Source organism: Mytilus edulis, chromosome 2, assembly GCF_963676685.1.
Source record: "Mytilus edulis chromosome 2, xbMytEdul2.2, whole genome shotgun sequence".
Classification (NCBI taxonomy): Eukaryota; Metazoa; Mollusca; class Bivalvia; order Mytilida; family Mytilidae; genus Mytilus; species Mytilus edulis.
Genome location: NC_092345.1, coordinates 36,882,069 through 36,954,157, shown reverse-complemented (window position 1 = coordinate 36,954,157; position 72,089 = coordinate 36,882,069). Strand labels below are relative to the sequence as shown.

The window sequence follows — 72,089 nt, the reverse complement described above, 5'->3', positions numbered from 1 at the left end:
AACAACGGCAAAATCAGAAGGTGCAAAACAGAAACCAAAACGTGCCGAACAGAAATGGTTGACCTTTCTGACAATCATTTTGGCGTTTTTTACAGGCAGTCATTGCTTTTGACGGTGACACGTTCATTGGTAAGGGGAAAACCAGGGTTTGAACATCGAAAATGACGTAATCAATTCAACTTTCGAACTGCATTTTTTTTCCAAACATTTAAGTAATGACAGAACTTTCTATTCATAAGTTTGTTTACAAAAAGAATGCATAATTAAAAATGAAAATTGAAAAAAATAATCTAGTGTTGCGTTTCTAAAGCCGGTCAGTATATAATAATTATTATTATAATTCACTATGATCATAATTTAACATTTGTAGTTGAACTATTTTTATAACTGCAGAGTTGGATTTAGAGGGGGTGGCAAGGGGTCCCAGGGCCGTAACTAGCCTCTTTTAATAGTGAGGCAAAATATATTCGCGAGGGGTCTAGCGCTAAAACTGGTACATACGCGCTAATAGGTATGTTTCACTTTTAAGAACCCATAGCTAACACCAGAGACAAGAAAACAATTGAAAAGATTTGTTTCGTAATAGGTGCAATGTATTTCAATGTATATATAAGCAATTTAGACGAATAAGTAACGGTAACAGTCGAGCGCTGAAACGGGTCCTGTCTCAACCCAGGAGTCTGTAATTAAGTGGTTGTTGTTTGTAAAACAGTTACATATTTGTTTTTCATTCTTTTTTTTTTTTATCATTTTCTAGTTTGAATTGTGTGATATTTGTTCTTTCGGGGCCTTTTATAGCTGTATATGCGGTATCGGATTTTCTCATTGTTGTAGACCGTACAGTGACCCATAGTTGATAATTTCTTGTGTCAATTGGTCATATGTGGAGAAATGTGTTATTTGCAATCATACCACATATTCTTTTTTATTAATATATTTTCAGAAGAATGACGCAAAATCGTCGAATATATTTATTTGGTTTTTATTATCTCCATGGCACGTTCTGTCAAATCATTTGAGAATAAACACTGAATTCAGTTTTTTTTAAGAATATTTTTATACTGACCATGCGTAGATTTATTTTCATATCTACATAAAACACTTGGAGTGTTATATCGATTGATTGATTGAAAAGTCGATCACGATGTATCTTAAGCGTTTTCACTTGAAGAAAAATCGGTCTTTTAAAACTACATCTGGAGACGGAATGTTTACGTCCGATTGAAGATCGATCTTTCTCATCATTCAATACTAAAGATCGGCGATCTCAGAAATGATCGATCTTTATTGTTAGTGAAACGGAGTAGTCTTAGATTTTTAATGATTTTAAGTACAATGTAATTATTATCAAAATAAAAAGGAACAACATTCTTAAACGAAATCAAAATTCATGATATCGGAAGCAAAATTCTGTTTTGTCTTTCAGTTATACTTTGATTGAACAATGATATTATATATAAATGTCTTCACTATTTTAAAAAGAATTTCTGTTCAACACATAAGCACTATGAATAACCGGAAATGAAATGTTCATAGAAGCATTGGTGTGTACATTTGTACAACGCATTGTTTTCCAACCACCGCATTTATATTGCGTGTCTGTGATACTGACTGAAAACTAAGTACTATCATGTGTAGATTAATGTAAATTTATCGTAGTTTAAAACAAACAAACAACAAAACAGCAAATAACGAGAACTGGGTTGTCCCTAATTTGTAAGAATATAGCCTAAACCGGCCGAACGTCTTTCGACGTTGTTTAGAATTGGCGCAATGTGTTCCCGCCAATTCAAATTTTTAACCCCTTTTTTAGAAATATCTCTTTTTCCATTACGGTGACCCCATCTTTTTATTTCCTTATTTTGTTTAGATATAAACAACGCATATTCTATTGAAGACTCAAGGAGAAATTATTGGTCAATTTTTTTTAAACTTAATTTTTTTTATAGGTATTTCACAATAAAAAAAGGCGGGAAAACTATTATTGCAACTTATTGTTATTATTTTTCACTCAGAAAATGGTGATATTATTAAAATAGTTTGTATTAACAACTAGGTTAACAAAACAGAAAAGTTTATATTGGATACGGACTTTAAAAAAAATATTACACTGCTATTGACTAGAAGTCCAAATTTCCAATTTCCGTGAAAAAGATGGCGTTTTAAATCGAAAACGAGGTCGGTGACCCCATTTTTTTATTTGCTTATTTTAAAGCTTTTACCTAGCCTAAAGTAAAAATAAAATATAAAGAAGATAATATTGGTAGATCTGAATAGAAGGATTTGTCTTTAAGGCCCCCAGAAGCTCTGAGAAAAATAACGCTAAATCGTGCATTCTGAGCGTTTCCCAGAGTCTTTCTTCCATTGAAACGGCTTAATTAATTTTTAGATATTTTTTTCGACAATCAAGTCCCAAAGCAAAAACAAAGATTCATTGTAATTTAAGACTTTTAGGTATTAGAGACAACATTAAAAAACCGATATGTAGGATAAAGCAAAAATCGTAATTCTCATAATTGTTAATACCGTATCTGTCTGTCTGTCTGTTCTTGTCTTGTATTGTGATTAGACATTGGTGTTTTTATGACTAGATTTAAATATAGTGACATTGCAGTATTATACTTTAAGTACTAGTACTGCTTAAGTCTACACTACAGGGACCATCTTCACCTTGTTTTACGATCTTTTACGGTATTAATGATTCTTTATAAGTATTGTTGAAGACCATCCGGCAACTATCAAGATGGAGAGTAGGAACACAAACTTTGACAATTGATCATTTGTATTTTTTCTATGCATTGACTCTGTGTGCGATTATGTCCCCATACTCCTTTATTATCTGTTAAAGGGTCTCAACACGACTTAATGCAAGTTTAACCTTTCAATGTAAAAGGTCATATATGGCAATACCTTGTTTTTTTTCTTCAAATTATTTGAAAACCGGGAAATATGTGACCTTACTTTAATTCAAACCATGTCAGCTATCTAGTTTTATTTACAAGAAAACAAACTGTTTTGTATTCTTTGATATCAATTTCAATTATCCTTGCAGAAAGGACATTTTTTTGTGTCCATTGAGTAGCATCGCATGTTCTTAGAATATACAAGTACACATCCGTGATTTCGCGTGTCCGTGACTGAATTAAAGTATATAACTATGCCTAAGCCTTATTTTAGTAATTGGTATTGTCATCTGATAAAGTCATGTCGATTATAAGATACAGTTTTCTCTGCTTTCAAATCTTTCTGTTTGACCCCGTCGACCTGGAACTTATCAATTATTGGAAATATTAATTATTTGGAAATCAAAAGGTCCAGGCTATCCAGGAATGGGGTATTTTTTAATCAACAGCATTGTCCTATATTAGTTATCTTAGAAAGTCTTGCTGTTTGCTGAATAAAGCTACAATAGGGAACAATTTGACAATGATTGAATTTAGTAGTGTCAGCCCTTTGATTATAACCCGTGAATATAGCAAAATCCTAAATACACCGTTTGGTGGTGCGCCTGTCAAATGCGGAACGTACAGATAAGGTAATAGCTAACAGGTGAATATACTATTGGTATCGGTATCGGATTAGACCCGGAACTTGTTAATTATTGGCAATATTAATTATGTGGAAAACAAAAGGGTTTGGAGTGGTGTAATTTTTAATCTACACCATTGTCCTATATTAGTTATATATAGAGTTGAATTTTTTGATTTGTCGTTTTTACCCGATGACGGCTGACAAATTGGACCTCGTAATTTTAGTATTATAGATTTCTCGCACAATTCTGGACATCGGTGGACATGCAACATTGCAAAACCACGTTTACAAATGAAAATCAACATTCAGACTATAGTCATAAAGTAGGACAATAAATGAACAAAAGACAAACCCGGAACACAGAAGTACAAACAATAGACCATCAACTCTGAAAACTAAAAGAAAGATAAAATTATGGATAACGAAAAACGCTACTTGCAAGACTATGGAACGCCGTAGCTGCCTTATGTGTACTTGTTTTTAGATACGCTTATACTTTTCAATATATGCACATAGTTTTTCTATATATGCACATACTTTTTCTCTATATGCACATAGTTTACTTTATATGCACATAGTTTACTTTTATGCACATAGTTTTTCTATATATGCACATAGTTTTTCTATATATGCACATAGTTTTACTATATATGCACATACTTTTTCTCTATACGCACATACTTGTTCTCTATATGCACATAGTTTACTTTATACGCACATAGTTTTTCTCTATATGCACATCTGTTACTTATTCGTTTTTAATGCGCGGAGTATACGGTTGCACTTTGAATTAAATCGTTTTTCAATTGTGTTCATGTCTCTGGTGGTAACAATGTGTTCTTACAGATGAAATGACCCTATAAGCGCGATTGCAACCGTTCCAGTGCTCGGTTAATACCCTGTTACTTATTCACTTATAATACGTTTGTTGTACGTTGCACCTTTTAGAAAAGGATTTTCAATTATGTCCATGTCTCAGGTGGTAACAATGTGTTCTTAGAGATGAAATAACCCTATTACTGCGTATGTACCCGTTCCAGCGCTCGGTTAATACCCTGTTACCTATTCGTTACTTTTTCGCTTATAATACGTTTGTAATACTTTTTATGTGTAGTGTAGTATGTTCAGACTTATTTTTGTTTGTACGTTTTGGATGATTTTGTTTAAATATTCCATGTGTAATGGCAGTGTAAACATTCAGAGTTTGAATTTATTAGAATAGTAAATTTAACATTTAAGAGAAAGCTGTACTTGTCACAAAGCTGCCACCAAAAAATAGGGACATTGCTTTAATCTACAATTTTCTATGACAATGATAAATGTTCATTAAGAAGAGCAAATTTTTATCTTTTATTCATCATATTTGATTTTCAACCATATTTGTCAGGGTTCTCCAAGGAAAATATGTGCAAAAGCAGAAACATGTAAATACTTTAATTTTATATAACAGGTAACAGGTTATTTACCGAGCGCTGGAACGGGTACTTGCGTGCTAATAGGGTAATTTCATCTCTTAGAAAACATTATTACCACCAGAGATATGAACTTAATTGAAAATCCTTTTCTAAAAGGTTCTACGTACGACAAACGTATTATAAGTGAATAGGTAACAGGGTATTAACCGAGCGCTGGAACGGGTACATGCGCGCTAATAGGGTAATTTCATTTTTTTTAAAACACATTGTTACCATCAAAGACACGGACACAATTGAAAATCCTTTTTTAAAAGGTGCAACGTACAACAAACGTATTATAAGTGAATAAGTAACAGGGTATTAACCGAGCACTGGAACGGTTGCAATCGCGCTTATAGGGTCATTTCATCTGTAAGAACACATTGTTACCACCAGAGACATGAACACAATTGAAAAACGATTTTATTCAAAGTGCAACCGTATACTCCGCGCATTAAAAACGAATAAGTAACAGATGTGCATATAGAGAAAAACTATGTGCATATAAAGTAAACTATGTGCATATAGAGAACAAGTATGTGCGTATAGAGAAAAAGTATGTGCATATATAGTAAAACTATGTGCATATATAGAAAAACTATGTGCATATATAGAAAAACTATGTGCATATAAAGTAAACTATGTGCATATAAAGTAAACTATGTGCATATAGAGAAAAAGTATGTGCATATATAGAAAAACTATGTGCATATATTGAAAAGTATAAGCGTATCTAAAAACAAGTACACATAAGGCAGCTACAGCGTTCCATACAAGACACTTTTCGTGAAAACAATTTGATATGAAAACAACCTTTTGTTTCATTTTTTTTTTTTTTTTTTTTGAAATTTTTTACATGAGGCATTTGCCTCATTTGCCTCAATGTAGTTACGGCCCTGGGTCCAGGCCCCCATGTTTTGGGGAATATTTGGTTGATAATATAGGGAATCACTGAAGCATGACTAGAGTGGGCCACCTATTTTTGGATCTGCAACTGAACTGTACAGATAGATTCCTACACCATACATATTTTTGTTGGTGTATACAATTGTTTTCTTAATCATTAAATAATACAAGTACACATCATTCTGTAAGTTGAATATCTGATTATAACATATCATACGTTGCATTGCCTGAATACAATTTAAAGAATTTTCAACACACTCCACTATGTATGGTATCAAAAGTAGTGATAAACCCAAGAACATATTGATATCTAACCAGTAGCATTAGAGTTTTGATTGGATTTAAAGCAATATACCCTACTAGAAATGTAGACTTGAGTCTCAGTGCTTTCAGAGCAATTTACAATATAATTTATATTTCAAAGGGACATAACTTCTTTAAAAAAAATGATTGATCAAAGTTGATTTTTAAGGTATTTAATAGAGTGCTTACAATGCAACTTACAATTGATTTATATTTCCAACTCCTTTCAAATTAATGATCAGCACTGATTTCTGAACTCATTAAGGACACTCCCTGCTGATATAATCCAAGGATAAAAATTATGTTCCCTATTGGAATTTTGAAAACAAGGATAACCAGATGCTTCGTAGGGCACAGCTTTATACGACTGCAGAGGTTGAACCCTGAACAGTTGGGGCCAGTATGGACACAACATTCAAGCTGGATTCAGCTCTAAATTTGGATTGTGATTAAATAGTTGACACAGCATAGGTTTCTGACACAGAACGAATGTGGTCTAATGAACTTAAAATATTTTTTTTGCCTTTGAGCAATTCACTATGCTGTTGAATATTAATCCTCTCAAAAAAATGTTTGAAGAAATTTTCTTTTTATTTATGAAATCTGAAATGAGAAAAATTTACCCCCCCCCCCCCCATTTATTTTCCACATCCCCCTTTCCCTTTTTCCAAAACTGATCTCAATTCAAATTTCTAATGGAGTTTGCAACAATAACTACTCATCTAAAAAAATCATAAAACATTAAAATTTAAAATAAAGTGCTTGTTATCACTGAATGGTAAAGATTGGTTTAATTTATCAGTTGGTAGTAAAAGTGAATATACATTGTATATTGTATAAAACAATGATTTAAGTTGATTCAACTACTATTCTGGACAAAGAATGATAACTCCAATTGAAAATTTCTTGCTATTGCACAATACTGTGCAATTGAAGATTTCTTGCTATTGCGCAATACTGTGCAATTGAAAATTTCTTGCTATTGCACAATACTGTGCATTTGAAGATTTCTTGCTATTGCTGAATACTGTGCAATTGAAAATTTCTTGCTATTGCACAATACTCAATATAATAATTTTGGATCCTGATTTGAACAAACTTGAAAACTGGGCCCATAATCAAAAATCTAAGTACATGTTTAGATTCAGCATATCAAAAAAGTCCAAGAATTCAATTTTTGTTAAAATCAAACTTAGTTTAATTTTGGACCCTTTGGACTTTAATGTAGACCAATTTGAAAACGGGACCAAAAATTAAGAATCTACATACACAGTTAGATTTGGCATATCAAAGAACCCCAATTATTCAATTTTTGATAAAATCAAACAAAGTTTAATTTTGGACCCGATTTGGACCACTTAAAAACTGGGTCAATAATAAAAAATATAAGTACATTTTTAGGTTCAGCATATCAAAGAACCCCAAGGATTAATTTTTTGTTAAAATCAAACTTAGTTTAATTTTGGACCCTTTGGACTTTAATGTAGACCAATTTGACACGGGACCAAAAATTAAGAATCTACATACACAGTTAGATTCAGCATATCAAAGAACCCCAATTATTTAATTTTTGATGAAATCAAACTAAGTTCAATTTTGGATCCTTTGGGCCCCTTATTCCTAAACTGTTGAGACCAAAACTCCCAAAATCAAACCTAACCTTCCTTTTATGGTCATAAACCTTGTGTTTAGTTTTCATAGATTTCTATTTACTTATACTAAAGTTATGGTGCGAAAACCAAGAATAATGCTTATTTTGGCCCCTTCTTTTGTGGTCATAAACCTTGTGTTAAAATTTCATTGATTTCTATTTACTTATACTAAAGTTATAGTGCGAAAACCAAGAAAATGCTTATTTGGGACCTTTTTGGCCCCTAATTCCTAAAATGTTGGGACCAAAACTCCCAAAATCAATCCCAACCTTCCTTTTGTGGTCATAAACCTTGTGTTAAAATGTCATAGATTTCTATTCACTTTTACTAAAGTTAGAGTGCGAAAACTAAAAGTATTCGGACGATGACGACGCCAACACCAATATAAAACCAAAATATTTTCAATTTTTGCGGTCGTATAAAAATTATGTAAAAATCTGACAGAATTGTATGCTTCCAAGACTTTCAGATAGATATCTGGTATTTCTATAGATCTAACACTGCTTGAAACCAAGGAAATAAGGAAATGTGGCATGAATGGCAATGCGGCAATTATCCACCAGAGACCATAAAATGTAAACAACTATATGACAGTGTGCAGTCTTCAACAGTGAATGAGAAAAGTGTTTACTAAATGTGATACAATTCAAAAGAGAAATCAATGGTCTAATTTATGCAAAAATAATATCAAACACATAAGAACAAAAAGGCAATGTTCAGTGGTTGTCGTCTGTTTATGTGCTTCATAAGTGTTTCTCATTTTTATATAGATTAGACTGTTAGTTTTCCTGTTTGAATGGTTTTACAATATAAATTTCTGGGGCCCTTTATAGCTTGCTGTTCCGTGTGAGCCAAGGCTCTGTGTTGAAGGCTGTACCTTGACCTATAATGGTTTACTATTATATAAATAACACATAGCTGAGAGGGTGATAGAGCAGATTGTTACCCCGAGAAAACATTGTCAACTGAGGCGAAGCCGAGGTTGACAATGTCTTTTCGAGGGGTAACAATCTGCTCTATCACCCTCTCAGATATGTGTTATTTAATTTATTATACTGAATGTTCTGTTATTACTGTCGATTAAATTTAAAATTCAAAGTAATAAACTATGACATCTTGTACATAACCATCCGTATTCAATAAAGCGCACACTTGATCAAACGTCTCCGTGAAGGGTAGCGCACACTTGATCAAGCGTCTCTGTGAAGGGTGATAGAGTATTTGTCATAGGAAAGAGTCGTGTTTAATAAAGCGCACACTTGATCAAGCGTCTCCATGAAGGTTAACACAGTAAATTGACACCCTCGTATTAGCCAATAAAAATCTGGCATTTTGACATGAAGTATAATAATATAAATTGTTACATGGATGGAGAATTGTCACATTGGCACTCATTCCACATCTTCCCATAATTAAGACCGCAACCATTGAAAACATTGAATAGATAAAGACAAGTTAATTGATTAAGATTATTCTTTATTCATAACAGATCATTACATTTGTGTAGATTATAGATTTCATAAGACCTTCAGTTCTTTAAGTTTTGCCATTCTTCAGTTACAGAAGTCCATCGAAAATTTTAATAAAATCTGACATCATATCTTCAACATATGTAGATTTTTCCAATATTTAAAATAAAAATATTATTCAATGTGAAAAGGGGTTGATCTTAGTTCATCCAATTATTAATTGAACCAAGGATTTGTATAGTTTTCTTATTAAAAACAATTGGCCAGAATAATATTATTAGCCCTCTCAAAAATGTGTTAAAAACAAACATCCTTTCTATTTAAAGAAACCACATTTGTTTTTTACTGAAACTAATAATCAAATATGTCAATTTTTTCCTTTTAAAGTATACTTCATATATTTTAACTTCATTATTTTAGTTAACAGTATATATCAAAATTATTTAAGAAAAAAATAAAAAACAATATCAATTTAAAAACTCAAATCATACACAATTCCTAAAATATCTAAAGGATAATTATTGTCATGACTACAAACAGAAAATAAAAAAAAACACATGAGATGAGACATTGTTAATTCAAAGACAGAAAAACCTGAGTATATTCTAAACATGACATTTTGAATAAATAATATAACAAAGAATAAACTATACAATGCAAGTTCTGCAACATATATTGTGTGGAGAACTTATATTCTAAAATAGTAATATGATGATAACCTACTAATCCATTTATCAGATTGTAATTAGGTATTTTTTTTGATACAGAAACATGTTTCTTCAATCTAACAGCAAACCAGAAGAGGATTTGATAAGTTTGGGTCAAACTTATCAATGTAAGGTCAAACATTGTGATGTCGTCAATAATTCAGGTCAAATTTGTTTAGATAAAAATAAAAAGGGTATGATTGCCAATGAGACTAAATAATCACAAAAGACCAAACATTTAAGCAACTTTTTTTTTAAACTTAGAAATATTCTCTATTTTTTTTTTAGAGCTGTGTGGACTGATAAATGACTTAGGAAAGAATGATGAGATTAAGCTATCTTGAATCAACCTGTTACCCCCCTTCCCCCACCCCCCCCTGCAATTTTTTATAATATCTTACACTATTTGTTTAATTATGTTATAGACAAAATTTAACTTAAATGACCACAAACAATAAATAAATAAATCATAACACATGTATGATTTTGGTTGTTATAGAAAAAATAAATACATGGATTCATATACATATTCTTGTAGCAGCCATCTGGGAGATATTTTCAAGTATTTCCTAATGCTGGACCCATTGCAGATTACCTACTATATATTAACCTAGGATTAATTTTAAATCTATTTCAAGAGAGGTCAAATAAGTTATCAAGAATTAAATTAAATATTAAAATAAATGGATTTCATTTACAAGAATAATCTCATCAAATTCATTTTGTAAAAAAACAAAAAAAAACATAATTAATTTTATGCAAACAATTCAATAATTATTTTTGATTATTTATTTTCAGGAAGCTCAATTTTTATTTGTGTTAAGAAAACATGTGTGCTTCTTGTTTCATTCCTCAAAAACTTTCAATATGCTGAATTGAAATGAGGTCCACAAGTCTTTTAACAACTAAAATTTTTGTTTTGCAATGAATAATTTGCCACACAAATGTCACAAGACCTAAACTTTGGGATGCATCTCTTTGTAACAAATTACAGTGAGTTGCTTATAGGTGTTACTGTAAAACTTTACCTATAGCTCAACCTGTTTTTAAAATTGACAATACAATAGGGACATTTAAATTGACCAGTTGGTATTGTTAGATTTAAATCTACCTTGATGCTACCTGTAAAAAATTTTATTCACCTAACCCAAAGTTTCAGCATGCTTTTTTCCTGAACTTTTTCTTACCTAGGATTATTCTATTGAGAGATTTTTATTTTACTGTCATTCAAAATATTAGGAGTTATCAAGCCAAACAAGAATGACTATATCATTTATGTTATTTTCTTGCAGTTTATTTAAAATTGCATGGCCTAAAATGCACTACATTTCATCTTAATGTTTACATAGCCACTACTAGCAGTGTTTAATACCCTAAATAATCCAGTCGTAATATTTCGCTCACTTTATGAAACATCAAAATCATATTTGAATAAACAATTTCATTTATTTTTTTACACTGATATTTGACATCTCATCCAGAATTCCAAAGTTTTTAAATAATTCCCAATTTTATTCATTTTTCACTACTTCACTAGATTTTTTTCTAAATCCATAGCATAAATTCTGATTAACTTCCCATGATATACATCCTAATTTAACAGGTGCAGAATCTATACATAATTCAGAATCTTGTAAAAAAAAATTATCATTTCCATTACTATATTCCAAATAGTTATCCTCACTTTACAAATATTTTGTAATATTTTATTTATGTTTTTACTATATATCACTTGATTTTTCTATATCCACAGTAAACATTTTATTTCATTTCCTATTATAAATTTCCAAATCAAACAATAATTGATCCAGAATTTTATAATGACTATTTCCAATTTCACATTCACTTAAAACATTTCTCCACGTTAGGAATATTTTAGAATATTTTACTTTCATTTTTCACTTTATCACTAGATTAGACTATATCCACTGCATTAATTCAACATTTTATTTCATTTCCAAGATCCCATTTAAATGGTAAATAATCTTAAGTTTGTAATAGATCCCAAATTAATAATGAATGTTTTTAAAATCACATTTAAAGCCACAGAAACATGTTGGATGAACTCACACTATATCTCCTACTTGAATTCCAGTTTTGAAATTTTTTAATCTTTAACATAACTAAATCCCATCGTATGAAAATTTGAATTTCCTTGAGCAAACACAGCATTTTATGCACAAAAGTCCCACTAATATTATAATAGATTTCAAAGAAAAAACACAACAAGGTATACTCCAAACTTATTTTCGAATTTTACATGTACAACACCATATGTAAGCCCCACAAAACAGTTTGAATGAATTATTTCCTCCTTGATGTCCTTCATGACAATAAAATCTTGAAAAAAACACATCACATTTTAAGAAGCAAAATTGCTATAAAAAATCTAAGAAGTGAATTCAAATAAAATAAATCCAATATTGTATGCACAATGACACCAAAAGATTTCAAACATTGCAAATAATAATCCAAAATGAGAATCTTGAAGGGACATGTGAAGAAATGAACACTGAAAATTTAAACTGTAAACACCTGAACAGCTATTTCTTGTTTCACTGGCAGCTGGATAATACTATATATAAGGGTTAGAATTTTAAAGAAGCATTTAGTGTGTAAAAACAGTTTAATTTTCAAACATAGTAATACATATTTAATTTAATCTTTAACTGATTTAGAATTTTAGGTAAAAAATAGATAAATTATATATATCAGGGATTTAAAACAATGAAAACCAAAACTATTTTCTTCCCTATCAACTTTTTAATAGAATAATCCTAGGTAAGAAAAAGTTCAGGAAAAAAGCATGCTGAAACTTTGGGTTAGGTGAATAAAAATCTTTACAGGTAGCATCAAGGTAGATTTAAATCTAACAATACCAACTGGTCAATTTAAATGTCCCTATTGTGTTGTCAATTTTAAAAACAGGTTGAGCTATAGGTAAAGTTTTACAGTAATACCTATAAGCAATTCACTGTAATTCAATATTGAAATTGAATTCTATCATCAAAGATAAAAAAAACTACAAAAAAACAAAGGAAACCACATAATGTTAAAACAAATATCGTTGTATCATTCACATTCATACATATATGGCCAGAAGACTTTATTCTTAGATTTTCATCTAATCCTCATAAAAACTGCCTTAAAATCACCAGCAGTATATTATTTTTTGTGTACATTAAATTTAGACTATTTATAAACTAAATACAAATACAAATCTCATTAAGTTATACATCTCTGCATCATCAGAATAAAAGATTTCAAAACTGTACAATATTCATTTTGTGTTTCTCATATCAAACAAAAAAATGCTTCATAAAGGTTTTGCATTGTTTCATTTGCGCAATTAAGCAGTTGCTGCAAAAAACGAAAAAATTAAACAATTACAAATATAAACTTATAATCAAGAATAAATATTTAAGAGTAGAACTCAATATTGATATGCAAAACTGCTACAAGTATTTGCCTCAATCTCAGATGGCTAAATATCAACAGTAAATTTAGAGTTTAAAATCTACCAATAAGGTATCATATAAAGAGTATGTTTACAAAGTACTATGCACATAATTGAATGTAAGAAAAATATAAATAAGTAGTATTCTATAAAAATTGAATATCAGAGTTTTAACTTTACATCATAATTAGCTTTATAATATTATAATACACACTTAGTTTTTTTCAGATCTAATATATAAAAATATAATGGTTCAATTCAAATGAAAGAAATTTCAAAGTTTTGCAAAAGTCTGTCTGCAAGCCTATAGAAAATTTTATTTGCTGAAAATATAAATTCTCTGGAAATCCACAAAAAATAGCACTCCACGATTAATAAAGAATGCATAAACAAAGATTAATTAAGAAAATATTAATTGTTATAAAAATTCACTACTGGTAAATGCTTGGAATTTCAATTAGATTCAATATACAATATAAGTGTAAATAAATGATACATAAAAAAAGGAAATAAAAAATCACCAGGATTTCTATCAGATCTTGGATTCTATTATATATATATAGAAGAACCTATCCATGTACCAACCATGTCCCTTGTAAGCAGTCAATTCCATTTTGGTTTTATCAACAGGTTTTTAAAATGTTTATGTTTTTTTTTAAAAACAAAATTCCTCAGGGAAACTCAGATAAATTTCTTAAGGTTAGATATTTGATACAGATGATACTGCATAAACATTAATAATTTCAACACCCATCAACAATTTTAAAAGCATAAACTATTAAAGTTTAATTAAAATTTGGTTACAAGAAAATTGGTTGACCCATGAATTAGATTAACTGTAATACCGGTATTAATAAAAAACAGAAATAAATCTCATATGTGTTGCTTTTTGTGCCCTTTATAGCTTACTGTTCGGTGTGAGCCAAGGCTCTGTTTTGAAGACCGCAGTTTTACCTATAATGGTTTACTTTTACAAGTTATGACATGGGTGGAGAGTTGACTCCTTGGAACTCATACCACATCTTCTTATATCTATTTACAAGTTTTTTTTGTGCTAAGGAGAAGATCTAGATTCAATGATGGCATTTTTGGAATAACTTGTTACTAAACGATTGTACTTTGAATGTGCATGTGCAGCGTTGTGAGAGGATTCTTATCGTCTTTAGATGGTAAGAATTTTCTTAATTATGATGAATGACTTTCATTAGAAGTATTGAAAATTTGAACACCTAAGAGTACAAAAAGGGGAGATAATATGTTCATAGCTACTTATACCAAAGCAACATAACACTTTTCAAGCAATGCATTTCTTGCATTTTTTGACCCATTTTCACATTATGATTTAGATATTTCACGGTCTATATAAAAATTATTATATAAATATCAAAGACATAACATATGCATAATTACTTTTCACAAATACAAGTATACATACAAAATATAAATAAGAAGACGTGGTACCAATTAGGAACAGTAAACAATATAGGAATAAATAATTGCCATATAAAAAAAGACGCTCAAACATCTTTTTGCCAAAAATAACTCTTGAAAAAAGGAAATATCAATATATCATATGGATTTCTTGAAATTGTGTTCACAACTAAAATAAGAAAATGAACTATTTCAAAAAGAGTTTAAAGTACAAATTTTCAATATTGCTTGTTCATTTCAACTTTAAAATATCATAATTAAAATATAACATTTACAATTAAGACAAGTAGTCAAGGCACATACATATGTATATATATAGTAACATCACAAATTGCTATAATATATGTTAACAAATCACAAACATTGAGCAAGGAATGTACATGAAGTTTATATTTATTAAATTATTAATGAGATAATACGGAACATGCTAGGTACAGCACCATGATACAATTGTTAATTAAGAGGGTCTTCCATTTTTATTACCATTTATCTCTTCTCGTTATTTATTTTGACCATTGTTTTCTTTTTATTTCGGTAATTTCTGCCATTTTTTGTTTGTTTTTATGCCCATTATTTTGCACTATAAGTCCATCATTCTCTACTCTGTAAACCCCATCCAGCCTAAGTGAAAGAGTACAAAGTATGGTTAACCATATCCAACATATTTTATGGCAACTAGGGAAAGTAAGTCCTTATTGTACACAACAGGAACCTTATTCTTTTGTAAGAACCATGTCTCAGGGGTATAAATAAAGGCAATTCAGTATGAAATGGGGGACTAGATATCATAAATCTAATGCCCTGGGGCTGTTATATTGCAATAAAATATACAAAATATTCTGGTATTGTGAAAACAGATCTAATAGATTGCATAAAAATATCTTTATGGCATCCATGTCTTGTAGTTTATTACCAAAATAAATCTACAAAATTTGTTATCACTTTCTTATTTCAACAGTGAAAGTTAATAAAGATTCCACATAAAAAAATGTGATATTTAAAGTGGTCACTTTTGGTCCTCTGAAACCTTTTATCTTTTCTAACAAATTACAAAATACAAGAAGTTTAACAGTTAAATTTAGCTACAATTTTGATTAATGTTAACTAGTTGAATTATTATATAAAATTACAACAAATAAATTGAATATATATGTACATTTTGTTCTATTTTTTTTTATATATGTAAAGTTAGTTCTAACAGATCTATATGTACAAATAATACATTCTCAAACTATATATGTACTTGTCAAGCATAGAATTAGAAACATTTGCATTGATTATTTTATTAGCACTAACATTTAAAATGTACCTGAATATATATAACCATGAGTCAAACACTACAGTTACTACAACATATTACATATAGAATGCATTTTATTATGTAATAAATTTCTGACTGGAATGTATGGGTCATTTTCAAAAAATGTCGAATTTTGAAATTGAAAAAATTATTAAAAGTTACTTATTCAAACAACCCTCTACATAAGCAAATCATAACAAACAGTACTTTAAGAACAACATATTAAAAGATGCAATCTTAATGATGTCATACAAGAATATGTTGAAACATTTTTTGATCGGTGGTACATTATTTTGTCTATCCTGTTACCATTTTCAAAAGAAATTTTGGGTTATTAAGAAAAGGTTTAGATAAAATGTTAAGCTTGTTTTACGTAGACAATTAGATGGTTTTCAAGAGAATAAACTTCTATATATATTCATTCTATAATATAATAGATTATTTGCCAATTTTCCAGGTTGTACTGAAAAATGCCTCTAAAAATTGGTTTTCAAAGGTTGTAAAAATTACCACCAGTAATGCAAGTCTAAGATAGCAATTTATATTGTTTGGCATTTTTTCACCCTTTCAAATAAACCCAACATCAAGTAAATCCCTCATAAGTTAGTTTACTTTTCTCTATATTTCATTGGTAACAGGAACGTACGTTTCTGATATATTACTATATAAAAGTCTATCCTGTTACCTTTTTGTCTATCCTGTTACCGATATCAGTATTGCACCTGCGAATGCTTGAATTGGGAAGATTAAGACGTTATAACCTTAAGATGACTTCAAACAACGAAATATTTCATTCGTTTTGCACCTATATGTTAAGATAAAAAAATTAACGACGTTTTTGTCTACAATTGTCTATGCTGTTACTGTAACCATAGCAACCATAGTAACAGGATAGACATAACAGGATAGACAAATTTCTTCGTTTTTGATTGCTGTTGTAAAATAACTACTCCCTTTGATGAAGTGATTATGTTTTTCTATTGTGAATTTGGTTTCCAACACGTTATTGCACTTTTTACAAATATACTGTTGGTGTATTTAATCAAAATTGATGGTAACAGCATAGACATAAAAAAAAGTACGCTCTATTTTTTTCACTAAATGTCTTGAAATTTCTTTTCTCTACACTGTCGCTCAAGAAACGAGGCGTTTTAAATGTAAAGATTACTTTGCACTTTTGAAATCAACACTGACTGATTCAATATTCATAGGGAGAATAATTTCACGGCTGTTTTAAGTAGCGGTAACAGGAAAGACATGAACCTCCTGTACGCAGATTCAATTTAGTTTGTAGATAATATGTTACATACAATGATATAGAAGCTACGAATTTTCGTTAGAGTAATATTTAACGTTCTTAAAAAGTCCCTTTTGTAGATATCAAGGCGATCAGAAAATCGCAAAAAAATCATTTGAAATGTGTTTTTCTGACACTGTACGCAGACAAATACCCCCAAAATGGGTCTTAAATGCAGTTTAATCTTATCAAAATAGGTGCAAGGTGTGTTTATTATTAATGTTCTGAATCACAAATCCGACAAGCTTTCATTTAAACCATTACAACTGAAATTTCCATTAGAAATAAAAAAGTTAGCATGGGTGTACTGAAAATTCGACATTTTTTGAAAACGACCCGTATATTGACTAACACAAATATTATGATATATTTTTTATATTAAAGAATCTCATTTTGTATTTTGATTTATAGAAATGCTATTTGTAAACATTTTCTTTTGTGTTGTTGACTGAAAAATCAAGGATTTCACTAATGATGTAAATATCTAGAAATATGTTTGATTGTCATAGTATGACTAAGTAGGTTTGACAGCAACAACTGATTCTTAAAAGTAAAATATATAAATGGATTCACCATTTTAGAACTAAATGGATGAGGGGGAATAGGACCTTTATCGGGTCTCCAGGATCGGGTGTTTTTAAGCTCGGGATTTCAGGATTGACCATTTCTGGATCTGGGAATTCTTGTTTCAATTTTGGGATGTCAGGATTTAAATTCATTTAAATTTGGAACTTCAGGATTTCATGTTTTTAATAAGTTGAAAATTGCTTTAACTAGACAACTATAGTCAATTTAGAAAAAATAATGTTTTAAAAACAGACCTATATTTAGGAAGGAAAAACTATAGCGTTTTCTTGGAAAGTGAAATTCAATTCAAGGGATATGTAATTTTGGCCACTGAAAAAGGTCCAGTATTCATAACGCCCTTTACAAAATTATTTGCTCGCTTTATCCTCTATCACTATAATTAAATTAGAATCAGTTGTACTGGCAGGCCCGTAGCCAGGAATTTCTAAAGGGGGGTGCCTTGGCCTCAAAAACTAGACTTTAACAGTCACAATTCGAACAGAACGTTGACTTTAACAGTCATTATTTGTTTTCAAGGGGGGGTTTGTCCGAACCCTCCGAACCCCCCTGGCTATGGGTATGGTACTGGTACAGTATTCACAAACCTTTTATATATAATTAACAAAAAAGTCATGTAAACAAAACAGTTCATTTCACCAATTCAGATTTTGCAATTTAAGCTCTGTTTTCTTCATCTGTTTCTTCATATTTCTTATTCTTTTTTGACAATAATTTCTGCAATCCTTTGCCCATACGATATGGCTTATCTTTTCCATTGTTCACTTCCAAATCTTCCACTATAGGATAAAAGATTGCATGTTATTTATAGCAGTGTATAATATTTTGTAAAAAATCAGAAATTTCGATAAAGTAAAACAAGCACTGCATAAAACGTTTGACTATTCCAGCAGTGTTTTTCCTTTTGGATATTGTGTTTATTACATAAGACATTGGTATAATTTAAGACAGCCTTCTTTGATAAGTTCTTGACTAATATACATCTATCATTCCAGAACCTCTTTATTTAAACTAGATTGTTCAATGTGTAGAAAGTTTAAGAAGACCTACTGGTGCCCTTGACTGTTTTCTGCTCTTTTGTTGGGTTATTCAAAAGACACATTCACCGTTTTTATTCTAAATTCAATGAAACAAATTTGATCAACTTGAACAATGAAGTTATTGAAGATGAGTTTCAATATATACTTCAACATCCAAAAAATATTCAATTATCTAAACAAATCATTAAGTAATATAACTGCTTTCAAATCATTTAAACCTTTGAAAGTCCAGGAAATCTTTGATCAGATATTTAGATTTTGTAAATATCCAAAACAAAGCTCTTTTTATATTCATAGTCTACTGTTGTGGTCTCCCCTGATGTAAATCTATGTTCATTTATAATTTGAACAATCATGAATCTCAATTATTCACGTATATAGTACTGCTGATGGTCATACTGTTGAAAGCTCATAAAGAATCTGAAATCATTGTGGAACTAACAATTTCATTCTGAAAGGGAGGAGTGTGATAATTTCGATTGTTTTTTTCAGAGTAATTTCCCCTCTAAGAAAAGACACTAAAAAAAGGAAAATGGTAAAAAAATAAGATTATAAAAATTGTTGTAAAAGGGAAACCAAACAATAATATCAAAAACAATTCCAACACCCTCTACCACATCGCAATAACATAAAATACTTACAGAAACATAGAAAAAGGGTATCAACTGCCATGGTATAAACATTAAAGAATGTGGCTGCTATCACATATGTTCCCATTATTACAACCTGAAAAAATATAGTGAAATTAAACATCAAAAGACAATATGAAACATTCATCTCAAATTTGATATAAGAATTTGGCACATTAAAACTGGAGGCAAGTTTAGGGAAAATCAGACTGCTTACACTCATGTATAATAAGACATGAAAATCCGGCCCTTTTCATGCTTACATTCAAATTTTAATGATCTCATACTATTCCAGAAGATTTTTTTCTAAATTGAAAATTTCACAAGAATAAGATAAAAATCTCAAGGATGACTTATACTGTTTTACTGTACCTAATCAATCTAATCATGAGTACTTTGATACTTTAAATGCATATTATTATTAAATTTTGAATAGTGTTTTGAAGAGAGAGAGTAGTATATTTTGGTTATCATTACCATCACCCCCACCATTAGATTTATGGGCCTTTTTAATCAATTTTTAGATCTTTGGTGAACTATACTTAACGCAGTCTAACAACCTGCATTTACTACCTAAAACCTGACTGGCAGTAAGTTCAAATATTATTATTTAGTTAGACATTTGTTTATAGTTGAAAACCATGGTATATTTAATTCTAGATACATGTCTGTAAACTTGTGTAAACAATTGTGTAGCTGGTTTCCTGTTCCTGTTCCATAGCTATTTTCCCCATATCGACTTTCTTTCATATTCAAAATTTTATGCAGCTTTATTTTCAATTATCTTTGGAGTAATACACAATAACAAAGCATAATCACTTTCAACTTTACTCTGTGGATTCATTTATTTTCGTTGGACCAGGTATCAATTTTTCGTGGACTGGAGGAAAACTTACATGTTTGTGGTTATTTGATTTCATGGTTTTGCCGAAGCCTGCATACAAAATAGAAAATAATTTCCTGGTTCACCTGAATTCACAGTATTAGTCTACTTACTATGACTGGTACCAGATAATAGTTGAGCTTAGGTAGATAATCCGTAAAGAAATCAACTTTGCCCTGGAACCAGAAGTATGCACCAACACCTGAAAAGAAATAAAACAATTCTAAATGCTTATCAATTCAGAAACCACATTGTTACTTTTAGATGAATATGGAATTTGATTTACCTCTTGGTTTCTAGCAAAGTTTATATATGTGTGGGGAAAAAACAAGGCATGCCTATTTATATATGTCATGTGGAAAAATAGAAAAAATGTCTTGTTATCCATCTGGGAAAAGTATATCCATATATATGTTCACGAATCCATGCATTAACCTCAGTTTAATTCAAATTTCTACCTCAACTTTTCTCCCTATTTTACCCAGAATTTGGTGGGTCTTGTTTGTTTGAAGAATTGCTGTATCGACATATTACAATTTGAAATAAATTAAATCCTTTCAAAAGTTGTCATTTAAAAAAAAAAAATGCATATTAAGGTGGTACCCAACACCTTCACATAAATTAATTTGGCTTGTTTAATTTTCATAAAATTTTGAAAAAGTATTTTCTTTGACTCTTTGACAAAAATAAAAAAAATTCAAAAAATTTGAACCAACTATTTTATCAGAAAAAATACACTGGTTATATAGCAGCTTTACAAACACTACTTTTGATCATTGAGAAGCTTAATATTCCCTTAACAATAAACATGATTAAAACACTAAGCTGATTTTACAGAGTTATCTCCCTGCAGTGTTAGGTACCACTTAAGTATGTGCTAGGTTTAATGGTGCATACTATGGGGTGTTAATTTTATGTATATTTTTTTTCTTTTACTGTGGATTCATTTATTTTCATGGGTACCAATTTTCGTGGATTGATGTAATGTACCATTTTCTTGGTTATCTAATTTTGATGTTTTGGTAAAGTATACATATATCCCCTTAAAAAACTTGTAAGTTGTTGAACAATTAAATTTTTGGTTCCACTGTACCAACAAAATCCACTTAAATTGGTATCCATAGATTATTCATAAATCCACAGTATCTTTTTTCACTTTTACTACATGACTTACCCACACCAGCTGTGACCACCAGTTTGCTAATAAACAGTACATAATCTGTGACTTTGTCAAGAACCATGGCCCTGTATAAAGTAAAATTATCTCAATTATAAAGCTAAAAATTTTCAAAAAATGCATCTAAACTCCTAGTAACAATTGTTTGTAGATCAAAGAAAGATATCTAGAAGTAAAATATTAAGGGTATTGAGTAACAATTTATACAAAGTATCAAAACATTTTTTTGTTTCAAACATTTATAAAACCAGAATTATGAAATGATATTTTTGCCATTAGCAGTCAAATTTGGTTTAATTTTGTCACATTTTAGAGAAAATATTCTGATTTTATTGGAAACCATAATGCATAAACTTTCCAAATAAAAGTTATTTAGTGTGTAAAACGATGAAGAAAGTTAGATTTGCTTGTTTGCCAGCAGACCATGAAATAACAAATTCTTTGTAGCAAGAGTTACAAATTCAAAAAATCCCTTTACAGGTAACAAAAGAATGACTTGAAACCTGTTTGGACCATTTAGTTGCAATCTACAATAAATTATAAAGATTTCAAGGTTCACCTAACAAACAATCAATTTAAACTGTTATGCACCAAAGACCCACTCAAATCGATCAGCCTACCTTACAACGTTTCTAAATATTAAAAAGAATGCATCTTTTGCTGCAGGACAGAAACTTCTACCATATACAGCTATCTGTAAAAATACAAAATATAGAGTTAAAAGTAGTAGGTTTGATAAGGCCCTAAAATGGCCCGTCTTTTAGGTTAAATTTCAAATTAGAATTTATTGACTAATATCACAATGAATTATATCTAATACAGTGACTAGATAGGAAATAAGCATTTTGAAAAAAAAAAATTGTGTACCTGTATGACGTCACACTAGTAGTACTTATTTTGAATTTCCTTGAAAACAGTCAATGAAAATTGGTAAATTTCTATTGATTATTGGACAGGAAACATAGAGCGCATACTTCAACAAAAAAGATCTTTTGAAATAATGTTTGTAAAGACATTTTACATGTATAACTTGAATATTTAGTTTATCAATGCCTGCACTCTATGTTTCCTGTTCCTAAAGATGGGTGAAAGCTGGCAGATTTTCCAAATTTTGCCAAAATCTTATATATTGATTGACCTATTTGGGATGAAAAAAAAAATGCTTTAGAATAAAAAATTTACATAACAAGTTCTATTTAACTTTTTCACATGTCTTTAAGTCAACTTAAAACTTTTTTATATCTTGCAAAATTGAACTTTATAATTGCGGTGCCAAATATGGCCCTTACCAAACTTACTCCTTAACAGTGTGATAAGGGTTAATCATAAAGAAAAGGGTCTTCTTTCAAAGGAAACACCTAAATTGTAGGCAATGTCTGTATTTGTGTTCACACCTTCATATACATTTTCATATCTATCACATATTTTCAAGGGAAAAAAAGGCTGAATTTCATTTGAAAAAATGGCATTGATATTTTGTGTCACCTCCAAACTAAAAAAATATTTATTAATTGCTATAACTACACTTGCCCACACCTTTATATATTTGACAATCATAAGGTACAGGTTTTGCTCATTGTTTAAGAATGTATGGGGATCTTTAGTAGTTAACATTCTTGTCTTTTGGTCAATGGTGGCCTCTATTACAGCACCAACCCATTGTATTTATTGTAACTTTGTTCTCATCCTGAACTTTGTTTTCCTCTTCTACAAATTTCAGATAAATTAATTTGCTGTAAAATTTTCGTGCTAAACATCCAGTAAAGATGTTCTCTAATAAAATTTTACCATTCATGGGCAAATTCAAAATAGTCTTCTTTTTGGTGGCAACAGCAATAAAAAAAAAACCTCTTAGTAAGTAAATAGTTACCATAATGTAAGCATTCCTGTTGAGAAATTTTATAAATTTCTCCAAGCACCAAAAACAGCACTTCATACACCTGTAAAAAAATAATCATTCAATTAAATTTATCAACATGGAAAATTTCCCTCAAGAGTTTTTTTTCAAGAGAAAGGATTTACAGTAAAGATAAAACCTAAATATCTGCAAGTTACATAATAAAAACACCTGAGTAAAATTTTGAAGAACTGAAAACCAACTGGATAACCCAATGATGATTGTGGCCAAATTTAACAAGAGAAGATAATAATTGTAATAATTAACAGACGACCACTACAGACGATGATGTTTGATACAAAGTTCACATTAACAGACGACCACTACAGACGATGATGTTTGATACAAAGTTCGCTTGACCCTTTTCGCCAATTGAGCTACAAATATAATTTAAAACACACATCCACCATATAATAATTAATTGCAAAATCTACTATACATGTACAGTTATGATACTGTTGTAAGGTTATTGAAATGGCATTTTTTGGAATTGATTTTGACTGATTCACTGATAGGGTCTTTGAATCAGAAATAATCATATTCTAAAACCAGTTGTTGGCATGATACGGGTTTATGTTGTTTTGGTTTATTTTATGATGGTATGATACTAAACCTTAACAGGAAGAATTGTGGTTCATTTTCATATGATGAAGACACAATCTTTAATCAATTTAATTGAGGTCTGGAGCTGACATGTCAGTAACTGCTAGTAGTATTTTGTTAATTAATGTAGATCATTGTCATTTTGCTTAGTAAATTGTCATCTAATTTAACTTTTGACTCAGACTTTTAAACTGAGTTTTACTGTGTGTTTGTTTATTCTACATAGGCTAGAGGTATAGGATAGGGTTGAGATCTCACACTACATGTTAATCCTCACCACATTTTTGCTCCTATCCCAAGTCAGGAATCTCTGGCCTTTGTGAGTCTTGTATGATTTTTAAACCTTGGTTCATTTATATGTTTTGGAATAAGTGTGACATCTATTTTCTCTGAACAAGTATGTATTTTTGTAGATGGGCCAGCTAAAGCCCATCGCATTGTACTGGATTTTCGTGCTGTGTTGAATCGAAGACCCATAATGATAGGTGGCCTTACAGTGATGAAGAACCATTGGTAGCCTTTTTACGATTTCAATTTTATATAATAGGTGAAATATAAGTGTCTATTGCAAGACTACAGGAGTTTACAATTACAAATTACAAGACTACAGGAGTTTACAATTACAAATTACAAGACTAATGGAGTTTACAATTACAAATTACAAGACTACAGGAGTTTACAATTACAAATTACAAGACTACAGGAGTTTACAATTACAAATTACAAGACTACAGGAGTTTACAATTACAAATTACTGATGCATTGATTTGTCATTTTTACAAACCAGGAAGAACTTTTACTTTACTAAACTTACTTTATGAGGAACTTTGAGACTGGATTTTCTGAATTCTTTAGCTTGGCATCAATATATTCTAATAACACACGAATCATTTTGATAATAGCAATGATTAAAGACCCAAATGCTAATGATCCTAAATGATACCTAAAAACACAGAAAAATATAAATCTATATAGTACATGTAATTACATATTTTAAAATGTCATGTGTTTAATGATAATATCTAGGAATAAATATCACTTCAGTTACTTATACAAAGGACATGGAAATGACATATTGCACTTTCTCAAATTTCCATAACTGTAGATTCATTTATAATTGTTGGATATCAATTTTGTGGGTTTCATGGGTATATGTGAACCACAAATTCAAATGTTCAATGAATTGCTACATTTTTATTTGGTTGTATGCAGACTTTGGCAAAACCATGAATTTAAACATGCATGAAAATGCAGGTGTATTGGACAGTATTTTTTTCATTGTCATGTAGCGTTTTAACATTTTTAAAAGATCATTCAAACTGGAAAATAACAAATTTCATGGAATTATCAATATTTAATTATGTTTTAAAGTAAAATAGAATCTAATTTTATCTAATATTTGTCATTATTAATCAGAGAAAAGTAATGTATCTTCTTTCAATATTTCAAAATGTAATATTTGGAAAACAGTTCATTTACAAAATGGAGTTTTCTAGAATTGTAATGTTTTTTCGTGAAAAGTATGAGACTTGAGTGAAATTTAAAAGTAATCTGAAATATCAGAATTCTGTCACAAATTGAATCTGGTAGTACAAATTCTTTAGCAGGAGTCATCAGGGTTAGGTAATAATGCTGAGATAAGAGAACAAACCACAGATCTAGCATGGTATTGATTGATTAATTGATTTAGTGGTGTTTAAAAACACATTCAGAACTGCTTCTTATTTTGTGGTGACCAGCTTTTATTGGTGGAGGAAACCAGTGTCTTAAGAGAACCATCTCCTTTGGAAGGAAAAACAGACAATCCTTGTCAACTAATATTTGAGTTGAATGCACCTGTTTTGTGAGGCTGAAACTCTAAACCTTAGTGTTATAAGGTTAGTGATAAAGGAGTTGAATTACTTGACCACTCGGCCACCAAGGTCTAATATCTTGCATGATAAATTACCTGATTGATCTGTAAAATGAAGACAATACAGGCATAGTAGGTATATCTTTGGGTTTATTTACTGCCCAGTAGTAAGAAGCAAATGCTCCTGCCAGTGTCATCTGTCCTAAAGCTATGATGAAATTCATTAACCAGAAAAACATGAAAAGTAAAAATATCTCCAGTGGTATAATATATCTGAAAAATATAAAAAATAAATAAATATATAATTGAATGATTGGTTGGTGTTTAATTCACATGAGAGATTCAAAGTCACAACCTCAGAATTCACCTTATCACTATTTGTCCGCCATTACTGGATATCACACAGGTTCCCGTAAAATTTTGACGTCATAAAACAAAATATCTGACGCCACAATGGAAAAGTGATTGTTGTATGCGTGTAAAGTTCAAGCGGCCGGGTCACACAGGATAAGCGATAAGGTGTATTGACAGGCTAGTGATAAAGTAGTAGGACTGCTTAGATCACTAATGGCCACCAATGACCTATTACATATATGTTTCATCCCAAGTTATATGCATAGATAACCAAATATAATCAGAGATTTGCTTGTGTCAACACTCTGTACTTTCTGGATTTTTCTGTACAAAGAATTCAATTCACTAGTACACCATTAGATCAATAATCAAGATAAATAAAAGTTTTGGACGAACTGTTTTTCTGTTAAAAATAATATCCTCGTCTCATGTTTTTTTTTGTGCTATAAAGAATGCATTGTACCGTCTCAAATTCCATTGAAAAATCATGCATAGAACTAATTCATATGACACAAGAAAACTTATGATATGACCATACATTGAACTTTCTACTACTTCAAGGAGTTTCATTTTTCATGTACATAAACTCTATATCCAGTGTGTTTATTCTTTGTTCATTGTGTGTCACACCACTTTCAGCAACCCTGACCATATAATGGAGGCCATATGGTGGCTCAAACAATTCTATCCAGAGAGATCTACCAACCTTTGGCTCGTGAACTGACTAAAACCTTGCCATTAATTAGAGGTTAGAGTCTACACACTGTGTATTATGTACAACTTTTATTAATTGCATCACGACATTCAATGATGTATATAATATACATTGTACGTGTATATTGGGCAAACTCTTCTTACTTGTAAAGAAATTACTTACTGATCTCCACCATATTTTACAAAACCACAAAATTCTCCAAACGTTGTGTCCTAAAATAACAAATTATTCCAGTAAGTGATATAGTTTGCCAGAAATTTAAGTTCCTACAATCGTTAACATGGGATTCACATGAAAAGTTTTCAAATATATTTTTCCTTACTAAAAAAGTACCAAACATCTTGACTAAAATTAATTTGGCTTGTTTAATTTTCATTTTTTCAATTTTTACAAAATATTTACTATTAACCTCACACTTCATCTGAAAAATTTCATTTGATATATAGCAGTTTGACAAACACTAAATTTGATCATTGAGAAGCTTAACATTTCCTTAACAATACAATATGTTTAAAACTGTCAGCTGAATTTTACAAAGTTATCTCCCTTTAGTGTTATGTACCACCTTAAATTTCATTTTACTTTTTTTTATAATTTGAAAAGCTTCTTTTACCCCTGATACATTGTACTTACATTTTCATTGCATGGCAAACTAGACAATGCTTCACTACCAATCTGACTGCTGGTATCATTTCTGAAATACTCCCTTCCTCCCATAGAAGCTACAAATCTGGCACCAGGTTAAAGATTGTATTTTATATATATATATAGAGAGAGAAACTACATTCAAATATTGATTATCATTATAACATTGTGATTTGTTTCCCCTTGTTGTGTCTTTGTTGTCATTTATATTGTTACAAATTATTTTACGTTTGTTTATTGTCCCTTTTCTGTTCTGATGCTCTATTTGTAAATCCCTTGATCACGATTATAAGGGTAGAGATCTATAAAAACTTATTTGTCCCTTTCTTATATTTATATGCCTGTCCTAATTATAATTATATATCCTCTTCGGTGGTTGTCTTTTGAAATATCTAAATGTTTAAGATATTTAGAAAATTGGATATATTGGAAGATTTTTAATAGGTTTTAACTATTCTGTGAATTCATACACAACCATTTCAGACTTTGGACAATAAAGAGCTTTCATATTGCATAAACACCTGTCCCTTGTTAAAGAATGTAGGTTGCCCTGTAAATGTCCTTTTGTTATTTGTGGCATTAGATTGCTGTCTCATATTAACATAAACATTATTTACCTTTTTTTCATAACTTACACAAGGCCAGATTTGTCAACTCTATGCATGGCAATGATATTTTATTTCTTTCATCACACAAATTCCCATATGATACCTTGGGAAATAATTATAGCTTCTGCATTCAATATTCCTAAAATACTTTGGGTAAAATTTGAGTGGCCAGCCAATAGTTTACATATGAAAAGGACAGTATTCTCTTTAGCTGTAGTGAGCACTGCAGCTTCTCTATATTTTTATTTTTTTTATCCTCTTGTGTGCACAAACTTGAAAACTCCAGAATTTTATTTATTTCAATCAAAACAGTTGGTCTGTCAAAAATTACAAGTTGGCCCGAGAACACAGTTATTTCGTAGTGCATTTTTTTTAGACAATAAATTCAAATTAAAAAAATCGCACCTGCTCTTTCTCAAAAAGATTTTTACAGTGTAGTGTACTACCAGTGAGACAAATAATATCAAAATTATAGGAACTTCTACCAGCTCTAACTCAAAATATTGACAACTCTGTGTTAAGGGGGTGTAAAATTCAGTTTGACAGCTTCAGACGTGATAAAATTTGACCTTTTTGAACTGGACTAAATCACTACTTAACATAAAGATTCAGCACCCAAATTTTTTTAACATGTAATTACATCCCCCTACTTAATATTTCATACATTTAATATCAAGAAATAAATTGGGAAAGTGTATCAAATAAAACATGCAAGTTATACACTGTTTATACTAGGGACTATATTCATAGACAACGAAAACCAAAGGACGATAACTGTGTCCTTGGACCAGTTGACCAATTTCAATTTGTTTTTTTTATGAATGAGTTACACCAGCTGACCTGGGATCAATTGGTGCAAATGCGGCCATTGAACAATTGCTTCTTACTGTGATGTAGTAACATAAGTATTGTTATAAATGAAATGTATGGGAAAGTATACAAATTGGAAAGTTTTGTAAAGATACTTCTTTTTGCAACAGAGATGTTGGTCTTTCTTTAACTTATGGTTTGGATGGCTTTCCCTATTTTTAGCATTAAAAGACACACACAGGTTACCATACAATATTCAATGGTTAAAAGTAATGATGAAACAATGACGTAATAACAATTTTGACAATTAATATGTTTTGAAGGATACACTGCAGTCACAGCCATATAAGCTATCATTATTATCTGCATAAGGAATGGAATAATTGGCCAGAACAGGGTAAAGATCATGTTTCCAATGGCTCTGAAATGATATAAGCATCAAACAATGTCATATTGTTTACAATAATTCATACACCTATCAGATCTATTGACCTATTCAGAAAGTTTAATATGTTTTCAAAAGAAATTAACTTTACCTAAAAAGCAAATGATTTTTTTTGGCATGCATTTTTCATTGCAAAAGTTACAATTGACAAAATGCTGGGTTAGTTATTACAATTTCAGGAAAAGTTGCAACAAATAATACTATTAAAATTAAAAATAAAATAAAAAATAAAAAACTGCTGAACCAACGCCTTAGTGGTGAAGTGAAGGTATTAAAATTAAAATGTAAATTTTCATTTCTGCTATCCATTCACAATTTGTTGGCAATAATGAAAACATTGTAAACATTTCTGAATAACATTACTCCTTTGAATAAAACATTTTTTTGCACTCAGTATTCTGAATGTCTTAATTATGAGAAGTATTGTGTTATACTTTTAAAATTCTTGTTTTATTTAATAAAAGAAGAATTTTAAACTTTGACATATCAAATGATTTCCTGTTAAGATAAATCAATGACAAAACCTTTTTTTTAATTGATGAAAAAGGTTGATGATATTTTTAGGAAAAGTTATTCAATTACCAGGCCCATTCCCTTTCCTTTACAATTGAACAACTTACTTGCTTCCCTCTTCTATAAGTTTAATGGCAATGCAAATTCTGTGACACAAAAATATCAAAATCAATAAAAATATGATCAGGAAAGTGGCTGTTGTACAACCTGAAAATAGAATAAAACAGAAGGTAAAATTTCACATATCATCAACAAAACAATCACATTACAATCACATGACAGGACACAAACACAAATTCTTGCAATTTTTGCCATTGGTTTTCCTGTTTGAATGGTTTCACACTAGTAATTTTTGGGGCCTTTTATTGTTTGCTGTTGGTTGTAGGCTCCGTGTTGAGGACCGTACTTTGACCTTGAATTGTATAATGATTTACTTTTACAAATTGTGACTTGGATAGAGAGTTGTCTCATTGGCACTCATATCACATCTTCTTATATCTAATTACAGCAATTTCAGAGTTGAGGGTGTATCAAAAATTTGCTAGTTTGCTAAGTGGACCATATGGTCAATATAATCTTTGTTTACTGTCATAGTTATAGCTAGCCATTCAAACCACAGTACTGGTAACAAACAGATAACTTGATTGATTGATTTTTGGTTGCTTTACGCCACATTAGCACAAGATAACTTGACAAATCATATTTGTACAGATATTTTGATGAACAATTGCCATTGTTTAACTGTTATCTATGATAGTTTATTTACACTTTTATCAAATATTTTAGAAATACATTTGATTTTTAGTTACACATGATGACTACTTCAAAACTGACATACCGGTAAGTATTTTTGTTTCATATGTACTTCAAAACTTGACATAAGTAAGACATTTTTAGTTACATATATTCTTCAAAACATACCAGTTGTCAGGATCCAGATGAATTTTATAGAGTTATTCACATATTTATTCAGTCAAACTTGTATATAGATAATGATTTGTGAAATTGTCGTCATGATCAGAGAATTGCACTTGCAGTCTTTGCACAGGACGCCTTTTTTTCACAGTTTATTTTATACATACACTTTTTTGTATATATTTACGTTTGGCCTTAGTTTGGTTCACCTGTGTTTAAACGCACACTGATTAGGCTTGGCCTAATTACACACCTGTTGACTATTTTTAAAAAGTTGTCAATTGAGTTCTTCGGACAGGTTTGGCTATTTTTAAACAGTGGTTAGATGAGTTCTTTGGACACATTGTCATTTTATTTCTGCTTGGGATTTTGGTGTGGAAGGATGCCATACTCGTTAGAGCATTTCAAATTTGATATCTAAATTAAACCTACAATGGTTCTACTGTATATAGTGCATCAATTCCAGAGTAAGTGTTTTATTCTTACATATATTTACTTTTGTTTATAAAATTTCAGAAACTTTCAGACTAATCTGCAGACAATTTTCCATTATGTAAATTGTACAATTTATAATGCTTTGTAAACGGATTTAAAGATATGAAAACAATGTTTTATATTCAGATATTTGCGGTTTTACTAGTGAACAAGAACAAGATTGTTAATTACGGGTACAAATTGAATGTACGTGATATTTATGTGTACAAGGTTCCGAATTTCCTTATGTACGTGAAAGTATCATGCAAATTATGATATTTATTACAGTATGACACATTTTGCTACATATAAAATGTATGTGCATATTTATTTTCGTAAATTAATAGAATACATATGTTCATTTTATGAACGTGAGATTATAGAGTTCATGTTTATGTTGCATGAACGTGCAAGTAAAACGTATATCTAAATTGATAATCCTTCTAAAGAGTTTATACAATTATATTATTATTAGGTTCCAGCCTGCACCAGAGTAATACATGCTGCGGTGTTAAGGAGTGGTCATACAGATTGAACGCAATCATACATCATTCAAGAAACAACATATCTACCTATTATAGTGGAACTGTTGTGCACAATACCATAACCGTCATAACGAACTAACATATAGGGAAGTAATCTGGATATACAAACTACTGAAGCTGTTGGACTATTTATTTGGACTTTAAATGTTTATAATAATTTGATGTATTTTTCTTCTTTATTGTTTTGTTTGTTTGTTTGTTTATTAAATAATTTATTTATTCTAATCATTGATTCTTTAGTCAATATTGTAAAATAGCACTGAAAGACTTATCCATCCATCTGTCCGTGACACCGGTAGATAAGACATTTTAGTTACACATGTACATGTACTTCAAAACTTGACATAAGACATTTTAGTTACACATGTATCAGTTCTTCAAAACTTGATAACAGTAAGAAATTTGTATGAACATTCTGTCAATTCTGTAATAATATGGAAACTAAAAATAACTATTAACTAGTGGTACCTGTTCCTAAACCAGAACTAAAAATAACTATTAACTGGTGGTAACTGCATACATGTTCCTTAACCAGAACTAAAAATAACTATTAACTGGTGGTAACTGTTCCTTAACCAGAACTAAAAATAACTATTAACTGGTGGTAACTAATCCTTAACCAGAACTAAAAATAACTATTAACTGGTGGTAACTGTTCCTTAACCAGATAACACCTGGAAAAGATGGAAAACTATGAGACAAAGATTTCAATGCAATCTTTACTTACCAAATGCAAGCCATGTCTCTTTGAGTGTCAGGTAGTATGAAAAATTAAGAGCAAAAGCTTGAGCAATACCAAATTCTGATGTTGAGTTCGAGTTCTTCAAATCATAATACTGGGAATAACTATAGTAACAACCTGAAAATATTAAAGTAATTACAAATGTACATTTGTTTTATCCTGCATTAGTTAGGTTACTTAGGTAGCAATGTTGAGTTTGGAAATGAATAATGGTAAATCAAAAAACAATAGTCCTCATGATTATAAATAATACTCTGCTCTTGATATTTCAAGCAAAACAAGCTTATCCTACATGTTTATTTGAATACAATCAAGATTTTATTTCTTTCAGTTACATTTTGCGAAATGAGTGAAATTCTGGAAATGTTACAAAATCCACCAAGACATGTTTAATTGCTAATTATTGATTGCAAATACTAGAAGATTTTCAATTAAGTTCAGTGATATCTTTTCTGAGATAATTGATATTTACTCATAAAAGTTGCTTTAAATACATATAAAGTACATTGTGTGTTTAACAATTTATAAGCTATTATGGAAATTCAAGTTGTAGAAAATATATTCTTACCAAAACCCATGACTCCTAAAACTGCAAAAATACTGAACCACACCATAAAACCTGTAATCCATCGCATTATAACAATCCAAATAAAACATGCTACCATGGCAATCACCAGGAATCTAAAATAAAATTGAGAGTAAAAGGCTCTAAAATAACTTTTGTGCAAAATATTCTGTAAAAACTAGAATACAATTTTTCCTTGGCCAAATATTGCCATATATTAAAATATAATGCTGAATTTCAATTCTATATTTACATTAATATTTTGCTTTTAAAATTGAGCTACCTTGATCATTTGATGTGTAATTACATATTCTATCACACAAACTATTGAATTTGTTTCAAACTTTCAGGAATATTTTTTAAAGGGGAAACTGTTTTAATTTAACTCTGTATTAATAGGTCAAAATGTGATCTGATCTATACAAAGCAAGCAGCACATGCCTAATGTATTGTGTGTGACCTGAAAATAATTTTGACTTTGTAAATGAACAATACATTTATGGTACAAACCAATTTGGAATTATGTTGTTTATGGTTGAAAATTCTTAATATCTTATGCACATCAAAACATGTATCTGGAACCATAAGGTTTCACACTGACAGCGAATAGAGCCTGTAACAGAGTTGGTTTTCACTTTGCCAAATTTTACAAAATTGCAAATACAAAGTCAGTTATGAGAAAATCAACTTTTAGAGTGAATCTGGTCCATTATTTATTTTCTCACTACAAAAAAAATCAATAAGCCTCATATGATTTTAAATAAAAACCTGCAAATAATACAGTATGATTCTAATATTTTGTAGAAGTCAAACATATTGTAATATAATTCTTACATGATAATGAGATGCCATGCTGAAATTACGTCTTTAAATATCATTTCTGCCTCCTGTGATGCTGAATAAAACAAAGCTAGAAAACTGAAATCAGAAAAAAGTGTATAAGATCATTTATATTGTATTAAAAAATAAATGGGGAATGTGTCCATAGGGACACAGATGATGCCCCAGCTAGCATATAACTTTATAAAGGGACATAACTCAAGAACTGTAAAAGTGAAGCTGCCAAAATTTGAACTTTAACTGAGTGTAGTGGTAATAAGCATTATATACAGATACATTTCATTAAATTTAGTTGAGACAAACTTAAGTTAAGGGAACAGAAACTAAAACATTCAGCAATTTTTCGAATTTGTAAAGGGGCATGACCCTAGAATGGTGATCAAAGTGTTTGGAAGCACTGAATGGTAAAGATTTTAATTTATCAGTTGGTAGTAAAATTGAATATTGCATTGTATAAAGCATTGGTTTTAGTTGAATCAACTACCTTTCTGGACAAAGAAAGATAACTCCAATTTTCAAAGAAGATTTTAAAAAGCTTTGATTGTAGTTGATTCAACTATAATCATGGACAAAGGAAAATAACTCCAAGTTAAAAAAAAACAATTACTTAATTGATATTTTTGAAATTTTTCAGCTATTTTTTCATTTCAACTCTAGAACAGTAAAAGTGACAGCACCAAAGTTCATATTGATCTGTATATTGTAGTAATAAGCATTGTGTACAAGTTTCATAACATTTGGTTGAGGAAAACTTAAGTTAGAGAACAGAAACGAAAAAATTTAGCAATTTTTTCCTAAGTAAAGGAGCATCACTCTAGAACAGTAAAAGTGACGCCATCAAAATTCAAACCTGATTTGTATTTAGTGGTAATAAGCATTGTGTATAACTTTCATAACATTTGGTTGAGGCGAACTAAAGTTAGAGAACAAAACCAACTCTAGGATGTACAGACGTACGTACAGACAAGGGTAAAACTTAAAGCCCCTCTGCTACAGCGGGGGAATAAAAATTCTACTTTTTTTCTTTCTTTATTCAAACACATTGTGAGAGAAAAGATGAATTTTAAATTCACAGTTTGTGTAAAAGTAACAAGTAGTGCATTTTGTATACCATTTCCTACACTAAAAACATGACAAATAAACTTCAAATATTTCAGAATTTTAATTAACCATAAATTATTTGGAAATATTGATTAACTAATTAATAAAAGTAGATAAACTGAAACTAAATCCTGATCAAAATATGCTTAGATTAACTATAACAAAGTCTGAATTGCCTCCCTTGGCATAACATAAAATTTAAAAATAAATATCAGATATTATAGCAGCAATGAATTCCATATACTATATGCAGTACAATTTTACTTGGGGACATTTTTGAGAAATGAGGCAGAGTCTCTTCATTTTTGTCTTTCAGACTAGCTATAGCCCTTATCCTTTGTATAAAAGAAGTTTTACATTTGAATTTAATTTCTATAGACAATGATTTTTTTTTAAAAGAAACCAACCAGGAGTATTTAAAAAAAACAAATTTCAAAAGAGTTTGTATTCAGTACTAGTATTATACATATATGAATGGAAGAGAATCATACAATCACAACATTTACTGCCTGGTGTTGAACATCATCTATTGCCAATCATCGAACTTGTTTTTAGGGGGGTTGGAGGGGTCCTGATCACAACATCCCGGGCTTAAAAACATGAAATCCAGAGGTCCCAAATTTAAAGAAATTTAAATCCCGACATCCTGAAATTTGAAAAGAGAATTCCCAGATCCTGAAAGGAACAATCCAGAAATCCTGAGCTTAAAAACACTCGATCCCTACCTCCTGGAAATGGTCCTGCCCCCCTCTTATATTAAATTTTTTTTTTTTTTAAAAATATGAGAATTCACAAGATGAACACATAGTCTCTTCCTACAAGCTGTTTATTTATATGACATTAAGTTTTGACATTTAGCTCATAAAAAGCTTACCCTCTAACCATAAAATGCATTTCTCTATTTCTAATGAAAATATGATGGAAATCCAAATTCTTTTTTTGCCTAAAAACTTATATGATGACTTGCGGTACATCTATAAACAGAATATATTTTACTCTCTCACTATCAAAAAGCTTCATGATAAGTTTAATGATATTTAGGTCACTATTAAAACTATTTCTTTTTTTAGAATGTTATCCAGCAAACTTTATTGTTTTATCTCATCTAACCTTATACAGAACATATGCCTCTTGTGTATTTTATCCAAGCAAAGCTTTTGCAGTTCTTGGTAAAGATATGATGCACATCTTAAGCTTAATTGTTAATGACGATCAATTTTTTTATTGTCATTTTTTTTGCAGTATACTTTAACAATGAGGCTGAACATACAAAAAATATCAACTACATGTTTAACACCACTGTATATTTGCGCCTGTCCCAAGTCATCAGCGTCTCTGGTCTTTATTACTCTTGTATGCTTTTTAAATTTTAGTTAATTTTTTTATGTCACAGAGTTAAGTGTGACGTCAATTTTCACTGAATTAGTATACATTTTTGTTTAGGGGCCAGCTGAAGCCCTCCTCCGGTGCGGGATTTTCTCACTGTGTTTAAGACCCATTAGTTGCCTTGGTCTGTTATCTGCTCTTTTGTCAGCTTATTGTCTCTTTGACAAATTCCCCATTTCCATTCTCAATTTCACACCTAATTTCTAGTAATTATCAAATGTACTTTGATTCATTTCTTTTCATGATCACTAATTTTTCGTGGATTGAAAACAAATTGTAGTTACCGGTACATGGATACTTAAATCAGTGGTTTTTGCAATTTTGAACATACATTTGTAAGTCTATAAAAGATTTGTTACTGTATCGATTATTGTGAATTTGTGGCGCCAAAGTTTTCTATTTTGACCACCGTCTGCAGGTGACAAACTCAAGAAGAAGTCTAGTAGTAAGTCCAGTGCTAGAACTTCTAGTTTGTAGAAAGTAAGTAAAAAGAATTCTAATATGGCGTCCTTCTTTCGCTTTGTGAACAAACCCATGCTCTAAATCCAATAAAATTTGTTTGCACATGCGTATATTGACTACTGAAGAATAATGAATTCTATCAAATTGGCATGCAATTAATAATTTTAACTAATTTAAACACTTCCAATTTCTTAAATGATGCACATATCATCACTAATTCATTTATTATGACTGTCATGTGTTGCAATTAGAAATCGACATATTTGACCTAGATAAGACAACCTTTCATGCTGGCTGTTCAATTTCCTCCCTCTGCAAAATCACATTGCCAGTCGCTTGCTTGTTTACAAAACAATAAAGTGAGGTTCATGGAAGAGCCTACACAAACCCTCACCATTTATACACATCGGACATAGAAATAACCTTACTAATCCTAATCAGAAACGAAATAATTGATGCAAGCTATACTTTATTGTAGTTTTAACATGGTAACCCATTACATTCGTGTTATTTTAGCCCTCACTATCGCTCAGACAAAAATAATCACGAATATAATGCCTAACCATGTTAAAACTACAATAAAGTAAAGCTTACATTAATTATTTCATAAACGTACATCACAGAAAGATGAGTTACAGGCTGTTTACAATGTGAAATTGGCAAAAATATAACTAATATATATTCTCATAAAATCTCTTCTTGATATTCAAAAATATAAATTTTCCATTATTAAATACCTACCTTGACCCTTTGCTGATGACACTTCCTGTTATCAGGTTATTATCGGTGTCTGTCAGGTTATAAGTTTTATTTGTACCATCGCTATTTACAGCAGTATACTTTATGGCATCAGTTGCTGTTTCCAAAATGGTTTTAAATATTGATGGTATACACCGACCAACAACTATAAAAAAAAAGAAGTATTTATTTATATTTCAAATAATGAAGGTTTTGCAAGGTTTTTATTTATGTGAATAATTAGACTGGGTGTATATTGCAAAAATAACTTGTATTCTGATATTCAATACATATCAGTATGCAGACTTTCCTGAAATTTAAATCAGAATATCAAATGTTTGTCCATTCCTCAAAAATTGCAATAATAAAATGCAAGAATAATTTCTGATTTAACAGTATATTATAAGTTACATAGCATGCTAGTGACCTAATATGATATATATGGGGTCATTAAATTAAATATGGGGTGAGCGAAGCTTGAATTCCATGTTTATTTGGTATTACAATGTATAATATTTTGAGCAGTTCATAACACTTTCCATACAATGTATTTTGTATAGATAGTGTTGTGCGCGGCACAGTACATTCTATTGAAAAGGTACTATCTTCTTTGTAATAGAAAGTGTTGTGCGCAGCACAGAATAAACATGGAATTTATTAAAAATTTCAAGCACAAAAAATTATGCAAATTCCATAAATAAAAATAATTCCAAATTCAAATAATAGCCTGTTAAATGTAAAAATTGCCAAGTTAACAACAAAATGCTGAATTAGAAGTACATGTTTTTAGACAATCTAATCTGCTGCTAATGTAAAATTCATTACTTATACAGACTACTGACCACTTGTATATGTATAGATTCCACCACTGCATCGAGGGTGATACAAGATTTTTCCACTCGAGACAGTTAAATTTTCAAATCTAAAGTCGAGGCTCGCTGAGCGTTTTAAATATTTAAAATTTAACTGTCGAGAGTGGATAAATATCGAATTACACGAGATTTGGTGGTGGAATCTGTTTCTCTAATGATTTTCAAAAATGGCAAGCTTATTCCTTCTTTGCTACTGATCTGCAAAAAGATGTGTTCTTTCTATGTGACGTCATCAGGCATGGTCGCCTTTTTTCATGCTGTCACAATAGGAAATTCAGAGGAAAACAAGAAAAGTCGACGTCATAATCGGATTTTAACCAATGAAGAACTGAGATCAAACGAACCACACGTTTCGGGTTACACATTGTTCCAAAAGGTTAAATTTTCACACCTGTCACATATACATTCAGTAAAGAACTTTGTCTTTTCCTGAATATGAACATTTAGAAGTCAGTCTGTGACGATTAAACAAGAATCTGTCCATAGGTACACAGATGATCCACTAAATACCAAAAACTTTATCCTGAAGCAGGACAGACGAACAAACAGACTTATGGACAAACGAACAGATGCAGAGATGGAAAAACATAATGCCTCTAGATGGGTCATAAATATTAAAGATAACTATTTTTACAAAGAAGGTATCTTTCTTCTATTTTGTATACAATTTTAAGAAAAGGTCATTTCGAGTTTTCTACAAGTGTTTTCACATTCAATGTTAAGGTGGCTCGGGCGTATTCGAAGTTTCTATCAGAAGTGCCGTATTTTTGGTTATTTTATTCTTTAAAGAAAATGATTCAAATTGGTCCAAAAAAAATAGGGGGTCACGGACCATTTAAGCTCAAAATTTTACTTTTAAACAGGTATGTAAAAGGGACCATTTTCCAATGAAATGATAGGGGAAATAGAGTTGTTGACATATTTTTTTCGGAATATCAAAAAAACGTTCTATGACAATTGGTCCAAAACTGTTATATGAAAAGCTGGAATATAGCTTCAAAGAATGAGCCAATAAAAAACATAGGTCACCGATAAGGAAAAAAAAATATTTTACCTTAAAACCCAAATTTTGGCGGGAAAATTGTGAAAATGGGTGAATTGTCATTTTGACCCTTTAAAAAATACCGATAATAACGAAAATATTCTATTAGTTACATAACTACAATGATTTGACATTTCTAATCAATAAAAATATTAAAAAAAATTATATCGAATTTACTACAAATACTTTTGTAATTCATGCGTGAAATTATGCGCAGTCGAATAGTCCCGAGCCACCTTAACATAAAGATAAGTTTTTTTTTTATTTTGCTTGGTAACTTGCTGCATATCAATGGATTCTTTTGGATTTTTTTCCATGATTTTTCATGGTCTTGCTGTATATATAGGAATAATAACCATATTCCAGAGATATTTTTACTATTTACAAGATCCATAATTGATAGTGTCCACCATGCTAAATTGTGACAAAAATTGAGAAGATCTAGTTTTCAGTGATTAAAGGGGTGGTAATATTTTTTCACTAGATTTCCCACTGAATTTCACACATTAATTTCTTAACTTGCAGTAACCTGACAGTACACTGAGAATTTGATTTCTGTTTGTATTCCAAGAACTTACTATCTGTAGTCTCTAAATAATATGCAGCACAATCCTTATCAGTAACATACTTCTGGATTTCGTCCTAAAATACAAAAATCAGTTTTCACATTATTTTGGGGATTAAACACAATTTAACAAAACATTGTAACATACTGTTTGAAAACAATTTAACTATAATAAAGATCTTGTCTAACAGTTGGTTTGCACTGTTGTCTCATTGGCTATCATGCAAATTCTGAAAACCAAGAAGAATTTTCTAAGCAAATCCTAAATACAACCTTTGGACAACAAAGTAGTTACAACTAGAATCGGACAAGTATATGATGAAAGAACTCCTGAGAAAGTTATTTTAAATTCTTCTTTTATTTTCAACATTCATTCGTTCATTCAAGAACCTATAAGTGGTCTTCATGAAGTTTGAAACTACTACTACTCCGAATTAACAGAGTACTTTCCTTTAATAATTGCATCATAAGTGTTTCTATTACTACACAATGTATAAGGGTTTCAGGATAAACTCCATCAAAAAATAAAATTTCAGAGTCAAATTCTCCCTGTGCAAAGACTTTGAGGGAAGTGCTATTGATACAGACCAAGCTGTAACTAGTGGTACTAATAGGTTTAATCTTCTTGGTTAAATAGCCTACATACCGCTGATGTTGCTGCTGTAATGTTGATGCTATCTTTACACACCATTTTTTCTCTGTCAGCTGGGTTAAGTGAACTTAATTTAGCCTTGGCGACTGATTCTAAGTAAACATAATACTCAGAAGTGCAAGATTTCCGACACACCTGTCATATAAAAAAAAGACAACATTTGAATATTGCATAAGCCATATACATATATAAGTTTTATTTTCCATATTAAATTTATAAATTTTTTTTTTTTTATACTGAAGAGCATCATGTTAGACGAACTTTTGAAAGTAATTCCGCGGCCTTTTATAGTTGACTATGCAGTATGGGGTTTTCTCATTGTTAAAGGCTGTATGGTGACCTGTATCATTTGGTCTCTTATGGAGAGTTGTCTTATTGGCAATCATACCACATCTTTTTTTTAAAAGTCATAATTTAATTGCAATTAAGAGGTAAGAGTAAACATTTCCCTTTGAAATTTTCATTTTTACACCAGAAAAGCTTAAATTTAACATTTGAAGTATTTGTTATCCCTTAACACAATTTCAAAATTAATTCTCACTTCATATTTTCTGTAAAACATTTTGCTCTGGTATGGTACTTTTTCTCTAAAGTACTTTTTTTTCAAATCTTTATTAATAATTCAACAAATTCTGTCACATAATTCAAATTAAAAAATAATATATACATTTATTAATATAAGGCTTGAAATCCATTTCATGTCTACAATAGATTATTAGATTTAAAGTGAATGCTCTTTTAAAAAGATTATCAGTTACATAAATTAATAATTAACATTAATTGACAGTATAGTTGAATCCAACTCATCTTTCCGTCTTTCTATTTTCGGAAAGACAAATCTACTGTCGTAATGGGTTTATTTTCATTATTCATAACCATATCTAAAATTGGTATGAAATATCATCAGAAATCAACAAATCTAATAATAAGCTTTTAGTTCTTGATAAGTATCAGCTGAAATAGTATTATTAATTTATGTATTTCATATATCTTCCATAAATAGTGTTAATAATCCCCAGTTGGAAGGTAAATATATGAACTTGTAGTACATTCATATTTAAAATAAATTACTTAATGTATATCAGAAATATTTCCCATTAGTTGATTGAAATATTTATAAGATTTATCTCAAAATTTGCTATTTATTCATTCTATTAATTCCTACATTTTATGATATTTTTGAATTTTAAAGTATTAATTATTCATGAAAACTAGCAATGTGAATTCCTCCTCCATAAAATTATACAAGTTGACTCCCCCACACTGTTACATAATTAAGCACTCCATTGCATTCTCTTAATAAATGTAAACTTAATGCCATACCCTTACTCTTGACTAGAGTGTACTAGAATGTATATTTACTAAGTTTCATGTTTCCCACATTGAACATTGTTGAAAAAGTGGCCCTTTGACTGAAATATCAAAAAGTCTAAAATCTAGGATGAAAGTTTTATCTAGGCAGAATGCAAATGTCTTCAATGACATCCTTGTAGATAAGAAAACGGATATGCTGGTGGACTATTAGTCCAAATAATAATGACGTCTGGCAAGGCTATTTTAATTTTTTTTCTGGGACACCTTCTTAATAATTATTTGGACTAGTGGACTATCAGTCCCCGAGGGTATCATCAGCTCAGAAGTCAGTACTTCGGAACTGACATGATTTAACAAACTTTACTAAAATTGTCCGTTTATAAATTTGAAATTATTAAGAAACTAAGGTTTCAATGAATTTGGCTATTTATTTTAGGAATTTTTGTCATATAGCTCTTCAATGGTTTCGGTACTTTTACATCTTTGGATTTCAAATGTTTGGCTTTGAACGTTTCTGATGAAGGTAAATCCAAAAAAGCGCTTCAGACGCATATAATTAACCCATTGTATAAAAAAAATTTAATCAACGTGTGGTTGCCGGTGATCTCAAAAGATCATTAGATGATTTTAAGGGTCATAACCTTTTTATATTACTGGATGAATCAAAATATGCTAACAGGTGTTAATGAAATGGATAATTTCGTGGAGTGTGAACTCGAGGCACTCGAAGGGGATTTTCGTTTAACAAAAAAAGATTTTTTTTTTATTAATCATTAGAGAAACAAATTCTTACATAGTTACTCGTGCATTATCGGATTTATCCAATCTCAATAGTAAAATAATAAATTTTAAAGTCCTAGCCGAGGCTCAGACTTTAAAATTGTTAATTTAACTATCTCGATTGGATAAATTCGATAATCCACTGGTATCAATGTAAGAATCTATATTAATCAAACCTAATTTTAAAAGGCTCTCACAAACAAAAAACACAAAACAATTGTTAAAAAATGTAAGGAATAAGAGCTTTTTTAAGAAAAAACAGTAATGAAACAAGAATGTGTCCATAGTACAAGCATGGAAGTAATATTTAAAAGGAATAAAGACGTCGTCACTTCAAAGGTTTCATCTGCGTTACAGCCCATCTTTTGATAGCTCGTTAATTGGTTTAATATCTGGAATGGAAGTTGATTCTCTGCATGTGATCTATCAAAGCACTGATATTTTTCAGCCATTTTCCTGTTCATGAAAAATTACGAACAGACAAGTTTTTGTCGTATATACGTGCCAAGTAACCCTAATAGTCCATTAGTTACATTCCTTTGATTACGCTGCCGAATAGAGTCATTCGTTCAATTTCTATTTTAGTCCACTTTTCCTATTTCTGGTTAGTTCGATCTTAATAGTTTAAACCAACAGCTATCACATATGAAATTGGAGAACACAGTTGGGTCATTTTCTATTTTAATATTTACAGACAGTTAAAAAGGTATTTCCGTATTTCCGTATGTTAAAAGATGATTGTACACACAATATGTTTGGACCCCCTTTTATCAAATACGAATAATCTAAGTCTTTTGTGTATAAGTCAATTGAAATATTCACAATTATAAACGGTTCTATCCTTTAATTTATAGTTCTTGATACATAAATTAATTTGTGTAAAAATTAATTTGCCGCAAGACGGGCAGTGTCAAGCTCATTCGTCGGTTTGTTGTAATTTTTGCTGTAGCTTGTTATATTAATACAAGTATTCCACAATAAACACTATATATTTACGAACATATAATCTCCATTTTAGTTGTCCAGTTTCAATAATGTAATCAATGACATTTACAACATACACATAAATATATAATACTTGAAAATAAATATCCTTTTTTTTTAATCTCGATAAACTTTGCACATTTCAACAGTAAAACCAGGTGCTCCGCAGGGCGCAGCTTTATACGACCGCAGAGGTCGAACCCTGAACAGTTGGGGCAAGTATGGACAAAACATTCAAGCATGATACAGCTCTGAATTTGGATTGTGATCAAATTTTTGACATTACATGGTTTTTTTTTACACAAAACAAATGCCAAGATTTTACAAATCAATTAAAGATTTCTTCTTCAAACTTTTTAAATCTAAAATTAAATAGTTGACACAGCATAGGTTTCTGACACAGAATGAATGTGGTCTAATGAACTTAAAAGGTTTTTTTTTGCCTTTGAGCAATTCACTATGCTGTTGAATATTAATCCTCTCAAAAAAATGTTTGAAGAAATTTTCTTTTTATTTATGAAATCTGAAATGAGAAAAATTTAACCCCCCCCCTTTTTTTTCACATCCCCGTTTCCCTTTTTCAAAACTGATATCAATTGAAATTTCTAATGGAGTTTGCAACAATAACTACTCATTTAAATACATCATAAAATATTAAGATGTAAAAAAACTGCTTGTTATCACTGAATGGTAAAGATTATTTAAATTTATCAGTTGGTAGTAAAAGTGTATATACATTGTATATTGTATATAACAAAGATTTAAGTTGATTCTGGACAAAGAAAGATAACTCCAATTAAAAAAAATTCTTGCTATTGCACAATATTGTGCAATAGGATATTTCTTGCTTACTATTCTGGACAAAGAAAGATAACTCTAATTAAAATTTTTTTTGCTATTTCACAATATTGTGCAATTAGATATTTCTTGCCATTGCACAATACTGTGCAATTGAAAAGACTTGCTATTGCACAATACTTAATATAATAATTTTAGATCCTGATTTGGACCAACTTGAAAACTGGGCCCATAATCAAAAATCTAAGTACATGTTTAGATTCAGCATATCAAAGAGGCTCAAGAATTCAATTTTTGTTAAAATCAAACTTAGTTTAATTTTGGACCCTTTGGACTTTAATGTAGAATTTGAAATTTGAAAACAGGACCAAAAATGAAGAATCTACATACACAGTTAGATTTGGCATATCAAAGAACCCCAAGGATTCAATTTTTGATGAAATCAAACAAAGTTTAATTTTGGACCCTTTGGACCTTAATGTAGACCAATTTGAAAACGGGACCAAAAGTTGAGAATCTACATATACAGTTAGATTCGGCATATCAAAGAACCCAAATTATTCAACAAAGTTTAATTTTGGACCCTTTGGGCCCCTTTTTCCTAAACTGTTGGGACCAAAACTCCCAAAATCAATACCAACCTTCCTTTTATGGTCATAAGCCTTGTGTTTAAATTTCATAGATTTGTATTTACTTATACTAACGTTATGGTGCGAAAACCAAGAAAAATGCTTATTTGGGTCCCTTTTTGGCCCCTAATTCCTAAACTATTGAAACCAAAACTCCCAAAATCAATCCCAATCTTTCTTTTGTGGTCATAAACCTTGTGTCAAAATTTCATAGATTTCTATTAACTTAAACTAAAGTTATGGTGCGAAAACCAAGAAAATGCTTATTTGGGCCCTTTTTGGCCCCTAATTCCTAAAATGTTGTGACCAAAACTCCCAAAATCAATACCAACCTTCCTTTTATGGTCATAAACCTTGTGTTAAAATTTCATAGATTTCTATTCACTTTTACTACAGTTAGAGTGCAAAAACTAAAAGTATTCGGACGCCGGACGACGACGACGCCGACGCCAACGTGATAGCAATATACGACGAAAATGTTTTCAAAATTTGCGGTCGTATAAAAATCTATGTCTAGATGTGTCTACATTATTTTGTTAAACATCATGTGAAACCTGATCAATTCATGGGTATTTAACTGTTTCACTCAGGATCCGCTTTTAATTGGAAAATACTTTTAGAACAGTTTAAAACAAACAGTAAAAAGCAAAAATATGCTAAATTAAATACAATTTTCCATGCTAAACTGTTGTAGTTTGAACAATTCTTGTCCGTTTTTCAAGTTTTTTACATCATAGGACTTCTTTCTGACGGTAGAGGTTTTATATGTTACAGCGCCACCTTCTTTATAAAAAACCTCGGATTTCACACAGGTACTTTATAAATTACTGGACTCGATAAAATCATGTGACTGATAAGAAATTCCAGATGTCTTCTAAGTTTCAAGTTGATTGGATTTCAACTTCATCAAAACTACCTTGACCAAAAGCTTTAACCTGAAGAGGGACAGACAGACAATCGAAAAGATGCACAGACTGAAAAACATAATGCCCCTAAGTGGGGCATAAAACATCAGCACTTCAACAGTACTCAGGAAAATTTCATGAGCATTTGAAATGGCCAAATTCTAAACCCCATGAATATAAACCACTTAAAAGTATCTAAATGACTCACCTGAGGTGTTGGACAGCCTAATGCCACTGCAGCTGGACCCACTTGAGCACATTTTGAAATGTCAAAGTATACTAAAAATGGCCTCTCTTTAACCCTGAAAAAAAAATATAAATTTTTACAAATCAAAGTCAAATTCTTTAATAAGGACAAACAACACAGATATAAATATATAAATATAAAATATATGTAAATTGTTGGGAATTAAATGTATTAGTAGGAGCTTTCATAACAGGAATAAAAGCAAGGATTCAATAAATATTTCTTTTGGTACAAACATTCATGATGTATATATTTTCATATTAAGGAAAAGTTACATTTACTCAGAGCAAAACATTTGTGTTTCAAACACAAAATTTAGTATTTTGATTGGTAGAATTCTGAGTCTAAGCACAATAATTGTACTCCAAATTTTCATGACCGCAGGGCCTGATTTCGTGGTTCATATCTTGATGAATAGTAAAATTCTTGGTTTACCTACTGGCTATACTCATGAAAATAAGTTACAAATGAATAATAATGAAACAACAAATACATTAAAAAACTTTAAGTGAACTATTTATCACATGATTTGAACCTACTCATCATCATAGCCACATATAAGTCCTGAAGAATCTGTAGGATGCAGCAATCTGTTGGGGTTACCCCATACAAAACCTAGAAAAAATAATTAACATCACTATGAATTCATGTAATTCTTATTTCTGTAAAACTTATTGCTACCTAATGGTACTATATATTTATCTCTAAGTCTAAGAACAGAGCTTAATAAAACATTTCACTGAACAAGAATTATAATTTTCATTTTGTATATCATGTACCTTAATTTACCAGTGGAATTCCAATGGGTCACTGGAATCCAGTGGAATTCCAGTGGAATCAACTAGTATTCCACTGGAATTCCATTGACATTTTCTATGGGGAAGCTTTACAAGAAATATATCAATAGATTCAATGTGAGTATAAAATTTGCATATGGGAATGTTGTTCTTTCTTAAAGTTCTATTTATTAAGCCACGAGAATAATAACACTAAACCTTATTACCTATAGGCTTGGATGAAAGAATTGGAAAGAAATATGAATATGAAAATGACTTTGAATTATGTAACTATAGGTATTTAACAATTCATTTTATTATGTTATTAATGATCTTCTTAAATTAATGCTATTTCACATGACAAACTGAAAGATTTCAGATTTGCAGTACTTATTTATAATACCAAGATATATTTTCTATTTCCTATGTAAAACCATTTTGTTACAAGAGTAAACGATGGTTTAAATATTCATTCCTATCCTATCCTAGATTTCATAGATACAACACATTAATAAGTGTATAATAGTTCATATTTCACTCTTAATTAATAAATAAACCCCTAACCACTCATGAAATTTATCATAAAAATCTAGAAAACATAGAAATGCTGTCGTAGCAAAAGTAATCATTCAACTTAATAAGATTAACATTATCGGGAAAAGCTTATTTTATTTTATACTCTTAATATAAAACGTGATCTGATGTAATAGTAGAATTAGAAAATGCATTGCCAGCTGTTTCTTAACATACTAAAGGGACTATCAATCATTTCTACATCTACAATAGTTGGTTCATATTACTAAATTTCTTTACAATCAATAAATTTTAAATTGATACAGTTACAATGACTATATGATGCAATTTAATGTCTATTAGTTCTTCACCACTACTCCTTCATTAATTGAAATCTAATATACACAGTTACATGTACAAGTGCAAAAGAGACGATTATACTGGACAAAATTGGGAGGGAGGGGTCCTCAACATGGGATTTAAATTTGGATACAGTTGTGCAGCTGAGATTAAAACAAGAATGTGTCCCCAGTACACGAATGCCCCACTCGCACTATCATTTTCTATGTTCAGTGGACTGTGAAATTGGGGTAAACCCTCTAATTTGGCATTAAAATTAAAAAGATCATATCATAGGGAACATGTATACTAAGTTTGAAGTCGATTGGACTTCAACTTCATCAAAAACTACCTTGACCAAAAACTTTAACCTGAAGCGGGACAGACGGACGAACGAACGGGCAGATGAACAAACAGACGGACGAACGGACGCACAGGCCAGAAAACATAATGCCCCTCTACTATCGTAGGTGGGGCATAAAAACACACACCATTCATCTATTGAATAATTGTGAAATCCCTACCTTTACATATATTTCACAGTGAAATCATAACCCATTCATATATTTATCAGCTCAAATAGTACCTTTATGCCTATACAATAAATGCAACACAATTAGTGCAAATAGATCTATGTGTTACACAATAAGTGCAAAAGGTTTGATTTGTGATTTTTTAACTGTACTCTATCTAGTGGGTAAAGATTATTAACTGTGACAGTATAAAACAAGAATTTGTTCATAGTACACGGATGCCCCACTCGCACTTTCATTTTACCTGTTCATTGGACCGTGAAATTGGGGTCAATATTTTAATTTGGCATTAAAATTAGAAAGATCATATCATAGGGAACATGTGTACTAAGTTTCAAGTTGATTGGACTTCAATTTCATCAAAAACTACCTTGACCAAAAACTTTAACCTGAAGTGGGGGGAACGGACGCACGGACGAACGAACGGAGACACAGACCAGAAAACATAATGCCCCTCTACTATCGTAGGTGGGGCATAAATATTAGATCAATAGCAAAACTTGTTTCACATAAGTTTCAGCAGATTTGAAAGTTTTAATGACATTGGAGAAATTCTAAAATCAATGAAGATCGTTGCACAACAAACTGAAAAATTATGACTCATTGATATATCACATTTGGTCAATTACTACCTATTGATATACATGATATATGTCCTCGATAAAATTGCACCCCATAGATATGTGATAAATTAAAAAAGGGACCCATTCCAGCGGCACATATCATTATTAAGTAAATACCTTCATATAGTAAGAGATCCCCCCATGCTGTTTCCAAACAATCTAACACCACAACTTCTAATTATGAACAGCAGGGAAAATCTAAAGTTATATATATATATACATACCTAATATAGACACAGCTATAAGTCCTAAGATGAAGACCAAAAATAACAAACAACATATGATATCTGTACAAGACCTGTAAATAGAAATTTTATTTCTACATTATTGTAAACAAATTTAAAGAATCATGAAATCAACATGAACTTATACTATACATATTCTTATAGAGTCATTTCTTCCAGCAATACTTTAATTTCATTTGCCGTAATACTTTGTACATCTACATGAATTAAAGGCGATATCAAAGAGACAACTACATGTACCTACATGTATCTAAACCAGCAAAACAGTTCAAGGAAATATACTGTATTAAATTTTTAACAACTTTCTATACAATGTGTCGAGATTTAAATCGCCATGAGCTATATTATAAAGACAAGTTGTGACTAAACTTTATAAGTTGGAAACCCTAGAGCTAATTGCCATGATTGCTGGAAGAAATTCACAATGAAGCATTACAGAATACCGGTATTCAATCAAAGACAACAATACATAGTTTATCTATTAGAAAGTGGACATTTTTCTATACATGATAAGAGTTATATGTTTTAAGTACAGTGTCATTTGGTCTCTTGTGGAGAGTTGTCTCATTGGCAATCATACCACATCTTCTTTTTTTATGTAAGAAAGTGAAATAGAACTTTTTTTGTAAAAATAATTACTGACTAAATATTCAAGTCAGACATGTAAAATGTTGTTACAAACATTATGTTAAAAGATCTTTTAGCAACCCACAAGCTTTTTAAAATATGTTTCTTTTCTAGAAACAAACGTAAATTTGCCAATTTTCATTGAATTTTCATGGATTTTTTTTTGGTTATATTGTGTGGCATGTGCTTAATTCTTAGTTTATAGTTTTCATATAATATAATTCCATTTTTTTGTTTGTTTGTTTGTTTATTTTTTCTCATTGTGTTATCTGTCCTTCAACTCAATATTACACTTGCTCTTTTGAATGCTTGTAGCTTTACAAATATATATATTAATCAAGTATCCATGCACAATTAGTAATATAATATATTTATCTGCTTCATATCAATGATCTACCTGTTCATGCATTTTATTACATGTACAATGTACATGTCTTTGTACTTACCTGTTTTCAATGGGACCTTTGAAGTTTTCATTATGTTTTGTACGTTTACCTGAAAAAAGAAGGATACAATTTTTAAATATAACATGTATAAATATGTTAATCTTCACTTGAATAGAAAGATTCTAACAACACATTGTGTAAGCTTGGCTGCTTGGGGATCCTGATCGGTCATTTCTCTGTGCCATGTTTAACAGTTAACACACCCGTAAACAGCTAATGTAATGAAAGAAATTACACACAACTAAATGAATGTCATAAAATGAACATTTCATTAAAATACAAGAGAATATTAAACTGTTACAAATAAACACCACTTCAAAATTTATACATTTTGTTTTTTTTCCCTGTAAGATCCATTGTTTTTTGTCATATTTTCTTTTTTCTTAGTTTAGAGGGCGTATAACAGACTAGTGTGTATAGGATTTTAAAGGGGCACTAGCTACGAGATGTATAAAAAATTTGTAAGGGTTCCGCGGAACCCAGTGTCTCGCCTATTTTTGCTGTAAATTGCAGACTCAACAACAATGAGGGAAAAAATCAATAAAAATATTCCTCTTGTTACATGTACTATTTTATGATTGCAAGAAAATCTAAGTCCATTTAAAAGTAAATTACAGAAAAAACTGAGTAATCTTTTTACAAACTTTACTTCTGGATACAATATTATGATCATAAATAAGCTTCTGTCCAAGTTTGGTACAAACCCAGGATAGTTTAAGAAAGTTATTAAAATTTTTAAAACTTTAACCACAGAGTGAATGTAATGGTTCCCTGGAGAAAAACTAAGTCCATTTAAAAGTAAAATATGGAAAAAATGGATTTATTTATTTACAAAATTTACTTCTGGATACTATCTTATGATCATAAATAAGCTTCTGTCCAAGTTTGGTACAAACCCAGGATAGTTTAAGAAAGTTATTAAAATTTTTAAAACTTTAACCACAGAGTGAATGTAATGGTTCCCTGGAGAAAAACTAAGTCCATTTATAAGTAAAATATGGAAAAAATGGAATTTTATTTTTTCAAAATTTACTTCTGGATATTATCTTATGATCATAAACAAGCTTCTGTGCAAGTTTAGTACAAACCCAGGATAGTTTGAGAAAGTTATTAAAATTCTAAAAACTTTAACTACAGAGTGAATGTTTTGTTTCCTCGCAGAAAAAACTAAGTCCATTTATAGTAAAATACGGAAAAAATGGAATTTTATTTTTACAAAATTTACTTTTGGATACTACCTTATGATCATAAACAAGCTTCTGTCAAAGTTTGGTAGAAATCCAGTATAGTTTAAGAAAGTTATTAAAATTTCAAAAACTTTAACCACAGAGTGAATATTTGTTGACGCCGCCGACGACGACGGAATGTAGGATCGCTTAGTCTCGCTTTTTCGACTAAAGTCGAAGGCTCGACAAAAATCTAAAATATGATTTTATTTGTTCAATCATTAATGAAAGTGAAATAGTGAAATAATAATTTGCTTTTATCAGCTAAAATGGTTCAATTTTGTCAAATTAAGCTAACAAACATTGATAATGAATTATTCACTTACAAGTCAATAATTCGACCTCATTAAATCTGTATTCAATGGACTCCAATTTAACCCCGTAGAAAGAGATAGAATAACGCATGCATTGTCCGTGTACGTTATTTAAAGGAAAAGAATGTCAACATTGAAAGTGAAACAAAGGTAAATAATTAGATTAACTGATTCGATCCACAAAAAATCATTCTTTTATAGGCAAAAACAATGATAAACATAGATTTTTAATCTAATACAAAATTTAACAGACCTATAAAAATCCAATTGCACAATTAAGTTGCTTAATCTATTTTTATCTATGTTTATGTTTACATCACTTATATAGTCATAGAAGGTCAACTCGATAGTATATTAGATGGCCTCTTGGCTAAAATTCACACGAAACGAAGCTACATCTTATTGAGACCATGTCATGTTAATTGATTATTTTATACTTTTGATAGTTTAGAAAATTGTTTTACATTGTAATAAATAAAATGAGAATTTGCGTCAAATCAGTGAACATGAATTCGGCTGCTAGTGCCCCTTTAAGCAAGAAGATGGTTTAAAAAAGAGTAGCCAGATCAACATGGCCCTTCCACAGCACTTGAGGTCACCTTCAGTTTTTTTGGAGAGGGTTTTATAAATCAATCTAGAGTTTTTTTTGGTATTTTGTGAATTATTGTTTTTCTGTTGTTTTTTTTTCTTTTGGCTACATGTATATGATGGTTTTTTTTAGTCATTTTGTTGTCTTATTATGATGTTTCTTTCTATTGTATTATTTTGTGTTTCTTTCTATTGTATTATTTTGTGTTTCTTTCTATTGTATTATTTTGTGTTTCTTTCTATTGTATTATTTTGTGTTTCTTTCTATTGTATTATTTTGTGTTTCTTTTGACAACTGTGTAAGGTTTCCTTCTATGACTTGGTTTTTGATTGCCAAGCTTCTAATAATTCTATGTAAATTTAACACCAAAGCTTTCAAATGTTAAGAGTGAGAGTTTCTGATGAAGATAAACCCAGAAAAGCTTCATAATTAAAAAGTTATTTACATATTGTGATTTGTCACATTTCTACATAAATTAATTATCATTATTATTTATAAATATTTATTTATTTCACACATCCTGTTTGTTTCAATAAATCATTTATGACGTATCACTACTATAAATAAGGAATGGCCTGCACTATAACAAACATTATATATATAGAGAGGATTACAAATTTTTAATTATTATTATAACAATATTCAAGAGAAAATCCTTGTTTTTGTTTTATGTTCATAATGTACAAATGCAATGATTATGAATCTTCCTGAGAAAACTTCGCTTTATAAATTTAATGTATAACCTGATTTATATGAATCAGCACACTTGACTATTTATGACCATTTTAAATTTGTACTATACAAAGGGGGTCTCATTGGGGGGTTTCGATCCCGTATCCCGCTTACACTATGTACGTAAGCAATTCTCATTTTTTTGTCATTTCACGGGTCCCGCTAGACCTCATTTCCCGTTTTCACGACACAATAATTTGACTTTCCCGTGTCACGCTTACCAAAAATCAGCAATCCCGCGTCACGCTTAGACCCCAATGAGACCCACTACAAACTACTTTATATTTAACTGTTGAATGACACGTGCACTATCAAAAAATATACCGTAGTCAACATATTTTGTTGGACAAACACTGAACGTACAAGTGGGTACAATGTAAAGTACTCCACGACATTGAAAGAATTTAATTAGAATTATATGTATGTTCAATGTTATAAAGTTTGACAAAAGTAATGGATGCTTAAAAACTGTGTACTGGGCTGTATCTGTGTAACAATATTCAAAATGCTGTAACATTTACAACTACTTATTCAATTTATATCTGGCATATTTGGTGTTTTTCCATACAATACAATGTAAAATATTTTGCCCCATAACACCCATTTATTTTTTCATATAAGACTTAATAGCTCATGAAAGGTCATTTACCAAAATTTTAGAAGATTCTTAATTTTCTTTTTTTTTTTTTTGAGACCTAATAATAACAATGCAAATATAAGGTAAAAGTCCGAGTCAGCCTTTTCCCGCCATATTTTAAATCTCAAATATCTCGAAAAGGAGGTCCATGACCTATCAATATTTTTAGCTTATTTTTATCCTTAATTGATGCTCTACCAGCTTATAGTATCAATTTTAACTTCTTAATTTATTAATTTTCACCTAACCTCACCTAATTAAGTACATCCTTAAGGATGTTCGAATTCGCTTGTCATGTTTTGGAATTTTTGTCAGATTTTCAGAATCCTCTGGTTTTATACATTTGAATGCATTAAAAAAAAATCCCCATTGACCCCCATTTTTCTTTTTTTCAATCTTTTACATGTATAATGATAAGCCATCTTTTAAAGTCTTATAAAAAAAAATTATTAGTTTTTGAGAACTTAAACTTGTCAATGATAAAGCAATGAAAAATCAAGAGAGAATATTTTCCCACCAAAATTTCAATGGCTAATATCTTGAAAGCAAGCACAATTGACCTATATATTTTTTTCGCTCCTTTGATTCCTTTATTGATCCCTTATTAATATAAACTAGTGTATTGAAAAGCTTATTATTTTGAAACTGAGAAACAAACTCCCTTAAATATCCAAAAGAGAATTTAAATCTTTAAAAGGTCATTTATAAAATAGTTCATGGAGTTCATTTTTTCTAAATGAACAATGAATTCAGGAAATAAACATTTACTGTATGAATAGGAATTAAAAGTATGTTTTATGAATGATAATTTGACTGCAATTGTTACAACAACTTTCATTTCCTTTACACATAGTTAAATATAATAGATATAAACTTGACAGAGGAAGTGTGATTGAGATCTGTTTTATATAATGAACATTATCATATTAAGGGGGTTGGAGGGGTCCTGATCCCTAAATTCCGAGGTCCTGAATTTAAAGAAATTTAAATCCTGACATCCTGAAATTAGAAACAAGAACTCCCGGATCCTGAAATCCCGAGCTTGAAAACACCCTATCCCGATGTCCAGAAAAAGGTCCAGTCCCGCCTCTCATATACAAATGTAAAAATAAGAATAAGAATATTTTATTTCCAATTAAAGGGCCCTATAGAGAGCTTTCATGACATTACATACAAGTACGTAAGATTAGACATAAATTAGAGACATATAATATATAGGAAAACAACATTGTTTAATACTATTAAAAATGCTATAAAAGGCCAGGACAGAACCAGATAATACAATTTACATCTTTAAATTATACCATTTAAAATTATATACCACTCAAAATATGTATATTTGTGGCTAATTTGCATTTATTATTTTTGAACTTCTCCTTATCTCTAGATTTTGAGATAAATACTTTCCTAAACATTTATACACATTTAAATTTTCTTGTGTAAATAGCCATAAAAACTTTGAAAAATTGTCTAAAGATTGAAAATTATTACAATTTAGAGAAATTTCAGTAAAAAACTCATTTCTGTTATCAATATATCTGTATATAGTGGACATTCAGTTACAAAGTGTATCTCATCTTCAACTTTATTTAAAGTACAGTATAAACATTTTCTCAGTGTCCTATTCACATAAAGTTTAGCATATCTATCAGTCTCAATCCTTAATGGATGAGCGCTTATTCTAATTTAACAGATTGATTGTCTTAATCTAAAATCTTTTCAATTGTACTGTATCTTTAATTTAGTTTCCCTGTTTTTTGCTTTTATGCTGTTATGTTTCATTTGGTCCTACATGTATGACTATAAATGTAAACCTGGATTTATGCATCTAGCCATTTTGTTTTTGACGGTTTAACTTTGGATATTCCTGGTGAAGGTACAAAAATGTAGGTCCTGACGTGATATTCAGACAGAAAGAATTTTTTACGCTGTTGTTTATTTAATTATGTTAACCTTTCACTACATGACAAAGACTTTGTCATTTACAATGTACATGTAATTTTACTTAATTTTTACTTTAATGACTTTAAAGTCATTCGTTAGTAAAAAAGTGTAAACTACAAAAACACAGATGAACATACACATGTATAGTATGTACTATCAAAGACAAATACTTTTTTGATGACATTTTTAATAAATTTACTATACATGTAAATCTTGACTACACTGTACATCTTTTTTTGTTGGCATCTTTCATGATCAAATGTTAGATCAATTTGTGTGTGTGCTTGAATGGTTTTAGCCAGTTGTGTTGCATGTCTTAATTCTGTATGCATGTTTACACAGTTTTGACTACAGGATCCCAAATATTTTAATTTTACATATTAACCTACATTTACATGTACACTGTGTCACATGTACATGTATTATGTCTGATTGGGTTGCTACAAATGTAAATGTGATCAACTTTGTCAATATATATGAACTATTAATTACTGACAAACTAGATGTAGCTTTTAAACCTGTTTTTAATAATCCATTAATTGTTTAGGAATAATACCTGTTCCAAGTCGATCAGGAGTAAAGCAGTTGATAGCATTTGAAATTGTCAGTTTTATTGACTTCCACTTTTAAAATTCAATGCCTCAGAGGAAGGCACTTTTGTGACAGAACTCCCCCATCTTGAGCTTCATTTAGGTAATGGCAGATTTGTTTTACCTCCAAACTTTGTCTAGGTCAGCTTCCCCCTTATTTTTATTAAATCCTGGACCGGTGACACAAATGCCTAGACTGTTTAATAATTTAATTTGACATGCTACATGTACATGTACATGTATCTGATATTCTAACATGACGTCCTTCAAACGTTTTGAGTACACACCCGTGGTAAAATATTAATATATTGCAAGGGCTGTTCCGATTGTACTCCCACGTCATATGCTTTTTTATGAATGAGGTACCCGACGTCATATAAAGATGACGTAAGAATATAAGCAATTTATGGGAAAATACACGCTTGTGAAACCGAAAATCATCACAACAAAGAAACGTAAACAAACAATACTAAAATCTGATACAAGCGAATTATTTTTATACATATAATACATTTAAGTACATCCAAAACTAATCTAATTACGTTATTGAAAATAGATTAAGCATGTCACTACTTCAGTTTGTTCTGTTCTTTTAAATTACATCAATTTAAGTGTGCGTTTATTTATGGGAACGGCAAATATTGTCATCCACCTAGAGCGCTTCGATCCAAAAGAATATTTATCCTATTAGAATCGAAATGATTCATCAAGGGGTAAAATATTTGTCATAAAGCGCCAACCTGTGGTAAAATCACGATATATATCCAAGCCCCCATGAATTATTTCTTAATTTTACAGTATTGTTCTTATGTAGGAGCATAGGGGCCAACCTGACTAAACCCTTTTCACTCATATTTTTTTTTTGTCGTTTAGGATACATGTATACTGTTAATGTTATACAGTTATAGAATTTAGAAATCTCAGGTTTCGTTTTTGATTCTCTACTGAACAAGTGTTTTTTCTGATTCATTATGACCTAAATGGTAAATATATTACCGTTCAGTTCAATTTCTTCATGATCTTTGTCTTTAGAACCCATTTAAAACATGTATTTGCAATCGAAATTAAGATCCGTGTTCGAACTGCTAAACGTGTTATTGTTTTCTTTTTTTTACCTGAGTCACGTGATCAAGGTGTTTCCGGAAGCAGACACAAAAACGGCACAACTAGGAAAAATATCCGGAAAAGAAATCTTTGCTGACTGTTTAATAATGACTGATTGATGGTTGTCTGCTTGGCTTTCAAAGAACAGTAAACTAAAAGTACATGTATTTACATGGAGAGACCAAATTAAAAAAAAAAAGACATGAGACAGACTCTGCGAAGTTGTATACCTGTAAAATAGCAATGAAATTTCGAATGCCAGACGGACATGTTGGGTCTGGGAACAGTAACGTGACGGTACCCAAATTGCACCTATTTTGACAGTTTTTTCATCTACGTTTTTTTATGATGAAAACAAAAATGTCCATTCTGTGTTTATTTTGTAGCCCTATCCTTCTTTATTATAAAGGTACACCAATTTGATTTTTATTCCACATGGAATCATAGAAAAATTGGTCTAAACTGACCTCCAAACCATCAATGATTCTGAAATGAGGAGTACCCAAATTGCTTCCATGCCTAAATTCACATAGTCAAAAGTCTAATAACAGAGCTTTTGTTTAATTTCTTTAAATATTTTGAACAATTGGATATTAGTCCATGTTTACTCTTCATTATTTTTTAATGGATACTTGTAACATATTGTATTTGCTCATTTTAAAAAGATGACGTTTTGATGACGTCGCATGGCGACGTCTCAGTACATTTTGCTTTTTCAGTAAATACTTCATCTGTTGATAGATACTGTGAACGTTTTGTGCATATCTAAATAGTTTTACCTATGTTGAAAGATGTGCTTAGTATATCATAAAAAAACAAATTGTTATATCTATATATGTTCCTGGTTGGGTAGGGTAAAAAAAAAATTGCATTGAATCAAACCATCTCTGAGCCCCTTATAATTAGCTTACAAGAAAACAAAGAACATGCCAAAAAAAATGGTCGGCACTTAAAGTTAACCAGTGACATCATAATCATTTTGACTAACAAATGTCCACAAAGCTCGTCATATCGGAAAACTGAAACTATACCTTTGACGTTAGACAAGACGGAACATAATTAAAGGGAAACAAAATCCGACATGGAGACCCGGAGTACAGGTAACTACAACATGCATAAGTATTTAAAGTCAACTGAGCAAGCTACTTCCATTTCATTTCCATTTTTCCACATCTCTGATAATCATATAAGCGATGTAAACATAGATGTAGATACAAAAAGACCACTGCAAGCGAATTCGTGAAATTGAATTTTTCTAGGTCGGTTTGATTTCATATTATAGATTAGAAATATATGTTTATCATCGTTTTTACCTGCATAAGAATGATTTTTTTTGTGGATCGAATCAACTGATTTGTACTATACAAATCCTTGATCGAATCAGTCAATCACAAATGATTTACCTTTGTTTCACTTTCAATGTTGACATTATTTTCCTTTAAATAACTTTACACCCACAATTCATGCAGTATCCATATCTAACTAAGAGGTTAAAATGAAAACGGATTCATAAGGTCGAATTATTCACTTGCAAGTGAATAATTCATCATCAATGTTTCTTAGTTTTAATATGACAAAATAATTATTGAACAATACTGTCTGCTAAAATCGAATAATTATTTCACTATTACACTTTCATTAATGATTTCACAAAAAAAACCCACCATATTTAAATTTTTTATATATTTCATAGCTAGTGCCCCTTTAATTACATTTAAAAAAAACCAGCACTAATTCGAATTTTGAATTTCAATACATTAATAATTTCTTAGGCATAACAATAAAACAAAAGATACAACGAGAATCAGTGCTCCCCCGCATGACTGAATTGTAAAAATTATACGTGACAAGACATGTTTATCACTGCGGTTAAGGAGCGAAGTCAGAAAACATCGCTTTTAGTATTGGACCCAGAAAAAGACGTTTGCATTTGTTTCTTAAAGCGGGGTTCACACATTACCGAGTATTGCTACCGTTTGAGATGAGACAGCGATACGACACGAAAAGTGAAAAATTCGGATTACTATCCTCAATTATCTGGAATGTTCTATCATTTTCTGAATGCAGTCGTTTAAACATCATTTTTTTAAATGTATATCTATTAAAATAAAAAAATTGCGCTATTTACGTTTTCATGAAAATTGGCACACATTATCTTCTCGCGTAATGAAACCAAATGGCATTTTAAAAAGGAGGGGTCCATGAACTCGTTTTCAAGTTAAAAAAGTCTGAATGATAAAAATCAGTCGAAAACTGAATCTTTTCCAGATAAGTCATAGTTTGACGTCGCGAAAATAACAATTTACGTTAGCAACGTTATTATGATATCACCTGTAACTGTATCGTATGCCCTTAAAATTGCATTTCCCTATTGCGGTAATTACAGAGACGGTGAAACATGTTCCTACTATTATGTTTCTTTTTCCAAATATCGTTAAAAATAAATGGATCGCATTTGCAGAATTTAGTCAAAGATGACTCTCTCCCTGTTCTTTTCATGTTGATAAGAAAAACAGTTCAAAGTGATTTTGTTGTAAAATATATTTCATAAAATTATATATCAGAGACGACAATTTATTGATTCGTAATTGTGCATGGTCATCCTTGTAAATCGGTAACATAATTTGTCTAGACTAAAAAAAATGTCTTTGGTCTGAGTTGAGACTGGTATGGGATATAATAGTCTCAAGTTGGAGTTGTATAAGAATAGATGACGTGGGTTTAATCTGGACATATTATATATATAATAATCTTTATTGCAAAATTACACCCATGAGGGTCAAGCAATACAATCAAACAATAATTTTATACTATACAATGCAATACAGTGAAATACAATGTAATACAATGAAATACAAAATAATACAATACAATATATAGAATAATAGAACATTAGAGTTCAATTATAAATGTATGTAAAAAACACCATGATCATAACCTTGCCTGACACGGGTCTGACTCCCTCAGTTCTAAAGACTGTTTAATGAAGACTATTATAGATCATTATAGTAACGTTAGTATAATAGTCCAAGGTTTAATGAATCATCGGGGTTCCCGGAAGACCAATAACGCTATGGGTTTTGTAAATTGTTTGAGGCCGTACGGTTACCTTTAGTTGCTCACAATCTTGTTCAAATATGTTCTCTATATATAATTCTCTTCTCTTTTGTATGTGTTTGTTTGTGTGCGCTTCACCTTGCACATGACCTTTTATAACTCATTATCTTAGATGCTCATAAACAATAACAAGATTGTTATTGGCAGGAAATGGCCACAGCTTTTAATTAACAGATATGATATATATGTACTATTATATGAAATGCAATTTGTGATATGATATATGTACTATTATATGAAATGCAATTTGTGATATGATATATGTACTATGGGCGTCAAGTTGGTTACCTATTCCCTATTCCCTATTCGTTACCTATTCCCTATTCCCTATTCGTTGCCTATTCGTTACCTATTCCCTATTCCCTATTCGTTACCTATTCCCTATTCCCTATTCGTTGCCTATTCGTTACCTATTCCCTATTCCCTATTCGTTACCTATTCGTTACCTATTCCCTATTCCCTATTCGTTACCTATTCGTTACTTATTTGATTTTTAATATCCTTCCCCCTTTTTAATTATGGCATGGAATAGTTTAATATGGCTGCCGTAACCATGGAAACGGCACAATTGTGAAAAAAATGAGTTTTTGGTTTTTGGTGAACTGTTTGGATATGCTTCAACTCAGAATCATCATATTTTAAAACAATGTAGGTGCCCACTATATACAGGTGTTGGATGATTTTGGCGATCATTGGAACTACTATGTTGCCATGGAAACTACACCAAAATTTTCAAAATTCTAAAAATGCTCAAAACTTCATGAAACTTCACAGTAATGATGAGCAACATTGGAGTTGGAATTTCCAAAATAGGTCTTGTTACCATGGAAACAATGCAAAAAGGTCAAAAATTTCAAAAATAAGAATTTTCCGCAAACTGGATGAAACTTTACAGGAATGGTTACTGGCATAGGCAGAGTTGGATTTTGAAGTTAGAATTTTCAAAATGGCCGCCGTAACCATGGAAACAGCAAAAATATCAAAAATTCAAAATGTTCAAACTTAATGAAACTTTGCAAAAATGTTACTAGACATCTGTAGATGCTCTCTTTGACTTTGGAATTGTCAAAATGGCTGCCGCTCACCTGGTAATAGGGGGAAGGGGTGCCTTCCGTTATTGCTAGCAATTACAAATCTAGTTGTTAATAGTCTTACATATGGTAATAGTTCTGAAATGGTTGAGGTAAAATGATCTTTTTATGACTTATTTATATGTGTTTGTGCTCAACCGATCCTTTTACTTCATGTTCGATACGCATTTGTTCCTTACTTGTTGTTTTATACGTTCTACCTTTTAACTGCTTTATGTCCGTATGTTTGAAGATGGATCTTGGTTCGACGGGATGAAATCACCGTGTTAGCGCTTGCTAAAAAACGAAGATGTGGTATGATTGCCAATGAGACAACACTCCACATTAGACCAAAATGACACAGAAATTATCAACTATAGTTCACTGTACGGCCTTCAACAATGAGCATAGCCCAAACCGTGTAGTCACCTATAAAAGGCCCAGACATGACAACCTCATACAATTCAAACAACAAAACTGACGGCCGTATTTCATATACAAAAAAATAAACGGAAATATGTAACACAAAAACAAACGATAACTACTTAATTTCAGGCTCTTGTCTAGGGACAGGCACATACTTACATAATGTGGTAGAGTTAAACATGTAAGCAGGGTGTACATCGTTTCGGAGCATGCTATTACCTTGTTTAATTCGTTCCATCACTCGCTTATAATTCGCTTATAATACGTGTATCTTACGTTGCACCTTTTAAAACATGATTTTCAATTGTTTTGTTGTCTCTGGTGGAAGATTTGGGCTCTTAGAGGTGATATAACTCTATAAGTGCATTTGTATCCGTTCCAGCGGTCGGATAATACCCTGTTAAATATTCGTTACTAATTCGCTTTTAAAAAGTTTGTTGTACGTTGCACCTTTTAGAAAAGGATTTCCAATTGTGTTCATATCTCTGGTGGTAATAATGTGTTCTTATAGATGAAATACCCCTATAAGCGCATATGTACTCGTTCCAGCGATCGGTTAATACCCTGTTACCTATTCGTTACCTATTCGTTACCTATTCACTTATAGTACGTTTGTTGTACGTTGCACCTTTTAGAAAAGGATTTTCAATTAAATTCATATCTCTGGTGGTAACAATGTGTTCTTAGAGATGAAATGACCCCATTAGAGCGCATGTACCCGTTCCAGCGCTCGGTAAATAACCTGTTACCTATTCGTTACTTATTCGCTTTTAATGCGCGGGGAATACGGTGCACCTTTAAATAAATCGTGTTTTAATTGTGTTCATGTCTCTGGTGGTAACAATGTGTTCTTAGAGATGAAATGACCCCATTAGAGCGCATGTACCCGTTTCAGCGCTCGGTAAATAACCTGTTACCTATTCGTTACTTATTCGCTTTTAATGCGCGGGGTATACGGTGCACCTTTAAATAAATCGTTTTTTAATTGTGTTCAGGTCTCTGGTGGTAAGAATGTGTTCTTAGAGATGAAATTACCCTATTAGCGCGCATGTACCCGTTCCAGCGCTCGGTTAATACCCTGTTACCTATTCGTTACCTATTCGCTTATAATACATTTTTTTATACGTTGCACCTGTTAGAAAAGGATTTTCAATTATGTCCAGGTCTCAGACGGTAACAATGTGTTCTTAGAGATGAAATGACCCCATTAGAGCGCATGTACCCGTTCCAGCGCTCGGTAAATAACCTGTTACCTATTCGTTACCTATTCGCTTTTAATGCGCGGGGTATACGGTGCACCTTGAAATAAATCGTGTTTTAATTGTGTTCAGGTCTCTGGTGGTAAAAATGTGTTCTTAGAGATGAAATTACCCTTTTAGCGCGCATGTACCCGTTCCAGCGCTCGGTTAATACCCTGTTACCTATTCGTTACCTATTCGCTTATAATACATTTTTTTATACGTTTCACCTGTTAGAAAAGGATTGTCAATTATGTCCATGTCTCAGGTGGTAACAATGTGTTCTTAGAGATGAAATTACCCTATTAGCGCTCATGTACCCGTTCCAGTGCTCGGTAAATAATCTTGTTACCTATTCGTTACCTATTCGCTTTTAATGCGCGGGGTATACGCTGCAACTTGAAATAAATCGTGTTTTAATTGTGTTCATGTCTGGTGGTAACAATGTGTTCTTAGAGATGAAATGACCCCATTTGAGCGCATGTACCCGTTCCGGCGCTCGGTAAATAACCTGTTATCTATTCGTTACTTATTCGCTTTTAATGCGCGGGGTATACGGTGCACCTTTAAATAAATCGTTTTTTAATTGTGTTCAGGTCTCTGGTGGTAAGAATGTGTTCTTAGAGATGAAATTACCCTATTAGCGCGCATGTACCCGTTCCAGCGCTCGGTTAATACCCTGTTACCTATTCGTTACCTATTCGTTACCTATTCGCTTATAATACATTTTTTTATACGTTGCACCTGTTAGAAAAGGATTTTCAATTATGTTCAGGTCTCAGACGGTAACAATGTGTTTTTAGAGATGAAATGACCCCATTAGAGCGCATGTACCCGTTCCAGCGCTCGGTAAATAACCTGTTACCTATTCGTTACCTATTCGCTTTTAATGCGCGGGGTATACGGTGCACCTTGAAATAAATCGTGTTTTAATTGTGTTCAGGTCTCTGGTGGTAAGAATGTGTTCTTAGAGATGAAATTACCCTTTTAGCGCGCATGAACCCGTTCCAGCGCTCGGTTAATACCCTGTTACCTATTCGTTACCTATTCGTTACCTATTCGCTTATAATACATTTTTTTATACGTTTCACATGTTAGAAAAGGATTGTCAATTATGTCCATGTCTAAGGTGGTAACAATGTGTTCTTAGAGATGAAATTACCCTATTAGCGCTCATGTACCCGTTCCAGTGCTCGGTAAATAATCTTGTTACCTATTCGTTACCTATTCGCTTTTAATGCGCGGGGTATACGCTGCAATTTGAAATAAATCGTGTTTTAATTGTGTTCATGTCTGGTGGTAACAATGTGTTCTTAGAGATGAAATGACCCCATTTGAGCGCATGTACCCGTTCCAGCGCTCGGTAAATAACCTGTTACCTATTCGTTACTTATTCGCTTTTAATGCGCGGGGTATACGGTGCACCTTGAAATAAATCGTTTTTTAATTGTGTTCAGGTCTCTGGTGGTAAGAATGTGTTCTTAGAGATGAAATGACCCTATTAGCGCGCATGTACCCGTTCCAGCGCTCGGTTAATACCCTGTTACCTATTCGTTACCTATTCGCTTATAATACATTTTTTTATACGTTTCACCTGTTAGAAAAGGATTTTCAATTATGTCCATGTCTCAGGTGGTAACAATGTGTTCTTAGAGATGAAATTACCCTATTAGCGCTCATGTACCCGTTCCAGTGCTCGGTAAATAATCTTGTTACCTATTCGTTACCTATTCGCTTTTAATGCGCGGGGTATACGCTGCAACTTGAAATAAATCGTGTTTTAATTGTGTTCAGGTCTCTGGTGGTAAGAATGTGTTCTTAGAGATGAAATTACCCTTTTAGCGCGCATGTACCCGTTCCAGCGCTCGGTTAATACCCTGTTACCTATTCGTTACCTATTCGTTACCTATTCGCTTATAATACATTTTTTTATACGTTTCACCTGTTAGAAAAGGATTGTCAATTATGTCCATGTCTCAGGTGGCAACAATGTGTTCTTAGAGATGAAATTACCCTATTAGCGCTCATGTACCCGTTCCAGTGCTCGGTAAATAATCTTGTTACCTATTCGTTACCTATTCGCTTTTAATGCGCGGGGTATACGCTGCAACTTGAAATAAATCGTGTTTTAATTGTGTTCATGTCTGGTGGTAACAATGTGTTCTTAGAGATGAATGACCCCATTAGGGCGCATGTACCCGTTCCAGCGCTCGGTAAATAACCTGTTACCTATTCGTTACTTATTCGCTTTTAATGCGCGGGGTATACGGTGCACCTTTAAATAATTCGTTTTTTAATTGTGTTCAGGTCTCTGGTGGTAAGAATGTGTTCTTAGAGATGAAATTACCCTATTAGCGCGCATGTACCCGTTCCAGCGCTCGGTTAATACCCTGTTACCTATTCGTTACCTATTCGTTACCTATTCGCTTATAATACATTTTTTTATACGTTGCACCTGTTAGAAAAGGATTTTCAATTATATCCAGGTCTCAGACGGTAACAATGTGTTCTTAGAGATAAAATGACCCCATTAGAGCGCATGTACCCGTTCCAGCGCTCGGTAAATAACCTGTTACCTATTCGTTACCTATTCGCTTTTAATGCGCGGGGTATACGGTGCACCTTGAAATAAATCGTTTTTTAATTGTGTTCAGGTCTCTGGTGGTAAGAATGTGTTCTTAGAGATGAAATTACCCTTGTAGTGCGCATGTACCCGTTCAAGCGCTCGGTTAATACCCTGTTACCTATTCGTTACCTATTCGCTTATAATACATTTTTTTATACGTTTCACCTGTTAGAAAAGGATTTTCAATTATGTCCATGTCTCAGGTGGTAACAATGTGTTCTTAGAGATGAAATTACCCTATTAGCGCTCATGTACCCGTTCCAGTGCTCGGTAAATAATCTTGTTACCTATTCGTTACCTATTCGCTTTTAATGCGCGGGGTATACGCTGCAACTTGAAATAAATCGTGTTTTAATTGTGTTCAGGTCTCTGGTGGTAAGAATGTGTTCTTAGAGATGAAATTACCCTTTTAGCGCGCATGTACCCGTTCCAGCGCTCGGTTAATACCCTGTTACCTATTCGTTACCTATTCGTTACCTATTCGCTTATAATACATTTTTTTATACGTTTCACCTGTTAGAAAAGGATTGTCAATTATGTCCATGTCTCAGGTGGTAACAATGTGTTCTTAGAGATGAAATTACCCTATTAGCGCTCATGTACTCGTTCCAGTGCTCGGTAAATAATCTTGTTACCTATTCGTTACCTATTCGCTTTTAATGCGCGGGGTATACGCTGCAACTTGAAATAAATCGTGTTTTAATTGTGTTCATGTCTGGTGGTTACAATGTGTTCTTAGAGATGAATGACCCCATTAGAGCGCATGTACCTGTTCCAGCGCTCGGTAAATAACCTGTTACCTATTCGTTACCCATTCGCTTTTAATGCGCGGGGTATACGGTGCACCTTGAAATAAATCGTTTTTTAATTGTGTTCAGGTCTCTGGTGGTAAGAATGTGTTCTTAGAGATGAAATTACCCTATTAGCGAGCATGTACCCGTTCCAGCGCTCGGTTAATACCCTGTTACCTATTCGTTACCTATTCGTTACCTATTCACTTATAATACGTTTGTTGTACGTTGCACCTTTTAGAAAAGGATTTTCAATTGTGTTCATGTCTCTGGTGGTAACAATGTGTTCTTAGAGATGAAATGACCCTATTAGCGCATATGTACCCGTTCCAGCGCTCGGTTAATACCCTGTTACCTATTCGTTACCTATTCGTTACTTATTCGCTTTATATACGTTTGTTGTACGTTGCACTTTTTAGAAAAAGATTTTTACTTGTTTTCATGTCTCTGGTGATAACAATGTGTAATTAGAGATGAAATGACCCTATTAGCGTGCATGAACCCGTTCCAGCGCTCGGTTAATACCCTGTTACCTATTCGTTACCTATTCGTTACCTATTCACTTATAATACATTTGTTGTACGTTGCCCCTTTTAGAAAAGGATTTTCACTTGTGTTCATGTCTCTGGTGGTAACAATGTGTAATTAGAGATGAAATGACCCTATTAGCGTGCATGTACCCGTTCCAGCGCTCGGTTAATACCCTGATACCTATTCGTTACCTATTCGTTACCTATTCGTTACTTATTCGCTTTATATACGTTTGTTGTACGTTGCACTTTTTAGAAAAAGATTTTTACTTGTATTCATGTCTCTGGTGGTAACAATGTGTAATTAGAGATGAAATGACCCTGTTAGCGCTTATGTACCCGTTCCAGCGCTCGGTTATTACCCTGTTACCTATTCGTTACCTATTCACTTATAATACGTTTGTTGTACGTTGCACCTTTTAGAAAAAGATTTTTACTTGTGTTCATGTCTCTGGTGGTAACAATGTGTAATAAGAGATGAAATGACCCTTTTAGCGTGCATGTACCCGTTCCAGCGCTCGGATAATACCCTGTTACTTATTCGTTCCTTATTCGCTTTTAATGCGCAGGGTAAGTATACGTTGCACCTTGAAATAAATCGTTTTTTAATTGTGTTCATGTCTTTGGTGGTAACAATGTAATCTTAGAGACGAAATGACCCTATTAGAGTGCATGTACCCGTTCCAGCGCTCGATTAATACTAGTATCCTGTTACCTATTCGTTACCTATTCTTTACTTATTCGCTTTAAATACGTTTGTTGTACGTTGAAATCCTTTTCTAAAAGGTGCAACGCACAACAAACGTATTATAAGTGAATAGGTAACGAATAGGTAACGAATAGGTAACAGGGTATTAACCGAGCGCTGGAACGGGTACATGCGCGCTAATAGGGTCATTTCATCTCTAAGAACAAATTGTTACCACCAGAGACATTGACACAATTGAAAATCCTTTTCTAAAAGATGCAACGTACAACAAACGTATTATAAGTGAATAGGTAACGAATAGGTAACAGGGTAATAACCGAGCGTTGGAACGGGTACATGCACGCTAATAGGTCATTTCATCTCTAATTACACATCGTTACCACCACAGATATGAACACAAGTGAAAATTCTTTTCTAAAAGGTGCAACGTACAACAAACGTATTTAAAACGAATAAGTAACGAATATGTAACGAATAGGTAACAGGGTATTAACCGAGCGCTGGAACGGGTACATGCGCTCTAATAGGGTCATTTCGTCTCTAAGATTACATTGTTACCACCAATGACATGAACACAATTAAAAAACGATTTATTTCAAGGTGAAACGTATACTTACCCCGCGCATTAAAAGTGTATAAGGAACGAATAAGTAACAGGGTATTATCCGAGCGCTGGAACGGGTACATGCACGCTAATAGGGTCATTTCATCTCTAAGAACACATTGTTACCACCAGAGACATGAACACAATTGAAAATCCTTTTCTAAAAGGTGCAACGTACAACAAACGTATTATAAGTGAATAGGTAACGAATAGGTAACGAATAGGTAACGAATAGGTAACAGGGTATTAACCGAGCGCTGGAACGGGTACATGCGCGCTAATAGGGTAATTTCATCTCTAAGAACACATTCTTACCACCAGAGACCTGAACACAATTAAAAAACGATTTATTTCAAGGTGCACCGTATACCCCGCGCATTAAAAGCGAATGGGTAACGAATAGGTAACAGGTTATTTACCGAGCGCTGGAACGGGTACATGCGCTCTAATGGGGTCATTTCATCTCTAAGAACACATTGTTACCGTCTGAGACCTGGACATAATTGAAAATCCTTTTCTAACAGGTGCAACGTATAAAAAAATGTATTATAAGCGAATAGGTAACGAATAGGTAACGAATAGGTAACAGGGTATTAACCGAGCGCTGGAACGGGTACATGCGCGCTAATAGGGTAATTTCATCTCTAAGAACACATTCTTCCCACCAGAGACCTGAACACAATTAAAAAAACGATTTATTTAAAGGTGCACCGTATACCCCGCGCATTAAAAGCGAATGAGTAACGAATAGGTAACAGGTTATTTACCGAGCGCTGGAACGGGTACATGCGCTCTAATGGGGTCATTCATCTCTAAGAACACATTCTTACCACCAGAGACCTGAACACAATTAAAACACGATTTATTTCAAGTTGCACCGTATACCCCGCGCATTAAAAGCGAATGGGTAACGAATAGGTAACAAGATTATTTACCGAGCACTGGAACGGGTACATGAGCGCTAATAGAGTAATTTCATCTCTAAGAACACATTGTTACCACCTGAGACATGGACATAATTGAAAATCCTTTTCTAACAGGTGAAACGTATAAAAAAATGTATTATAAGCGAATAGGTAACGAATAGGTAACGAATAGGTAACAGGGTATTAACCGAGCGCTGGAACGGGTACATGCGCGCTAATAGGGTCATTTCATCTCTAAGAACACATTCTTACCACCAGAGACCTGAACACAATTAAAAAACGATTTATTTCAAGGTGCACCGTATACCCCGCGCATTAAAAGCGAATGAGTAACGAATAGGTAACAGGTTATTTACCGAGCGCTGGAACGGGTACATGCGCTCAAATGGGGTCATTTCATCTCTAAGAACACATTGTTACCACCAGACATGAACACAATTAAAACACGATTTATTTCAAGTTGCAGCGTATACCCCGCGCATTAAAAGCGAATAGGTAACGAATAGGTAACAAGATTATTTACCGAGCACTGGAACGGGCACATGAGCGCTAATAGGGTAATTTCATCTCTAAGAAGACATTGTTACCACCTGAGACATGGACATAATTGACAATCCTTTTCTAACAGGTGAAACGTATAAAAAAATGTATTATAAGCGAATAGGTAACGAATAGGTAACGAATAGGTAACAGGGTATTAACCGAGCGCTGGAACGGGTACATGCGCGCTAAAAGGGTAATTTCATCTCTAAGAACACATTCTTACCACCAGAGACCTGCACACAATTAAAACACGATTTATTTCAAGGTGCACCGTATACCCCGCGTATTAAAAGCGAATAGGTAACGAATAGGTAACAGGTTATTTACCGAGCGCTGGAACGGGTACATGCGCTCTAATGGGGTCATTTCATCTCTAAGAACACATTGTTACCGTCTGAGACCTGGACATAATTGAAAATCCTTTTCTAACAGGTGCAACGTATAAAAAAATGTATTATAAGCGAATAGGTAACGAATAGGTAACGAATAGGTAACAGGGTATTAACCGAGCGCTGGAACGGGTACATGCACGCTAATAGGGTAATTTCATCTCTAAGAACACATTCTTACCACCAGAGACCTGAACACAATTAAAAAACGATTTATTTAAAGGTGCACCGTATACCCCGCTTATTAAAAGCGAATAAGTAACGAATAGATAACAGGTTATTCACCGAGCGCTGGAACGGGTACATGCGCTCAAATGGGGTCATTTCATCTCTAAGAACACATTGTTACCACCAGACATGAACACAATTAAAACACGATTTATTTCAAGTTGCAGCGTATACCCCGCGCATTAAAATCGAATAGGTAACGAATAGGTAACAAGATTATTTACCGAGCACTGGAACGGGTACATGAGCGCTAATAGGGTAATTTCATCTCTACGAACACATTGTTACCACCTGAGACATGGACATAATTGACAATCCTTTTCTAACAGGTGAAACGTATAAAAAAATGTATTATAAGCGAATAGGTAACGAATAGGTAACAGGGTATTAACCGAGCGCTTGAACGGGTACATGCGCACTACAAGGGTAATTTCATCTCTAAGAACACATTCTTACCACCAGAGACCTGAACACAATTAAAACACGATTTATTTCAAGGTGCACCGTATACCCCGCGCATTAAAAGCGAATAGGTAACGAATAGGTAACAGGTTATTTACCGAGCACTGGAACGGGTACATGAGCGCTAATAGGGTAATTTCATCTCTAAGAACACATTGTTACCACCTGAGACATGGACATAATTGAAAATCCTTTTTTAACAGGTGAAACGTATAAAAAAATGTATTATAAGCGAAAAGGTAACGAATAGGTAACGAATAGGTAACAGGGTATTAACCGAGCGCTGGAACGGGTACATGCGCGCTAATAGGGTCATTTCATCTCTAAGAACACATTCTTACCACCAGAGACCTGAACACAATTAAAAAACGAT

The 72,089-nt window shown here is 31.7% G+C and overlaps 1 protein-coding gene across 1 annotated transcript; it reads right to left on the bottom strand.

The window, feature by feature from the left end:
• Positions 1-17,898: 17,898 nt before the first annotated feature.
• LOC139512129 (choline transporter-like protein 2) lies at positions 17,899-58,104 on the bottom strand. The gene is made up of 23 exons (XM_071299523.1): positions 57,950-58,104; positions 50,922-50,970; positions 49,828-49,901; positions 47,359-47,434; positions 46,781-46,874; positions 41,157-41,297; positions 40,524-40,587; positions 38,035-38,197; positions 34,339-34,422; positions 33,508-33,620; positions 32,925-33,056; positions 30,371-30,470; positions 29,634-29,726; positions 27,876-27,972; positions 27,405-27,454; positions 26,270-26,446; positions 25,136-25,264; positions 23,692-23,761; positions 22,442-22,515; positions 21,819-21,889; positions 20,758-20,846; positions 19,774-19,858; positions 17,899-18,871 (listed from the first exon to the last, which is right to left on the bottom strand). Exons 1-23 carry the CDS (start codon positions 57,990-57,992, stop codon positions 18,750-18,752), a joined length of 2,190 nt encoding a protein of 729 aa, XP_071155624.1. The 5' UTR covers positions 57,993-58,104; the 3' UTR covers positions 17,899-18,749.
• Positions 58,105-72,089: the final 13,985 nt, after the last annotated feature.

What these genes read in the sequence shown, in the direction of transcription:
- LOC139512129 (XM_071299523.1), bottom strand. Translation starts at nt 57,992, where the DNA reads ATGGGTTCTAAAGACAAAGATCATGAAGAAATTGAACTGAACG. An exon ending in ACAGGAATGCTTACATTATG is followed by an intron (nt 22,516 to 23,691) that starts GTAACTATTTAC and finishes GTATTTTTACAG; the next exon opens with ATAGCTGTATATGGTAGAAG. An exon ending in GGTGGTCACAGCTGGTGTGG is followed by an intron (nt 20,847 to 21,818) that starts GTAAGTCATGTA and finishes ATTTCTTTTCAG; the next exon opens with GTGTTGGTGCATACTTCTGG.